Raw genomic sequence first — 72089 nt, 5'->3', positions numbered from 1 at the left:
CAGCTTCGTGGGTGTAGAGGCCACGCAGCCCCACAGGGCCCCGGGCTCAGAAAGGCCCTGGGCTTGGTTTAATACTCTGCTGTCATCAGGGCCTCCCTGATAGCTCAGCTGGTGAGGAATCCACCTGCAATGTGGGAGACCTGGTTTCAATCCCTGGGTTGGGAAGATCCCCTGGAGAAGGGAAAGGCTAGCCAGTATTCTGGCCTGGAGAATTCCATGGACTGTTTAGTCCATGTGGTCGCAAAGAGTCGGACACGACTGAGCGGCTTTCACTGTCATCACCTTTAGGTTCTTGATTTTTTAGCGTGGAATCCCTCATTTTTATTTTATATCGTGCCTCACAGATTGTATAGCCAGTCCTGGCTGCTGGTCCCCAAACCATACTTAAGCACCACTGAATTTTTTAAAAAACAGATCCCAGGGCTTCCCTGGTGGTCCAGTGGTTAAGAGTCTGCCTGCCAGTGCAGGGGACGTGGGTTTGATCCCTGGCCCAGGGAGATTGCAAAGCCCACGAAGCAACTAGGCCTGTGCGCCAGAGTACTGAGCTTCACTCTAGAGCCCATGAGGTGCAATCACTGAAGCCTGCACTCCTAGAACCTGTGCTTTGCAACAATAGAAGGCATGTAATGAGAAGCCCACACATTGCCACACAGAGTAGCCCCAGCTCACCACAAATTAGAGAAAGCCCGTGCACAGCAATGAAGACCCAGCACAACCAAAAATAAATAAGAAATCTTTAAAAAATAAAGACCCCAAACAAACCTCTACTGAGTGTAAATATGTTGTTCAAAGTGGTCACATTTACATTTATTTAGCACCTAATGTTTATTTAGCTCACTGAACGAGCTACTGGGGTAAGTGAGGATATGGGGTCACTGGGTTCACAAGAGCTGCTCCGGGGAGTTCACAGCAAATGGAGAACCCTGCATTTTATTCATCTGCCCCCTGTGCGCAACAGTGTGCAGGGGCCATGCATACAGGGTTCCCTGACCACAAGTCCAGACTCTGCTCTAGGGGAGTTCAAACCTTCCTGAAGGAGAGAGATGCCTCCACCCTCACGGAAAACCAAGTTAATAAACACCAACACCTAGTGGAGCTAAACAGAGATATTCAGAACTCACAGAAATCTCCTTTAAAAAATAAGATGGGAAGTAGAGCAGTAAGTGAACAAGGAGCAACATTTTCAGCATCACGAGCCACCTATTATGTGTAAGCCAGTCTCGGGGCTGGATGCTCACCCAGTCCTCCCAGTAACCCCAGGGGGACTCTCTGCCAACCCTGTTGAGGGAGGGAACCAAGGCTCTGAGAAAAAAGTGACGTCCAAAGTTACAGAGCCAGTAAGTCATGGGGCTCAGAGCTGCCCAAGCCCCACATCCACACTCATGACTATTAATCTATGTATTTTCATACCCAGAGCTGTCTCAAGAAAGAGAGACTTGGAGAGGTGGTAAGCTCCCACTCCTGGGAGCATTGCTACAAAGCCTCCGGGCCCCCCCGGCAGGTGTCCTGGAGAACTCTGAGCATCAGATACTAGCTGGATGGGGTGATGAGAGTCTTTGCCAGAGCTGAGAGATAGTGTAGCGTGATGACTGTAACTGGGGTACCAGGACCAGACTGACTAAGGTCAAAGCTGGTCTTGTCAACCCCTAGCCACACAATTCGAACAAGTTATTTGGTATCCAAAGGCAAGAGTGACTACATTCCAAGCATCTGTCTAGCAGACTGCACTCAGATCTAAACCCAAAGACTATGATGTTAAGATATTCAGTACCTGTGCAAGAGACATCTTTAAAAGATAGAGGGTTCCCTGGGCAGAGCAGTTCATGTCAAAGCAACCTTCAAAGCACACCGCACACCCATTGGCTTCTCTTCACACCCACTACTGCTGCCCTGGTCCAAGCCTCCACCGTGTCTCCACTGGATTAATCCAGTGACCTCCCAGCTGGCCTTCCTGTTTGGGTTCTTAACCCCCTACAGCATTTATTGTAGACTTTTTGATGATAGCCATGCTGACTGGTGTGAGACGTTATTTCATTGTGGTTTGATTTACATTTCTCTAATAATTAGCAATGTTGAGCATCTTCTCATGTGCCTATTGGCCCTCTATATGTCTTCTTCAGAGAAATGTCTATTTAGGTCTTCTGTCCAGTTTTTTTTTTTTTTTTTGGTATTGAGTTTTATGAGCTGGTTGTATATTTTAGACATTAACCCCTTGTCAGTTGCATCATTTGCAAATATCTTTTCTCATTCCATAGGTTGTCTTTTCTTTTTGTTGATGATTTTCTCTGCTATGCAAAAGCTTTTAAGTTTTATTAGGTCCCATTATAAGACTGTGTTTTTTTATTCCCCTAAATGCTTTAGGGCTTAGACCACTGCTGGGCATATAGCAGGCAGTCGTTAAATTTTTGTTGAGTGAATAAATGATTTTGTCACCTCCAAAGACAAAAGAAGAGGCTAAAATTACAGAAGGCATGAATTAGGCCAGATACATACACCCCCCACACACACAAACTCCCCTAATATAGTGAGACCTGAAAAAGGCCATCATAATAAACCAGTTTCCAACAACTAAATTAGAAAAAAAAAAATTATAGCACCCAGTGCTTGCTCATTGGTAAGACAATGAGTATCACTGTGGATGATGACAAACCCTTTGAAAAGCAATGAAATAATAAGCGTCAAGAGCCATAAAACTGCTCACTCATTATACTTGGTATTCACTCCTAAAACTTTAAGGAGTAGCAAAGTGGTTTTTTGTTTTTTTGTTTTTGCATAAGAGTGTTTACTGTTTTTATTATCTGAAAAGACCTGGAGTGGCTTAACTGTCCAACAGTTGGAGTACACAGCCTATAATCATGATTGTTATGAAAACTCAGTGGAGCCACATAGAAAAAGGATTATGTTAAGTGAAAGAAAGCAGATAAAAACCAGAATATATATACATATATGTATATATATTCTGGCTCAAGTAGGAAAACTATTTATGAGCAAGGACTAGAAGAAAGCAAGAAGTTACGGAAACGCTTGTGCAGTGTGGTGGAGACTGCAAGCTGCCCACCAGATTTGGTCCCTCCCTTCCTCAAGGACCAGCTAACCAGATTTCCCAGCAGCCCTTGCACCTAGGTGGGGCCACATAGCTGAGTTCAAGTCAATGGAATGGGAACAGAAGTGATGTGCCACTTCCTGTTCTGGCCCATAAACTCCTACCACAATGCTGCCCCATGCTGTGTCTCCAAGAGTTCCTTAGAAGACACAAGTTGGAGATGTCAGAGACTTTGAGCTTGTGCCCCAAACAGTTGTGCATACCATAAACCACCCCTTCCCCCATTTACCTGGGCCCCCCCCGTCACAGTTAACATGAGTCAGAAATAAACATTGTGTATATGCCACTGGCTTTGGGTCTATTTGTTACAACAGTTTAGCCACCTCTCATGAATACACTGATACAATACCTGGTGGCTGAGAACTCAGGCTTTGAAGTCAGTGACACCTTTACAGTCTGTGTGACTTTGGGAGGGTAGCCGCTCTGAGTCTCTGTTTCCTCCAGCAGTCTGTTTTGAGTACCAAATGAGGAAAATACTATAAAGTTCCTTACTTCTGTGCCAGAGCTGAAGAAGGGGCTTGGCCGGTGGTTCCAAGTGTTCTGGAAGCCCAGCGCATCCTGCCCTTCCTTGGGTTCTGGAGACGTTTGTCTAAGTTAACGCAAGCTGGTCTCCAACCCTTGCAAACAAGAGTGCTGACTAGTCCAAGGCTGCTCCAGAGGTCACTATCTGTCTCCCAGCTCGTCACCCAGGCACATTTGGTTCAGCCTGGCTCACCCAGGGAGAGACGAGCTCTCCTCTAGGCAGGCTAGGATGGGGCCAGTGGGCAGCAACTGGCCCAGTGTCCTCTGCGCCTTAGTGGCAGAACCAAGTCCAGAAAAGAGGTTCACCCAAACCAGCCTTTCCCAAGATGTAGCCCCACCCCTGGTGCCCACTCAGGTCAGGCTGGGCTGTTTTCAAAGAGTCACAGACCAGCAGGCTGTGCCCAGTCTGAGAATACCTCCCAGACCAGATGGCACCTCTGGCAGGCCCTCAAAGCCAGAAGAGGCCAAGTTATGCCCCAGAGGCCAACAGGCCCAATATGGTGGGGATGGTCCCAAGTCCCCATGAACAAGGCGTCCCAGTGCTCTCCTTCTTTGCCGGCCAGTCACTCCCGAGGGACCCAGAGCAACAGGTGGATGAGGCAGGCCCGGGCAGAGGCAAGCCAGAAGCGGGGCTCAAACCTCACACACAGAAACCCCTATATAAATGCATGTGCACACATATCACACACACACACACACACATCACACACATCACACACACATGACACGCACACATCACACACAGAGACATCACACACACATCACACAGCACATGCACACATCACACATCACACACATCACACGACACACATACAGACATCACACACACATGACACGCACACATCACACATCACACACATCACACACACAGACATCACACACACACACACACAGACATCACACACACACATCACACAGCACACGCACACATCACACACACAGACATCACACACATCACACATGACACGCACACATCACACATCACACACATCACACATGCACACAGCACACACACATCACACAAGACACAGAACCCATACATAAATGCATCCACACACATCACACACACATCACACACACATCACACACGCACACATCACACACACATCACACACATATCACGCACATATCACACAGAGAACCCCATATATAAATCCATGCACACGCACATCACACACACATATCACACACAGAGAGACATCACAGACATCACACACACATAACACACACATCACACACATCACATGCACACATCACACACACAGACATCACACATGACACACACACATCACAGACAGAGAGACATCACACACATACATCACACAGCACACGCACACAGCACACACACATCACACAAGACACAGAACCCATATATAAATGCATCCACACACATCACACACACATCACACACACACACATCACACACATATCACACAGAGAGCCCCATATATAAATCCATGCACACGCACATCACACACACATATCACATGCACATCACACACACACACATCACAGACAGATATCACATACATTACACATGACACACATCACACACACAGCACACACACACATCACACAAGACACAGAACCCATATATAAATGCATCCACACACACATCACACGCACACCACACACACATACCCAGAGAACCCCATATATAAATGCATGCATACGCACATCACATGCACACCACACAAACATCACATACATCACACACACTCTCTTCCCAAACTCAACACCTGCTGATAGCACAGCAGACAACAGGGCCCAGTATGTTGTAGGGGAAAGCCCGGAGTGTGACCTCACATTTTTTGACGTGTGTCAAGGGATTAGTGATATTTGACAAAACCCTCGCATCATGTTCCCCATGGGGTCCCCTGCAGACCCCACCCAACCAGCTCCGTGCACATGGCCACTCAGAGCCTTGCTCACTGGGTCCCCAAGATTGATCACTATTCCGGGAGTTGCATAAAGATATGTCACAGCAGGACACTGGTGGCCTTGGGCCAGGTGTCCTAGAAGCAGAGCCAAAGACAGGGACTTGGGTGGGCATGAGTTTGTAAGGGGTGGGGATCTTTCAGGAGAAGGGAGGCGGGGGCCTGAGGAAGCTAAGGGGAAAGAGCTGAGCTCTGAAGACAATGTCTCCCCTCGACCTGTGCTCTGGAGCACAGGCTGCAGCACCCAGAGGCGGGGCCAGCCTTCCCTGCGGCTGCGTCTACTCTCTGGGGCAAGGGCTCCCCTCCCACCTGGAGAGGGCGCTTCTCTAGAGAAGGCACGGCTGAGCCGCACTCACGGCGGCTGGGGAAAGGTGCCCTGGCCGGACCAGCGGGGTCTGGGTCAGACTCCGACGGCCTCTGCACAGTGTAGGCCGATGGAATTGTCTGAAGCTCTGAAAGGAAGGAGAGAGTTCATCTCTCCTCATCGATGCCTTTCAGAATATCGAGCATCGGTTGTGGTGTGGGCAGTGACCAACCAGAACACGGCGACCAACTCCACTATCACAGCCACACCAGTGGGTATCAGCTCATGTCAGCCCCGCCTCTGAGAAGGGATTACACCACGAGGAAGCCTGCAGCAGCAGCAGGTGCTCTCCGAGCATCACTCTCCTGATCCTCACAGGATCCCCAGTAATGCCCCCCTGCTCCCCATTTTACTGTGGAACAGCCACAGGCTCCAGGGAGTTAGGCAACTTGTCCAAAGTCATGCAGCCCAGCAAGCAACCGGGGGACGACTCATACTCAGACCTGCCTGCCTCCAAGCCAGTGAACAGTTTTCCACTCTGCCTCACTGATTGAAAGAGATGAAAAAAGAAGGCAAACAAAAGAAGGCCTGCTTCCGAGAGACACGAGGGTCCCTCGGTGATGCTGGGATCATGATTTTATCATGTTCAGAGGGGAATGAAAGGCACGGGAAACAAGTGACGTGTGGTCTCCTGTCATGTTGGGAGACGCTCTTTCCCGAGAAATGAACATTTCACAGAATCAATATGCTCTGAAGCCTCAGAAAGCCAAGGAAGACAAACAGCCCTGACCCCTGCATGTGAGAGCCCTGTTACAAGAGACAGTAGAATTACACGGAATCATCTGGAGCAAGTAGGTTGTTAACATTCAATATTAATCACCCATTTCAGCCCCAAGGAAGTGAGCCGTGGGCTTTGCCCGGCTGTGTGCTCCACTGTTAAAAAGACTGACCTGTTCTGAGATGGGGATTCCTTGCCCTTTCTGCTAAAGGATGGTGACAGAACTGTGTCCGCTATCCTGGGGTCAGCAAATGTTTTCCTTAAAGGAACAAATAGATTATAAATATCTGTGGGCCATGTGGATTTCTGGTGCAACAATCCACTCTGCCATTGTCCCACAAAAGCAGCCGTAGATGACATGTAAATAAGCAGGCTGGCTATGTTCCAATAAACCTTTATTGACAAAAATGCACCCCACCCCCGGATCTGACCCATGGGCCACCCCCTGTCTATCCTATTCCTTGGCTTTTCCAGGTAACCAATGTGTGCAGTCTGGATGCCGGGCCATTTCCTGGCCTCAGGACATATCCCTAACTTGGGCTTTTTGTCCCTTGGGGTCACTGGCTACGTTGAAGGTCAGACAACAGAGGTTAGATGGCACAATATGAATTCATGCCCACAGACTAAACCATGAGAAACACTATGAGGCTCAGCATGTGACATTACCACATTCTATCTTTTAAAATAAATGTTTAAACGTTTTATTTTGGAACAGTTCTGGGAAAAGATGGTACAGTTTCTGTATGCCCACATATTGATGCATTATGATTAATTAAAGCTCAAATTTATTCAGATTTCCTTATTTTTATTTAGTATCATTTTTCTGGGCCCTTTATTTCTTCAGTCATAAATCTATGTCAGTCAGGATGGTACCATGGGTATTTATTCTATACTTTGAGTTATAATCCAGTACTACTTTATTCATTTTGTTGGTCAAAATTGTACCAGCTTTGACTGTGAGAGCTCTTTCAGCTGCTCCTATGTCCATTTGAGATGCTCCCTGCCCCCTCCCCATCATCAATGTGCTGATTTGTCTTGATTTGTTTAGTCCTCCTGAAACAGGCTGGGGCCTGGGACCCTTTGCTGCAGTGTTCGTACCTGGACAACCCTCTCTAGCAACAAAATACAGAGAAACGATGATGGACTAAAAATAACTGTGTGCATGCACGGTTGGAGCAAATTATGGCCGACAAGATACCAAGTGACCAAAAACCCAACTGCCACTTTTGAAGAGCCAGGAGAAAAAACAGGGGATGGGGAGCAAAAACGGGGTCCTGTGCATGCCCCCTGCACTCAACACCAAAGTGAAGTGAGTCACTCAGTCGTGTCCGACTCTTTGCAACCCCATGGACTATATATAGCCTCCCAGGCTTCTCTGTCTATGGACGTCTCCAGGCCAGAATACTGGAGTGGGTAGCCCTTCCCTTCTCCAGGGGATCTTCCCAACCCAGGGTTTGAACCCAGGTCTCCTGCATTGCAGGCGAATTCCTTACCATCTGAGCCACCAGGGAAGCCAGACCAACACCAAAGAGATGGGCAAACCGCCTAAGCCACCCTTCCTGCCCAATCCCTGAACACACCTCTACCCTCAAGCCACATGAGGAACCAGCGTGTCCCACCTTGCAGAGCAAGCAAGGGACCCTGTTACTTGCGTTTGCTCCCCACTGCTGTAGCAGGTACCCCAATACAGCCTTGCCTGAATGTCTTGTCTGGCCTCTTATCAATTTCTATTGATTGAGGAGGCCAAGAACCCTGGTCAGTACCACTTCCTTCCTTTCTGACACTATAGGATGCCCCAAGCTCATCTTTTATATCCCACCACAGTCCTCAAATCAGACACTTCTCCACGGAGCCCTGGTGCTTTTTATTGAAGAGGGGTGTTGTTAAGAGAACGGGGATCTAGGCACTGGGGGTTTGTTGCCGCTACACTGTCATTCCTTCTAGCCCCATTCAGCTGGCAGAGCAAGGAAGCATATGTATGTTACTAGCCTGTGTGTGTGCACATATGTATAAATATTTCCAAATGCAACCATCTGTGTCTATATGAAACTTGAGTTCATACTGACGTCTCCAACTCTAATCCATCACCACATGCATCATTCCAGTATTCTTCGCTTACTTGTATCATTCCACTCCAATCATGAGAAACTGGCTCCCACACTCACTATTCATTTACTTGTTTAATTTCAGTATGCACGTATAATGGTTGGGCTTCCCAGGTGGCGCTAGTGGTAAAGAACCTGCCTGCCAATGCAGGAGACTCAGGTTTGATCCCTGGGTTGGGAAGATCCCCTGGAGGAGGGGCATGGTGTGAATTAGTCAACCATTTTGACCTATAAAAATGGCAGTTTCATATGGTTCATCCTAAACAGAAGACAAGTGTGAATTGGTGACATGGTCTCAATATGAGACATGTGGATGGATCATGACCAACTTTATTACTAATGGACCATTCATTCATTTGGGATTCCCTGGTGGCTCAGATGTCTGGTAAAGAGTTTGCCTGCAATGCAGGAGACCTGGGATCGAACCCTGGGTTGGGAAGATCTCCCGGAGAAGGAAATGGCAGCACACTCCACTATTATTGCTGGAAAATCCCAAGGATGGAGGAGCCTGGCGTTTAAGCCTGGCTGCACGTTCCCACCACTAAACTCCCAGTCACAGAGCAGGGTCTGGCATAGCCCAGATGCTCAGATAATGCTTGTCTATGAACCAGTATCTCCCCGCCCAAATCAAACTTTACAAAGTGCCCACTAGACTAGAGGTCAGCAGGCCTTTTCCATAAGGGGGCAGATAGTAAATATTTCAGGGTTTGTGGGTCATACAGTCTCTGCCACAACTACTTACCTCCACTGTTGTTGGATTAAAATAGCCACAGACAATCTGCACGTGAAAGGGCATAGCTGTGTTCCCATAACACTTTATTTACAAACACAGTAGCTAACTAGCTGGTCTCGTGGGGTTGTAGTTTTGGGGAGGGGGTTGTTTTATTTTTTAGCAATTTGAAACTTTTTAAAAATTGAAGTATAATTGATTTACCCTGTTATGTTAGCAAAGTGATTCAGATATACATATGTGTGTGTGTGTATATATATGTATATATATATTTAATTTTCAGGTTCTTTTCCGTTACAGGTTATTACAAGATATGGAACATAGTTCCTTGTGCTATACAATAGGTCTTAAAGAGTGTATTAATCCAAAACTCCTAATTTATCCCTCCCCTACTTTAGTAACCATAAGTGTGTTTTCTATGTCTGCAAGCAACTACTATAGAGAACATTATGGAGGTTCCTTAAAAAAAATATAAAAAATAGAGCTACCATATGATCCAGCAATCCCACTCATGGGCAAATGTCTGGAAAAGATGAAAACTGTAATTCAGAAAAAATACATATAGTCCTATGTTCATAGTAGCACTACTGATAATAGCCAAGAAATGGAAACAAACTAAATGTCCTTCAACAAATGAATGGGTCAAAAAGATGTGCTACATATATGCAATGGAATACTATTCAGTCATAAAAAGAATGAAATACATATGTATGGCTGAATCCTTTTGCTGTCCACCTGGAACCATCACAGCATTGTTAATCTGCTATACTCCAATACAAAGTTAAAAGTTTTTTTTTTTTTTTTTTTAAGAATGAAATGATGCCATTGGCAGCAACATGGATGGACATAGAGAATATCATACTAAGTGAAATCAAACAAAGATAAATGTCATATGGCATCACTTATATATGGAATTCTAAAAAGTTACACACATAAACTTATTTGCAGAACAGAAGTAGACTCTGGGGGCCAGGGTTTGCAGACCCCCACCCTCAACCACTGTCACTCTTAGACCTCGCCTTCACATGTGATCAGTTCTTTGCCACCATTAACTAAGTATCACTCATGACTTCGGTGAAGTGTTCCCAAAACTGGCAAGGGAAGCAGCATTTGGGTAGGCAGCAAAATGTTCTTTCTCCGTATACCCATCCACCCCAGCCCTGAAGAGGAAGCGAGAGAGGCCCATCTGGAGTTTGATCACTCAGCGGCGGTCAGCCACCTCTTCCTCTCAGCTCCAAGAGCAGAAACAGGATAAAAATGCAGCAGCTGTCAGCTTCCCTCTTCTTGCCAGCCGTCTACCCTGCAGACTAGACAGGGAGGGGCAACCATCAGTCCCCGGAGGCACAGATTCTGCACAGACGTGGGGACCACTTGTTCCAATGCATTCATCTATTTTACAGAATCTTCAAGTTCCAAAAAGCAAATGCAAGATGGGCTGCTGTTTCATCCACACGGTGGAACAGTGAAACAGTCACTCATCTGAAAGGGTATGGAAGTGCACGGCATCGCAGACGAGCCCAGGTGTGGGGGGACAGCAGAAGGACTCAGTGACAGTAGTCAAGCTCCCCCTGCAATCCCACCGCTGTATCATGAAGCATGAACACCCCCCCGAGAAGGGGGAGGGAGGGGGTCTCTGCATACCTTTCCCCTGGGCCCTGGCACACAGTAGGCCCACAGGAAGATGAGCTTCTTCCCTCCCCTGGGCATGTTGTAACAAAACCATGTTTCTTTGCTAATGAAAAGATAAAGCCAGAAATGGTGAGTGACTGCGACCTGGTCATCAAGCCGCGAAGGGAGGAGAGCTGACTTCTATTAGTTTTGCCACCCAGGATCCCTTGTTTCTCTGGGAAATGCTCGTCCCTACTGGAGGAGCTTCGCATGGCATGGATGGAGCTGTGGCTTGGGGCCTGGCCAGGTCCCTGCGATCCTGCAGTTTGCCCATCAGTCCTTCACCTTCCCCAGAAGGACACAGGGTCTGTGGGATGGGAATTCTCTTTCTGTTGGGCCTGCAAATCGGGATGATTTAGGCCCAAAGCTGCAGGGTGACCACCTTCTGCAGAAGCAGGACAGGCAGAAGTCAGAAGCCAGTTTTCCCAAACTTCACTCGCAGTGGAAGTCTTCCCACGGCTGCCCTGCCTCAGGCAGAGCACGACTGAGCGAGAAGCCGTGGACCTGGTTTCAAAGTCGGCTGGTTTCCAGCAAAGGGCTCTTTCAGAGCTAAGCACTAGAGCTGGCGTAGAGCCTTGATGAAGGGAAGAGCACGATCAACTCACAAAGGGAAACAGAACTGGGAGGCTAAGACATACCCTGGATGCAGCCATGAATGGTGCTAGATACTCCTGGGGTTCTCCACTACACTAGCAGTGAAATGCCCCATTTTGCTTAAGCTAGTTGGAGTTGGGCTCCTATTACTTGAAATGAAAATAGCCTCGACTAACACAGGTAGAAATATACTGATTTACTGGAGGTCTCTCAGTCACTGTCCATTGATGATATACCTTTATTGAGTACTATTCCAGCTACCTAGTGTTGCATAACAAATTACCCCATAACTTAGAGGCCTAATACAATCATACATCATGTTCACAGATTCTGAGTCAGGAATTTGAGAAGAGCTCAGCCAGTCAGGGTTTCTGAAAGGGTCTCTGAAGCAGCAGCAGTCCGACGTTGGCTGGGGCTGCAGTCATCCAAAGGCTTGACCAGGGCTGAAGGATCCAGGTCCTGGGGCCCTGAAATGCCTCGTTGGCAAGTTGGATTGGCTGCTGTCCAGGGACCTCAGCTCTCCAGGGGGCTGCCTATGTATCCCCACACAAGGCAGTTGGTTTCCCCCAGGAACAAAATGGCGAGTGCAAAGCCCTTTATTATTATTTTTTTAATTAAAGTATGCTGTGTGTGTGCTCAGTTGCTCAGTCATGCCTGACTCTTTGTGGCCCCGTGGACTGTAGCCTACCAGGCTCCTCTGTCCATGGAATTCTCCAGGCAAGAATACCGGAGTGGGTTGCCATCTCCTGCTCTGGGTTATCTTCCCAACCCAGGGATCGAACCTGTATCTCTTGCATCTCCTGAATTGGCAGATTCTTTAGCTCTGAGCCCTCTGGGAAGCCCTTACTGAAGTATAGTTGATTTACAATGTTGTGCCAATCTCTGCTGTAAAGTAACTCAGTTATATACATACACCGTACTATACACATTCTTTCACTATGGCTTATCACAGGATATTGGGTATAGTTCCCTGTGCTATACATGAGGACCTCGTTGTTTATCCATTCTAAATGTAACAGTCTGCATCTACCAACCCCAGACTCCCAGTCCGTCCCTCTCCCTCCCACTCTGCTCCTTGCAACCATCCGTCTATGCTGTCTGTGATTCTGTTTCTGTCTCATAATGTGTGTCATATTTTGGATTCCACACATAAGTGATATCATATAGTATTTGTCTCTCTGTCTGACTTACTTCACTTAGCATGATAATGTCTGGTTGCATCCATGTTGCTGCAAATGGCATCATTTCGCTTTTCTTTACGGCTGAGTTGTATATATACACACACCACATGGTCTTTATCCATTCATCTGTTTATGCGATGCCCTTTATAACCCCATCTGAGAAGGCAAATGTCACCACTCACACCTGAGTCCAGCCCTGACTCAGTGTGCGAGGGGACCCCATATGAAAAGGCTGTGGGGATTGTTGGGGGGAGTCAGTCTGAGGCGGGCTCCGTTCCTCAGGCCCCCACTGTGTGCAGGGCCTGGAACTGCGGATGGCTGAGACATAGTCCTCATTTCCAGTGAGCATTCAGCTTAGACAGAATGGAATGGAACCACACAAACTTTGTTCCCAGAACCCTTCCCAACTCCGCTCATCAGGTTGCTCCAGCTTTCGAGGAAAGGGGAAATGCTGCCCATTGGATTTGGATTTGTGTTTGGGGAACGGGGTTTAAGCATTTAGCCATGTAATTCTGGTCCTGTAAACAATGCTGAAGAACAGGTAAAGGCCTGACCCTCCGTTGCACACTTGGCTACATGTCACTGTGCTTTGACTAAATTGATCACAGCTCATGCCCACATCTCTGGCATATGACATTCTCTTTCTCAACACCTGAATTATCCCCAACCTGGCACATAGACGCCCCGTCTCATTCTGTACAGCAGGAGATGTCAGAGCACAGTGGTTAAGAGCCTGCAGCCGGGTTCAAACCCCAGCTCTGCCACTTAGTGGCCGTGATGCTCTTAAGTCTGTTTCCTCCTGTGAGGCAGAGTTGAAAACATACTCATGTCGTAAGGTCCTGAAGACCCAGCATCTCATACATGAAAGGACTCAGTGCGGTGCCCGGCACATGGTCCACTCCTTTCTGCCGCTGCTCGTCATTCAGGGAGGCAATTACTCGCTTTTCCCTTATCTCATGACTCGTCTCTCGAGAGCTGAACACAGACCATTAAGAGCTGAGCACGAGGACCACCTCCTCCCTCTACCTCTCTCTTGTAGCCCCTGCCCCCTACACACTCCCCATGCCCACCTCCAGCACCCCCCACCCACATCCAACCATCCTTGCTGGTTGGATGATAACATTCCAAACAAAGGAAACCCAGGGAAGACTCAGGTGAAGCCAGCACCTTAGAATGGCACTTTCCTGTCTGTCAGTCTCTGAGGGTATCCTCACTGAGGCTGGGCTACTTTAATAAGCAAAAAGGCGCAAGCAAGGGAGTTCTTCAGGGACCCATCATTTAAGACATCTTTAATTACTCAGGGGAAAAAAAAATCTGTCTTGTATAACTTTTGCTGCATTTAAAATCCTCTATCCATTCATCCTCACACCTCACAGAGGGGACAGGGAAGTTGTCCTCAGATTGCCAGAAAATGAAGACAATCACAGGCCACCGAACAGGCCGAACTTCCATCCGGGCTGAGAAAGGCAGCAGCCTTTTCTTTTCCAGGAACAGAGCCCTTTCAGAAGATCCACCGGCAAGAAAGGTGACCTGCAGCAGCGACGGGGAAAGACTGCCCCTTCATGGCGGCATCCGGAACTGGATGGAACACACTGACATTTAGTTGTATCTTCCACAAGCTCTTAACCTTTACTCTGCGTCAATAAAAAGCCCCATTAACATTTAAAAGTCATGTTTCTGGGTGTCCACTTGGAAGAAGAGTTAGAAAACACTCCAAGAAATGGATTATGCGTCTCGTCTCTACCAAGAGCGTACTTCCTTCCATGGTGAAAAAGTAATACCTGTGAAATGGCCAGCAGCCCAAATGCAGCAGCTCTTCGGGAGGCCCCCTGGAGCCCGGGAATGCTCAAGCTGACTGTCCTCGCTGGTCGTGGCGCCCAACAAGACCTCCTGCCTTACTCCTCTTTCCCTTTTGGGTCCTTCCAGACTCGGCCTAAACATCGTGCCGGGGAAGCTTCCCTAAGCTCTCAGGTGGGACCTGACCTCTGCTCTGTGCCCCTTTGGCCACTTGAGCCTCCTCCACCAGGAAGCCTTTGGCTCTCCGCCCTGCCCTGTCCCCTGACAGGCTTGTCTTCCACCCAACAGTGGATGGATCGTGCGCTCTGAGCGCGGGTGCCACGTGTGCACACCCTCGCCTATCCACGCATGCACTCATCATTCGTTCCTTCTAAAGTGCCCACTCCACATGGAGACTAGGGACACAACAAGGAACAAAACGGGGTCGTCCTCATCCAGCTCCTGAAGTTTATACTGCTGTCTGCTCTGCTCGTCTCATAGCCCCGGTGCCTGTCACACGTGGGGCTCAATAAGCATTGGATGGCTGGATGTCCCTGCTTTCAACCTAACTCAATTACTTCCCGTAAGAATGAAATTAATGCTGTTCAAATGCTGAGAATTCCTGTGGATCCCTTATGCAAACTGGCAGCCTTCAAGCTTCACACAGCCTACGTATGCATTTTGTTTCGCCAGAAGTTACAAACTGAATTTGTTGCTAACATGTAAAACTTGGAAGAGTTCACAGAAAACTCAGTTTTTCCAGCTTCTCTAGAGACATGAACACGTGATCCCGTAGCACAGTGGGGGGCGCCTCTCGGACTCCTTCAGACAAGGCAGGGCTCTTCACACCATCACCGCCTCCAACCAAGGCAGGGCTCTTCACGCCATCATCCCCCACCACCTCTCCCGTTTTCCTATCATTGAGGCCAAAAGCCAGCTGCCGCATGTCATCTCAGCTTCACTCAGGACCCACATGTCCCTCCAGGCGGCTCGATCGTGATCCCAGCATTAGGCCAGGGTCCTCCAAGGACTGCACCCAAGATGAGCTACAACACAAGCAAGTGGGCCATTTTATTGACTTTTTACCGCATAACACACCCTCTTAGGAGGGCACACAGGCTGTGAGGTTTCCAGCAGGGACCTCAGATGCACAGGGATGTTAAAGGGAGGGTCAGTCCAACAGGAGCTTGATTTGGGAGTTAAGACATCCATTTACTGGAATTCTTTTTGCAAATGAAGCTGGAAGACTCAGGATAACATTCACACACCACCAGCACAGCTTAAACACTTCTTTGACAAAAATAAAAATAATAAATTATCTTCGACTCAGAAAATCAATTGTGCTCTGCAGAATGACAGGAGGGTTCCTTCATGGTGTCACATCAGGGCCAAGGAGGAGAGGCTGACGGGCGGCTGCGCCTGTGGAGCTGATGATAAGAGTCACGCGCGAACTCCACACCAGGGGCCTGTCCCGAGGGAGATCCCTCACGTCCGCCTTGTCTTCTGTTTCTTGGCTTGTCTCTTTGCGTCTTCCGGGCCGCTGTTGTCAGAAGCCGTCTGGCCAAGGGCTCGGACTCCCTGCAGGCGGCTTGTCAGCTGCAGCAGCAAGGGGATGAGCTGGGAAGAAAGAGGGTATGAGAGAGGGGAGCTCCAGGAGACTTCTGTCCAGCGGGACACCAAAGTCCCCGCCCCCGGCCTGCCCCAGCCCATCCCCACTGCTCTGTGCTCTCAGCCCAGCCGAGCGCAGAGAGGGTCACCAGAGACCCAAAAGTACTTCAGGGTTAAGGGGTAGGAGGGATACAAGAGACTTCTAGCCTTGAAAGGAGGCCTTGGCATTGGTCTTGGGAAGATCCCCTGGAGAAGGAAATAGCAGCCTACTCCAGAATTCTTGCCTGGGAAAAACTCCATGGACAGAGGAACTTGGTGGGCTACAGTCCATAGGGTTGCAAGAGTTGGACTGGACCCAGCTATTAAACCATTATCATGAAGCACGGTCACTTCTGTAACAATGGACATTCCTCCCCGGCCACGACCCAGCTGTGAGGGATCTGCCCCCCACTCGCATGCCTGCTGCCCTGAGGGCTCGGGCCCCCTACCTTGTCATGGTTATAGCCGGCCAGCAGGATGAGCAGCGTCAGGGGCAGGGCGATGTATGATCCCTGGGCGATGTCCTGCTCGGGCAGTTTCCTCTGCGAACACCCAGAGCACCGTCACCCCAGACCAGCTCTCTGCCAGCACCCCATCCACAGCCGAGTCCTGCCCAGCCTCTTCAAGACCCCTAGCACCCACGTGACCCAGACACTCAGTACCCAAAAGAAGTAACTGAAGCGACACAACTAAATCCCAAGTGAGTCCTCTGCCGCACAAACTCCCCTCACTTGCTCTCTGAAGCTCAGCTATAACCAGGTTCCAAGAACAAGGGCTCCTCATCCCCGGACCCTTCACTGTCTACACTGAGGAGACGCAGAGTTGCAGGCGGCAGGGGACCCTGTGGTTGAAATGTACGAGGGCCTCATTTTGCTGAGCCCCGGCCGCACCCAGGGACTCTTTCCTCTAAGGAGGCATCAAGAACCCACTGTTCCGGACTTGGGGACACCGTGAGCTCCAAGCAAGTACCAGAGGTCACACCCAGTGAAGCGGTGAAGCAGTGCTGGGGACCCAGGGCCGCTCACCCTTCCTTCCAGGGGAGGCCAGACTGTCAGCTGCGCCAGTGAGAACAGAACACAGTTCCCAGCCTCCCTCGCAGCCAGGTGGGGCCTCGGGGTCAACTCTGGCCACAGAACAGGAAGAGAAGTGACAAGTGCCACACCCAGGCTGTACCCTGGGTGTGCCCTTCCTCCTTGCTGACTGGACAGCCTCCAGCCAACTGCGCCATTCCGGGAAGGGAGATGTGCTGGAGGACAGCAGAGCCATGGAGAGGAGAAGCCTGACACCCAGGAGCTTCCGCACGACCCCGGGAAGGTCAACATAAGACCTTCCCTCCTGCTGAAGCCCTGAAGTGCTGGGTCTCTGTAATAGCAAATGAACCTATATCCCAACTAACTCACTCCACCTCAACAATGGAAACAAATAAATTAAAGAACTTTCGGACGATGATAAAACAGGTTAACAAGCCATAGCGCTGTTCTCAAGGTACAGCCCGGGAGCCTCTTTGAGGAGATTTGCACAGTCCAAACTGCTCTCATTATACTGTGAAGATACGACGTGCCAGTCTCTCTCTCATGTTTCTACAATGGGGCAGGGGACGTTCCCAAGGCTGCAGCGTGATGACATCCTCACTCTGACAGGTAACAGGACATGTGGCCTGTGGATGCTTGTGTTTTCCTCATGTCTCAGTTTTCATTTCTAATATGATAAATATACATATAACCCACACAAACCAAAGGTCTTTGAGATTTGCAACTAATTTTAACAGTGTAAAGAGGTCCCAAGATCAAAGCATCTGTGGACATGCAGGAAGGAGAAGGACCATAGGGCCTCTGACCAGAGACGACAGCCGGAGCGAGACGCTCCCTTAACAGACAGAAGAATAGCGGCAGGATCCCTAACTGTCTGCCCCCACATTTTATGACTTGTCTTAGATCCCAAACCAGTTTCTATCAAAGTAAATCCTTAAAAGCAAGTTGGAGTCAGTGGGGAGAGGCAGAGTAACTATGAGGCGAAGCTTTGAGGACCGCAGTCCAGGCTCCAGGCCGGGTCTTCCCGTGTGACCTTGGGCAGTCATGTTAAAACTCGGCTGACTCAACTAAAAAATGGCGATAATACGAACAGCACCTACTGTGGGGAATGACAAGGTGTGTGGAGTGGATAGCAGTGCGTGAAACACTGGGTGACGCGTGAGGAACGTGGCTGTCACAACTGACATTCAGCACAGGATGCAGTGAAGCGCCATGACGACCCTCGTAGGCGTATGGTGCTGAGCCCCCGGCCGCCGGCTGGGACGTGAGAACCTGGCTCTGCCGAGCACCCCCAGGTAAGTCACTCGGTCTTTCTGAGCCACCAGAAGGATGCAAGAGACGCACCTCCGCTCCCACGGTCTCAGAAGTGAGGCCACACTCTTGGCGGCAGGGACAAGGCCTGCTCGCTTGGGCCCCACCAGGTGGCACCTCCGTGCTGCCTGGGCTGCCCACGCGCTCCCCGGAGCCGGGAGGTGCCCGGCGGATATCCAGGCTGCAGCCCTAGTGCCCTCCATGGAGGCACTGCTCCTCCCTGGGGTTGCGTGCGCCTCCACATGGAGACAAACAGTTCCCGCCGTGCTCGTCTCTGTCACTTCCTCAGTCTCTGCTGAGGTGAACAAGACAAGTGCTTCCTCCTGGGGTCAGAGGAGGAACCCTCTACTCAGGGTAAGACCGTGGAGGCCAAGTCACCGAGCACGAGCCGGAAACCAGCAGAAGGGCCACGTCCAAGTGCAGGCTCCCCTATGCACGAGCCTCCCGCCTTCTCTCTATCTCAGGGACGAGGACTCCACCGGCTTCCCACACGGACGGAGGTCTGAAAAGCGCTCAGTGGCATCTTGGAACCACTGCACACTCCACGCCCAGAAGCCCCCTTCTCCTTACCGTGGGGTTGAAGACCAAGGTGATGTGTTTGTGGTAGCCCGCTGCCGTGAAGGACACCTGCGGCAGGACGAAGTCGTACTGGGACCTGGGCAGCGTGGAGTCCAGAAGGACCACGTAATTCTGGGCACAAGGAGGGAGGGGCAGTTTTTACAAAGGGCAGTTGGGGCAAAGCAAAGAAACACTAAGTCCTCATGCATGACTGTGATGCAAAGGACCTTGTGCTTCCTTTAGGAAACCCCAAGTTTACATCTCCACCCCTAGGTCACTAACTCACACGTGGCGGCCTCAGCAGGCCAGTCCAGCAGGGTCAGCCGTGCAACCCTGCCGTCTCCAAACAGGTGCTCGGAGCCCGCGGCTCATCTTTCTAAGTGTATCCAACCATGGCTGCTACATGGTCTTTAGAGAACCTGACTTTACGAAACACACACAGTTCTGATGAATGAATTCTGATGAGGGAGACACACGGTTAAACTGAGGAAGACTGTTTTTCATCCAAAACAAGGTTGACTTCCAAGGGACGATTCTTGGCTCATTAGCTGGTGAGTTCTAAGAATGCGGCGTCCACTGCAGAGATCCTGGTCACCATCACGGGTCTGTGTGCTGAGCCCCAGCCAGGGGCCCAGAGCTGTGAGCACATTAGGCGTATGCTTTCAACCACTTACAAGATAGGGACTATTGCCCCATTTCACAGATGAGGGGAGAGAGGCCCGAAGAAGGGAAGCGTGACGTGCCCAGGGTCACTCAGCTGGTAAGGCACCGAGCAGGCTGCGAGCCCCGGGGAGCCTGTGACCACACTGCAGTGCTGCCGGAAGTGGCTCGATTACTAAGGGCGCCTGGAGCAGTGCGGGGCAGGCCCCAGACTCTGTCACAACCTGCTTTGTTATTTCACGGCCACTTCACACCGGGAAAGGCCAGAGGATCATCCCTGTGGCAGGTGGCAGGAAGCCAGGGGAGGAACCACACAGGCTCACCACTCATGCTCTCAGGCTAAGTCCCCAAAAGGAACCAAGCTCTCTTCAAAGTTTGCTGCCACCGGGGCACCCACAATAGCTGGCTCTGTGCAATTAGAGCTGATGGCAAACATCCCGTCATCAGTAAGTGATGACGGCCTTGGTTAAATAGATTACGGTATTTTCTCTATCATGGCCTCCTGTGCAGTCATTAAATATCATGCATGAGAAAGGACGGGTGATAAAGTCTTCACTGAAAAGCACAGATTATGAGAAAACGTACAAAACAGTCCCAGCTTCATATTACTAAAACGAAGACACGTGTTTTTATATTTATACACACATGTCAAAAAAGGTCAAAAGGAAACCTATTGACATGTTAACAGCAGTTGCTTCTGAATGACAGTATTATGTCTGATTTCCATCCCCTTCCCCGATCTCCTGCCATGATGAATGTGTATTATTTTTATAACAGAAAAGGAGCTAATTCTGGAAAAAAAAAAAAAATCCCTAGAGAGCCCCACCTCCTCTGATTCAACTGTATCAGCAAGGTGGCATGAGGGGAAAAAGTGGGAAAACTGAGTTCCTTCAGCGGAAAAGGGGAGTCGTTCTAGCAAAGACGGCGCAGAGAGGAGCGGGCTCACCTGGCCGTCCCTGAGCAGGGGTGGGAAGTGGAAGAAGAGGGACTGGCCCAGGGACACCGTCTGGATCGGGTTGTCGAGGTTGTCGCTTTTGTAAAGCTTCACCTGGAGAGCAGAGACAAAGCAGGGCGTGCTTTTAAAACTCCAACGCAATAAATAACACCGCATTTTTGACACCTTGGGATGGCTTATCTCTTAGGGGAGAGGAACTCTGGAAACGCCGATCTTTGAAAGGGCAACCGTCCTCCCCGACTGGCCGTTCCTAATGCATCTGAGACACCAGTGATGTGACAGTTGTCAAAATGTTTTAAAATTTAAGATTCTGACAACTTACATTAATGATCAAAATAGTAAACACCTGTTAGTATAGCACTAACATTAACAAGAACAGCTTCTAACGTATCTGTAACATGCCAGGGACAGGGCAGGCACTTCACGTACATCATCACCAACCTGACTCCCAAAGGAGCATCACTGTTGTCCCCATGGAGACCCAGAGAGCCTGGTCACCTGATGTCATCACCACCAGCCTTGCTCACTTGGTGTGCCCCCCATCGTGTACTGTCACCTCAACCCACAGCTGCTCCTTAAACTCCAAACACGTTCCCATTTGGCACTGGGCTCCTGGCCACTTCCAGGAGCAGTTTAGTGTTCTGTTGGTGGCCTTTCTTTCCCTCCAGCCCAGGTTCGCTGCCTGTCCCCACCATCGTCTGACTCTGAGTCCACTGCCTGCCACACGCACCTTGCACAGAATTTAGAAAGTGACCAGGTGCTTTGCCCAAAACCATCTCTCTGTTTCAGACCCCAGATCACACTGCTCATTCATGAGGCTTCTACTGTGATGCTTCTAAAGACACACAAGGCTGGCAAAACTGTCATCTGAAACCAGACCACGTTTTTCTCTAGCAGTCATTCCACCAGACACATGCTGGGACTGAAGATTCTTAATCTCAACCTCAACACTCAGCTAAAGCAAGGGCTAGACAGGCCTAGATATCTTGCTCCCTCTTGTCTCGAAGCCAGAAAGAGCAGAGCACGTTAATCGTCAACAGCTGGCCTTACCCACAATGTAGGAAGATACTCAGAGGAAGTGATCACGTTTCCACTTAAGTCAAATTGATTTATCTGCCGGAAAACTATGATGTTCACATCATCGATGTCATTATTCCCAACCTGGGAAGAGAGAAAGCAAGCTGGGCCAAGGAAGCTGGAAGAGAGGGGCCTCTGTTCCAGCAGGGGACATCCCTGGAGCTCTATTTCCTAGCGACTTCCCTGCGCATTCAGGGAACAAAGCTTGCTGTTCAAGCAGCCTGAATCTAAGGTCCCAAATTGAGAGGCGACAGGTGACACCTCGCCATGGACATGCTGTTTGACAAAGACAGTACTTTTTTCCTTAAGTTTTAATGACTTATCAACATTTTCAAAAAGAAATTTCATACGAAAAGAGCCAGATTTCCCAGGGGCTCTTGAAAAAGAGAAGGATGTTCTTGCCTAGCAGGAATTGGCGGGAGTCAAGCCCCAGCTCCTCCACACCCCCCGGGGTGGGCATGAGGCCCCATCAGTCACCTTTTCATCTGTGGGGCTGTAGTCCACATGACTGCCTGGGGTCCCGATCTGAATCCCCATGGCAGGAAAATATAAAATAAGATGCAGCCATCACAACCACTTAAAATGCCAAATGCCATAAAGACGTCAGAAAACTCACTGTCTAGGCCAAAAATCCTGAATGGCCCACCAGCCTCTGGACCCATCGTAATCTTTATCCCTAATGCCACCTAATAAAGCCACCAAAGGCTTCTTGTCTGGCCCCAAATCCTCTGGTCTAGCAAATGAGACTTATTCCATGGGAAAAAACTTCACTGCAAATGATGCCAGGGACACCTCCTGTGACCTGGAGGGCTGCCTCCTTAGGGATCAGTTAGCCGAGTCATGATCTTAAAGATCAAGAGACTCTCCTTGGTGAGAAGAACAAGGTCACCTGAAGATAAGACATGTCAGTGGCCCTGTCACTGATGAAGCCCATGTTCCCTTTATTAGCCCCCCTTGATCTAAAATGCTACTTAGGCCTTAAGATCCTCAACTTGTAGAATAATGATCAGAGCTAGCAGGGGAAGTGGGAAAACAACAGCTCGGATTTCTGCTCTGGATGCAAGACAGTGCTGCTGTTCATTAAAAGCCCAAAGACGCTGCTTGTAAAGATGACACTATTCTGAGAGGACCCTTAATTAGGATGTAACGTCCCCCCCACAACAGATGAAAGGCAGCCAGCCAGGGAAACGCTGAAGGATTTTTGATCAGAGATGCAATCATGCACTGATTCTGCTGAAGAATTCCACATCTTACCACGATGACCCGGTGGTGGGGGAGGGCTCGTTCAATGTGGTCATTGCCTTCTGCCTTGAGCTGAACGTGGTACACACAGCCTGGCTGCAAATAAATGCAGGAGTCACTTATCTGGAAAAGGGCTTATTACCTGAGACCTGGTTGGAGCCTACTCTGCCTGCAGGCCCCCATCCGGTGGACAAGTTTCTGTCCCACCTTAGTTCCCAGGCCTTAAGAGTTCCCTTCTTAAGAGTTCCTTGAAAAAGCACCCTGATGTAGAAACCTTTTTCTGAAGTTTTACAGTTCCTTCAAACCGTATTCAGCTTCTTCTACCCAAGGAAAATTAAATGTGGTTTCTGATTTCAAAATTGCAAACAAGATAACTTATTCTTAATAAATACGATAAAATTATTCCCTTTTGCTGTCCATCCCTCCCCTGCACCTGTATGTATGTACTGAGTGGTGTCTGGAATGCCACTCCCAAGGGGTATTATTTCTGGGAAGCGGGATTTGAGATTTTTCCTTTTTTAGAACAGATTTCCTCTTTATACATTTTATTCTATTCCTCAAATGTATAGGGACATATGATGTTTACCCAAACAAAACTCACTATTCTAAAAAACTTTTTTTTTGTTGACACTGCACACATGAAGAATGTACGTTATTTACTCAGATCATTTTCTAGCAGACCACAGTAAAGCACTTTGTTCTAAGCCAGCGCATTACAACAGTTTCCAACAGAGGGAAGTAAACTGCCTCGAAGGGCTTCCCTGGTGGCTCAGTGGTAAAGAATCCACCTGCCAATGCAGGAGACACAGGTTCAATCCCTGGGTCAGGAAGATCCCCCGGAAAAGGAAATGGCAACCTACTCTAGTATTCTTGCCTGGGAAATCCCATGGACAAAGGAGCCTGGCCAGCTATAGTCCATGGGGTCACAAAAGAGTCGGACATAATTCAACGACTAAACAACAAGCTACAACAAACTGCCTTGAAGAAATAAAGTTTTGTTTTGTACATTGCTATGTGGGCTAGAGGCAACTCTGATAGAGAAAGATATATGAGTTCAAAGGAAAACTTCTCAGAAGGCTGCATATCAGATAAAATTCAGCTTTACGAAAAGCTTTAATAGGCTAAATGAACCAAACATTTGTCAACTTCTGAACTTTTTTTTTCTTACACATTTATTAAAAGAAAAGATCTGCATCTTTCCCCAAAGGGTGACAGATCACTTATACTAGCAGGGTTTAAAGAATTTGTAAAATAACCAACTTCCGATCACCAACTGCACACCAAATCTGATGACACACGAGCATCTAGAGCCGGGGGCCAAGTTCAAAGATGACTGTGTATCCAAGAGGGGACAGCCCTGAGACTGTAGCTGCTGATTGGTACATTAGAGAGGATAACACGACCCGGTTTCCTAAAATCACGTGTACTGTGACCTTCTCTGTGTGTGAGCAGAGCAGCACCTTCAACAACATTCCCTCTATATTAACCATGAGTCCTTCTTGGGGGGGAGTGAAAGGGTGATCTACTTTTCCCCCTTTCAAAATTTTGTCCTTTTCAATATGTTGCTTTGAACTATCTTATAATGAGCACATGGAACCTTTACAAAGACAGTAAAACTATTATTTTTTTAAAAACCGAGAAAAGTCAAATTTATGATCACCAGTAGACAAATTAATTCACTTTATAGCTCAGTGAGGACTGGCAGCACTGGGCTTGTTCAAAACAGCTATGAGCAACAGCTATTTGCACCTCAGAAAACGGTAGCAAGGCATGAAAAAAAGGAGACGGCAGTGCTGGAGATGGGGACTGCAGACACTGCCCCCTCGTTCCCATGCCCAGCAGGGCAGGAGCCCACCCCAACCACCCAGCTCCTCGCTCCTGGCCACTGACTCAGCGGTTCACCTTCAGCCTCTGGCAGCAAGATTCAGGCAGCTTCTCACCCAAAATGCCTCACCAAATACACTGCCCAGAAAGATCAACTGTGGAAATGCATTCTCCTGGGGGTCAAAATCCTGAGGAAATCTTCAACCAGGGCTCTCCAGCCTGGTGTCCCCTAGGAGCCTGGCAAACCAAGTCCAAATCTTTGGTGGGAACCATCTAAGGCTATTCATTCCTCCAGCATCTGAGGCCTGGCACGTGGAAGGCTTTGGCTGTCACAAGGGGGCGACCCCACACAGCACTGAAAGTGCTGATGAATTAACACCTATTACAAGGAGAAGGGTGTGAGGGAGCATTAATTGAAACGTGAATCTATCAAGGTGCAGAAGGAAACTATATTTGGTTTAGTTAAATTAAATGTGTTAAGTTGGTGAGTTTAGAAACACATGTCTGGCATATATACACTACCATGTGTAAGATGGATCACTAATGGGAAGCTGCTGTATAGCACAGGGACCGCAGTTCAGAGCTCTGAGATACCTACAGGAGTGGGATGGGGGTAGGGGTGGGAAAGAGGCTCAAGAGGGAGAAGGGGATATATGTATGCATAGAGCTGATTCCCGCTGTTGTACAGTAGAAACTAACACAACATTGTAATGCACCTATACTCCAATTTTAAAAAAGGAAAAATATGTATGGGCCAGTAAGACTCTGGGGGAATCAACACGGTCATGCAGAATCTGAATTCTTGCAACCGTAAGAGGGAGATGAGCCAGGAACACTGTGTCCACCTGAGAAAAAGGGCACAGATGCCCCCCGGGCCTACCTTCTGCTGTGACTTGGACCGAGGAAAGCTGCACACAATCCCCCAAGCTGGCAGTTCTGGTGAGGACCACCTCGGGAAAGGAGTGGTCTGACCTTGCTTCTAACCATTTGTGAAGTCGGTGCGCCAGGCACCGCTCCATGTGTATTAACTTACTTCATACTGACAGCCAACCTGTAGGGCAGCCATGATCCTCATCCTCACTTTCAGTTCAGTTCAGTTCAGTCGCTCAGTCGTGTCTGACTCTTTGCAACCCCATGAACCGTAGCACGCCAGGCCTCCCTGTCCATCACCATCTCCTGGAGTTCACTCAGACTCACATCCATCAAGTCCGTGATGCCATCCAGCCATCTCATCCTCTGTCGTCCCCTTCTCCTCCTGCCCCCAATCCCTCCCAGCATCAGAGTCTTTTCCAATGAGTCAACTCTTTGCATGAGGTGGCCAAAGTACTGGAGTTTCAGCTTCAGCATCATTCCTTCCAAAGAAATCCCAGGGCTGATCTCCTTCAGAATGGACTGGTTGGATCTCCTTGCAGTCCAAGGGACTCTCAAGAGTCTTCTCCAACTTTACAGATGATGAAATGGACACAGAAGGCATGGGACACCTGACTGAACTCACACAGCTAAGAAGTGACAGAGGCAGGGTTCACACCCAGGCAGAAAGGCAACTAAGGACGCACTGCCAAAGCCTGCATCTGCATGAACACATGTGGCAGAGACCCAGATCTAAGGGCCCGCCACCTCTCCCGGCGTCCTGGCTGCAGCTGGCCTGGGGGTGGGGGACACCCATGCGGGCCACCTGTTCCCGCTGGAACCATTGCCACGAGGAAGGGAAGCAGGCCTGGGAGACAAGCAGGGAGCGCCCTGGGGCCCTGGGAAAATGTCCCAATGGCAGCATGACAGCACGCTCCGCTTCCAAGGCTGTTCCTCTAGCATCCGAGGCCTTTTCCATGGAAGGGGTCGGCGGCCACAAGGGGGCAACTCCACACACACTGAAAGTGCTAATGAGTTAACATTAGCAGCGGGCAGGGCCTCCCCGAGGACAGAGGAGGTAGAGAAGGGAGCATCGCAGTAAGGCTGGCCAGACCCCAAAGAAAGCCCACCCAGCTGGCCCATGAGAACAGACATTCTCCAGTCCTCAGCACGGCCCCAGGAGACACGCCCAAGCCTGCTTTCCCGCTTTGGCTTGAACGCTCCTCACTCACCAAGCCACCTCCTGCCCTGACTTCCCAGTATCAGTGAGTGGGGACGCCTAGACACGAGACATGGTCTTCTTAACTTTGGGAAAGCACAGCATGGCCCCAGTAAAGTGTTAGTTGCTCAGTTGCGTCCAGCTCTTTGTGACCCTATGGTTGCACAGCTCCTGTCTGCCCATGGAATTTTCCAGGCACGAACACCAGAGTGGGTAGCCAGCCATTCCCTTCTCCAGGGGATCTTCCTGACCCAGGGATCGAACCCCAGTATCCAGCACTGTGGACAGATTCTTCACTATCCGAGCTACCAGGGAAACCCCTATTTTTTTTTTTTTAATTAGTGGTCAATATCTAAAAATCAGGAGTTGTCACGTGGAGATGTGAATTTCTGACTTCTCTTTTACAAACTCTAATCATCTGTCAACGCTGAGTTATTTCCCACATGGCTACGAAGAGCTGGAGCTGCGTGGCGGTTGCCCCTTCTCATGGGCCAGGACCTGTCCACGGTCCACAGTCCACACTGCTCCCAACAGGCACCCAGTCCACTCCAACCTTTCACACTTGTCTTCGAGCCCCACAGGTATCTGATTTGAGAGGCTGGCCTAAGCTAGACCACCTGTTCTAGGCAAAAGATGTACCAAACACATGGTTTTCTACCTGTATTTTGCCAAAAAACTGCAACCCAGTATGTCAGCTACATAAGTGTTGAATATGTCAGTTAAGATAGGGATTGGGAAGTTTCAGAGCCCTATGCCCCCTCTCAACCCTCTTGCCCTCATTCCTAGCAGTCTTGGGGGCACCACTGAACCCAGGCACCACTGAACCCAGTATGAAAAAATCCACTAACGAAACACATCCAAAGGCTCACCAGCAATCCACGTAACCTGAACTTCCCTTCCTCGTCCGTCACGGTGTCTTCTCCATAAATACTGCAGTCGCTCTGGCCCACTGCTTCCACGGCAACACCCTGTTCTGGCTCTCCGTTTAAGGAAGAAACTGTACCATAGCAACTAGAAAGATGAGAGAAGAAACGGAACACGACATTCTCGGGGCTTTCGGAGGCACACAAAAGATTCCAGGGACAGTGTCCGGCATTTACCAACAATTTAGAGTGCAAAATAGCTCAGTGGAGGACTGTACCCCAAATGACCCAGACAACTTCCTGCCAGCTGTGTCGCCTACAAGTTGAGCCTTCTTGCCAGAGGGCTCAGGCCATTCCTATCATCAATTTCTCTCCTCATACATTTTAAGGGATGCTCCAGAAAAATCGTAATTTAAAAAGGCTACTTTCTTTCACTCCGCTTTATTGTATTTTTTGTTGAAACTTTATTTTAAATAATGAAGCATCCAATAAAATGAAAACGAATCACTTCCCCTTTCATTCTATTTTTATATTCAATGGAAAATGGTCCGTTTTTCTAAACCTGTTCCTTCTGATTAATCAACCTTGAAGTGCTTCTATAAATGTATATAAGTACATATGTGTGTGCCTATAATTATAAATACTTATGTGAATAAACCATCTCTGAATGCACTCAGAAATGCTGGAACACCTAGGTGGCTGGGAGGCCAGGACAGAAGGGAAACTCCACACTGAATATCTTCTTTCCAACATTTTCAAATTTTGCTCAAGTGAATGCATTTCCTTCTTTCCAAAATCTAACTCATGTTTCAAACGTTTTTAAAAAATAAAAATTTTAGGTACTCAGTAGGTTCTCAGAGGCCAATTTCAAAAGAGGAGCTTTGTGACTGAATCATTCACGGGAGACATTAGGAGAAAAGGCTGGCAGTCAGGAACTTGTGGACTGCGTTTCATGGCTCTTGTCTTCCAAACAGAACCAGCCTGAAGACTGGGATGGGTTCCGAGAGAAAAGAGTGTGTGAGTGATCCCACTGCCCGGCCCGGGGGAGACGAGAAAGGGGGCAGCCCACCTGTAGGCTGTGCGGTAGCCCGTGATGGTGATCTTCAGGTTCTGCCCCTCCTGCACCTCGATCATCTGAGAGGACGGCTCAAACCGGAATTCCTTCATCATGGGCTTGAAGTAGTACTGGCCAGGGCTCTGCCAAGACACAAACACGAGCTGAGCCTCTGCTGTAAGTTGAGGGGTGGCATTAGAGGGAGCAGCTCAAGTCATGAAGGAAAGAGGCCAGAATGAGGTCCCAAGAGCCCCAAGGCTTCCCAGACACACAGAGATGGTAACTAACTCTACAGTAAATCATTACAGTGACAGCAACTACCATTCTAACACCAGCTGTCATTACGGCACACCAATAGTACCTCTGCAGGGTAGAAATCATATCTGAACTTTATGAATGAAGCAACTGAAGCTCAGAGAGGTCAAGTAACTAGCCTGAGACAACATGGCAAGTAAGTAGCAAAGGGAAGATTCCAAGGTGGGAGTGCTTCATGTCCCAGTCTGGAATCTTTCCGCTACACTTCACTGCCTGTTTGCAACATCTCTGGAACGGTGACTTTATTCCCAGGGTTGACAAGATGACCAACTGACATGTCCACCAGTCAGGGCTTCAGACTACATCCTCAGTGGAAAATGGGTGCTGTCCACCCACCACAGGGAGCGTGCTTTGCAGAAGAAACACAAGCTCACCCCCTGAACGAGACTTGGCATTATAAACAATGAGATCCCGTGGTGAAACAAAGGGACACTTAAGACAGGAGCCACTGGGGCCAGGGTAATTAATTACATTGTCTCAGTGACAAGTGGGTGACCAGAAAACAAGACGTCTGTGCGGAAGGGAACGTGCAGCAGCAGCATTAAGTTCTGCTGGTCCCCGAAGAAATGTGAGGCACTCCACAATGGTTTTCTGTTCTCACATTGTCAAGCGATACACAAGTCACGGCCGCCGTGTCCTTGCGCGCTCATCGGGGAGCCGGGCAGGCAATGTAGTAGTGGGCACCTTACCAGGTTTGAGAAGGTCAGGATACCGTTGTCCTGAGTCAGGAGGTTGGAACGGAACACGCCACCGCTGAGGGATAAGAGGACCCCAGGGAGGGGCTGGTCGTCTTCGGCTTTTATCTGGGGGTGAGAAAGGAACCCCAGAGCAAGGCTAACTCATACAAACCACGAAGGTGTCAAGAGGTAATTCTGCCCCGGCTAGTATTTCTTCTATTGTCATTCACTGGGGCCCGCAGGCGAGGTCAGAAGGTCTCCTCTCCTCCCCCAGGGTAACCAGTATAAACAATTTGCTCTGCAGCCTTCCAGAACTCTCTGTGCCCACACAAAGAGACAACACTATGGCTACTGTTGATGGATTTCATAAGCGACTGGGTCGGAGTGGGGTGGAGGAGGGCCCCCCAACCCTCTGGCCAAGTCGCCTTCTCTGGCCTCAGCTGTTTTCCCCACTGCCTTCGTCCACCAGTCCCCACCAATCGGCCTCACTGTTCAGAAAAGCTGCATCTCATTCTTTTTTTTTTTTTTTTTTTGCATCTCATTCTAAAGCAGAGGTTGGCAAACCATGGCACACAGGCCAGTCTCTGAGTTTTGCGATGGAAAAGAAGGGACGAAGTGAAAGTCCCCAGGTGTGTGTATCTTTGCACAATTAAGTTTTTCTTTTTCCAAACAGTCAATTCCTAGGAGTAGAAATGACTTCGTGGATGTGTGCACTTGAAATCCAGAAAGAAACCCCCGAACTGAACTCCAGGGTGGCTGTAACCATTTCCAGCTCCTAAATTACGTATGCATGGGAAAACACACACTTGCCAAAAAAATGGATAGCATCTTCATTACTACGACTATAACCCCAAACCCAGTGTTTCGATGGTAACCTCCTTTGCGTTTGCCCAGTCACTATCGAAGTCAAGTGTTTCCCGTGTGATTATGAGTGACCTGGATGACTTCTGCAAATCACCTTTTATGTCCTTGATTCGCCTTTTCTCTGTTGGCTTGTCTTTTCTTATTGGTTTTAGGAGACCCTTGTAAACTGGGGTTGTTATTTATGGAATACATATTTCTCTCCAGTTGGACTATCTTTCCATTTGTTTTAAAAGGCATTCTGCAATGCAGAATTTTAATTTATTAGGTGATGGGATGTTTCTCCTCTTTTGGTCTCGATGTCAACAACATTCAGCCTCAAGGGTCTCCGGACTCACCCTGGCCATCACACAGCATGCTTCTTCCCAAGAAGGAGGGAGGGAAGAGAGAAAGACATCAACTCCACTCTAAGAACATTCTGTGTCCTTTGACAGAGAACAGAGTCAAGGATGAAAGCTTAAAATGCTTCCCAGAAGGTATGCACACAAGCTGAAGTCAACAGATCTCCAAAATTACAAGTGAAAGAAGGCAGAGTAGAAAGAGTTCGGCCTGAATAATTCCATTATATAAAATTCTAAGAAATGCAAACTGACCCACAGTGACAGAAGGCAGATCAGAGGGGTGGGGAGGGCCAGGAGAGAGGGGTTTCCAAGGGTGCGAGGAAATTCTGAGGGGTGACGACGTGTCCACTATTTTGACTGTGGTGGTGTGCTCATGGGTGTTGTCATGCGTCAAAACTGTCAGATTACACACTTTACGTGCAGCTTATTGTATGATTGTTATACTCCATAAAACAGCTTTTTAAAAGCACACGGTGTTACCTCAAAGCTCACGCCTGCCAAGGCATAAGCCTTAAAGTCGCCTATGGTTCCTTCCACTGCAGTCAGAACGTAGCCCTCCTTCTGCGAGGACACAGTATACTCCAGGTCACTGTGCAAGGGCCCAACACTGAATAAAAAGAAAGAAACGCTGGTGATGCCTTGCTTCAAATCCTAGAGGAAGCATCACCTGGCTCCCCAGCTTCCTTCCTGGGCTTCCTGACTGAAAATATGGAAGTGTTATTTCCTCAGTCGTGTTCCAACTCTTGGCGACCCCATCAACTGTAGCCCGCCAGGTTCCTCTGTTCCTGGGATTCTCCAGGCAAGAACACTCCAGGGAAGAGTGGGTTGCCGTGCCCTCCTCCAGGGGATCTTCCCAATCCAGGGATCGAACCCAGGTCTCCTGTATTCCAAGTGGATTCTTTACCGTCTGACTCAGCATGGGCTCCCCGACTGGTCCCAACCAACTGGTTCTTAGTCACGGACTTACCTATAGGCACCTTTGTCATCGGTAAAGACCGTGATCAGGGGTGAACTTGCCCCCTTTTCACTGATGACAATCTCAACTCCTTCCAACTCTGGGTGGATCTGGCCTTCTAGAAACAAGCCTGCTTTCCCTTGGATCTCGATCAGCTTCCCTGGGCAGCTTTCTACAAAGGAAAGAGACAAACAGAGGAAGAGAGTGGGGCTTCCCATTAAAGAAGGGCCTAAAACTGAGATATTCAAAGTTAACTCCAGTGAGGCTTTTGACTATCTCAGAATCCTCAGTAACTACAAGTGGCCCAAGCCTCTCAACATTTATGAATGGCCCTGTTAAACTGTCAGGAATGTTAGCAGGAATAGCCAACAAAGCTGGCTTTCCCCGGCTCCTCTTCCTCAGCCCTCAGTGACCACAAGTGAGGAGAGAAGCCAGTACCACAGGTCAGGGCCTCTGCAGCCAGACCTGAGGACCCAGCTTAGAAGGCGGCCCCAAACAGGCTGCCTGCTGGACAGCCATGCCTTTCAACACTCTCCTTCCAAACACACAAATGCTCAAGGTTTACTGAACCCACGATGCTGGCAAAAGCTGCCTAAACATTCCACCAGCTCCTGGTTATCTCATCCCCAAAAGACCCTTCCATCACCCCAACCCAAAATAAACATCACGAACAGTTCAGATACATGAAGACATTTCAGATGTTTCAACCACAGATGCTGTTGCCTTTCATCTGCCTTCTGGTGTCAACCTGATAACATCAAGGAAAAGTAAGTCCTTTTTCAAAAAGATCCCCAATTCTAACAGAGTTACGTTTACTGATTTAGACCTCTCACTCATTCACTCACTCATCAAATAGTAACATCTATGCGCCAATGGGGACTGAGATGCGTTACGAAGATGGCTTCACTATAAAACAGCACAGAACAGAATCCTAAAGGCAGGGAAAAGAACAGTTGTGAAGGTGTGTCATCGGCTAGCTGAGCTGACACTTACCTCCACTGACGGTGGCTTCCATGGAAGGAGGATAAAAGAGCAGTTCTTTAGATGAAGGTGTGACAGTGATTTTCTCTCCGGACCTAAAATAATTAAGACACTTCAATGTGGCTGGCTGGTACCCCTAGAAGGAAGGACACCCGAACAGAGGGACCCTGCAGGGAAAGCCCACCACGGGCACTTACCGTGCCCAGTAGGAAAAGTCGTAGGAGAAGGGGCCCTGCAACTCGTCCACCATCTCCTGCACAGGGGGCTTGGTCCTCCCCTCGCTGCCGGCCTCTCCGCCGCTCCTTTCCCTCTCCTGCCTGCGGCTCTCGATCTCGGCCAGCTGCTGCTCCCTCCGCAGCTCCTGCACAGACTTCAGGGGGCCAAGGACCAGGGCGGGCTCACTGTCAATGGAAGACCTGGAAGAAAGGAGCAGTCCAGAACACGGAGTCAGGGACCCCTGAGGTCAGTGGAAATCAGACACTTCTGCAAGCAGAGATCCATCAGTTTAAAAAAAAACCAAGCACCTCATAAGACCACCAACTGTGGCACAGTCTTCTCCTGTTTGGGATAAACAGTTTAAAAAAAAAAAACAAACAAACAGGAAACTGAACTTCTTTGCCATGTGGAAGCATCTGGGAGATCTGGGCTGGGATGAAATATCACTAACTTCATGATCTGAAGGAAACTGTCAACTTCCCAAAGGATGTGGAGCTCCTTCCACACAACCATCTTCCGTCTTTCTTTCAACCTTATTGAGAATGTGCTCTGCAAGAGAGTCAGGGGCTGGGGAGACTGTAGAGGACAGACAGCAGCCCCTAACCTGTGGAATCCACATTCTAGTGAGAAGAGGCAGATGCCCAACAGAAAAATGATGTCAGATGATAAGTAGAATAAAGAAAACTAAAGCAGCATGGAAAGAGGAGAGAGCTGGGCGGGCAGGGATGGAGGAGGGGGACTATATTCTATTAGGGACTCAGCAAGGAATGGCACCCCACTCCAGTACTCTTGCCTGGAAAATCCCATGGACGGAGGAGCCTGGTAGGTTACAGTCCATGGGATCGCAAAGAGTCGGACATGACTGAGCGACTTCACTTCACTTTACTTCACTTCTACTAAGATCACTCTGATTTCACATGAACAACACTATTATGAAGCAACAGCCAAAACACAGAGGTCAGACAGGAAGCTACAGGAACAGAACTGGCAAGAGACAACAGTGGGTGAAACCAAAGCATAGAGCCAAGTGCTAAGAAAGCCACGGATGGCAGACGCACAGTCAGTCCTCCGTTTCCACAGGTTCCACGCCTGAGGATTCAACCAACCACAGACAGAAAATGTTTGCGGGGAAAATATTCCGGAAAGTTCCAAAAAGCAGAACTTGAATTTGCCCCATGCTGGTAGCTGTGTACATAGCATTTACATTGTATTTACAACTATTCACATAGCATTTACTTTGCACTGGATATTGTAAGTAACCCAGAGATGATTTAAAGTACATTTAAAGCACAGGGGAAGATGTGCAGTAGGTTATATGCAAAGGGACTCTGCTTTATAAGGGATTTGATCATCTGCAGAGTGTTGTAACCACGGGGGGTCCTGGAACCAACTCCCATGGATTGTAGAGCCCAGGATTTGCAGGTGGATCAGCTAGGTATGCGATGCAAGAGAAAAAAAGATTTTGTCAAGGACCAACGAGAAAGACGGAGCTGCCATATATGAAAGAGGGAAGGCTACAGAGGAGGTTTGTGGAGGGTGACCACCAGGAGCCCGGTGTTGGATCCGGGAAGTACAAGATCCCCATAAGGGACCCCACCCCTGGCCACGTCCAGCTTGTGCATCTCAGCACAAGCCAACAAAACAAAAACTCTTCTGAGGTTACAAAAATAAACTTAATGAAGACCAAAAACAATATAACATGGACTCACTACTGGTAAAAATGTGAATTCCTAGTCATACCAGTAATTCATACTTTTCAGGTGGGAAATTACTAAAGATGTTGCTCTGGCACCACCTGGTCACCCTGGTGAATATGAACCCCAGTAATTAAGTCAGAGACCAACAGCTGCCCCCGATATTCTTCCCTCCCTGAGCCCACATGGTCAGCCTGCTGCCATGTCTCATCACTCAGTCTGCCCGATGACTCTCCAATCTGTCCACTGCTCTCCACCCACTGCCACCATCTGGATGAAGCCCCCATCCTCTCTCGCCCCATCTCCTAAGGACTCTCCGCCCTCTGCCTTGGTCAACTTCCACTCCTGGGCCTCTTGTATCTGTTCTCTACTCAGCACCCAGGGGGACTTTCTTGAAACAAAAAGCATGATCCATCTACTTGAAATATGTCAGAGTATCCAGGGCCAAAGCTAAAACCCTTAACATGGCCTGGCCCCAGCAGCCTACCCCCTCTGCATGGACCCCAACCCCCCAACAAGGTCAAATTCAAAGCACTTAAGTGAAAGTTGCTCAGTCATGTCTGACTCTTTGAGACCCCCGCATGGAATATACAGTTCATGGAATTCTCCAGGCCAAAATGCTAGAGTGGGTAGCCTTTCCCTTCTCCAGGGGACCTACCCAACCCAGGGATCGAACCCAGGTCTCCCGCGTTGCAGGCAGATTCTTTATCAGCTGAGCCACAAGGGAAGCCCAAGAATACTGGAGTGGGTAGCCGTTCCCTTCTCCAGGGCATCTTCCCAACCCAGGAATCAAACCCAGGTCTCCTGCATTGCAGAAGGATTCCTTACCAGCTAAGCCACAAGGGAAGCCCAAGAATACTGGAGTGGGTAGCCTCTCCTTTCTCCAGCAGATCTTCCCAACCCAGGAATCAAACCAGGGTCTCCCGCACTGCAGGTGGATTCTTTACCAACTGAGGTATCAGGGAAGCCTCTTCTATGCAAAGCACTTAACACAGCTGCAATTTTATAGCTCTGGACTACTATCTGCCTCCCTCGTGAGACTGTAACTTCCACAAGGGCAGGAGCTGTTGCCTATGCCCAGTGCTTTAACACAACACTGAGATTCTCCGTAAATATTTTCTTCACAGATGGATGGGTGAACAGGAGGTGTACAGAAAAATGCAGACGTGGCTGGAAAGGCAACTTCAAATAAGGTAAGTTGGAAGAAAGTTACTCAGATATCCATTCTCTTTGACAAAGGCAGTCATACTGTTAAAACCCCTTCATTTCTTGAGAAAATTAGGGTGTCAGATGCAGCCACCCCAGGGCAAAAGTTCCTCTCAAAGGTGGTGCACAAGCAAACGTGGCCCTCAGCGAGACAGTGCCTTTCACCCGCTTTCTCTCATGACCCTTCTCACACAAGGTGCCATCTCTATTTCCCAAGACTTCGAGAAACGGTCTAAAGAAAAATACGCAAATTTTTTTGAATTTGCTAAAACACCTGAAATACAGTGAACAAACCAGAGATTTTTTTTTTCCCCTTTAGCAGAGACAGGAAGTATAAAGAGCTCAGGCAGAAATTTGAGGCACTGAAACGAGCCGTCAGGAGGCTCTTCCTCATCTACGGTTAATTCCTGAATCATAAAAGGAAAGGAGGGCTGTTGTGAATTTACGGCCATGTCATATAAGAGCGAAGGCCATTTGTATGTATACCTAGAGATAACAAATCAAAAATAGTTTTCAGAGCAGCTCTGAGAGAAGATGGCCTGGCCCCCCACCCTCCCACGCTCAGCCCACCATGGAACACCAGCCTTACTTGATTGTCACGGTCACATCCATCATTTTGTCAGTCGTGATCGTTCCAAGGACGTGGTGGCGAATGGCTGTCAATGTCAAGATACTGGGTGAAGACCTGTAAATCAGAGAGGGGGGAAGAAAACACCATAACATCACCTCGACGTCCTCAAAGGATCACAAACAACGCCCTTTATGGGCGACCTTCCTGACCCTGAAATATACTATGTGAAACTGCTCTTAGCTTGGCATGAGAAAGCTTCTGAAATACATAGAAGTGTCTTTAAGGGTAAACTGATTCTCTACTCCCAAACTTTACGTCTCTAATTTCCAGTGAAACCCACAAGCATCTGTGAAAACAGGAAAATGGCAGACTAGAGCTTGAGAAATTCCTATCAGTGAGGCTGAAAGATTCAACAGATGTTACGTTCAAGACAGTGCAAAACCACAGCCTTCCGTCCTGGGTTTACAGAATTCTTGGGGAAGAGCTCTATCTTCACTTCCTCGGTTATTTACCCAAGTGTCTTAAAATCCTTATCTACAAATTCTTTTCACTCCCTAACCTTACTACTTCCAGAAAACATACAAAAAAACTCCCTTGTTCTCAGAAATAACTGTCGCAGAGATCCACGCTCACTCCCCTCCACAGACAGCACAGAGCGGTCAGCACCCAGCTTACGTGTCATAGGTGTAGAACGCTTGCTCGAACCGGTGGCAGGAGCGAGGGGTCACCTTGTACACGCCTGTAGCCAGGAAATCAAAAGTCATTTTCAGAGGACAGCATCTATTCCACTGAGCAATTCCAACATCTGGAATCCCAAGGCGGTGCCTCTCTTTCCTAACAGATCACATACAGGATCTGAAATGCCTTTTCCGCTGCCTACGGACGGCTTCTTACCAATGACCCATCCACTCAAAGGTCTGCTCACCAGGTCAGGATTTTCATTTTCCATCATTTAACAGCTCACAGCAGTTTATTCTCCGCAGACCAAGCTAACAGACACATGCACAAGGAGGAATAGGAAGTACATTTCTACTGGGATTCAGACTGAGAATTTCCTACTTAACAGATTCTGTTAAAGATCCAAAAGACAGCCACAGTCTGGACTCCATCCTATAAATATTCCTAAAAGGTGCATGGGGCAGGGAAGTCCCAGAAAACCAAGAAACAACTACAGAAAATACTTCCACGCCATGAGCTCATCAGGCTAACACTCAGATTAAGGGCATATGATGTCGTTTGCCAGAAGAATACAGTTCCAGGAAGGAGCCAAGTGTAATAGCAGATTCTCCCAAATGCCCTTTCACCAGCATTCTGGCCATCCGCCCAGCCCAAACATGAAATTCGTTCAAGTCACTTCTGTGGTTCTCATCACACTGATCAAGCCTCAGTGCAGTTACCTAAAAAATAAATTGTTAGGTTTCTTCATTCACTTTCTTTGTTCTTTCATTTGACAAATGTTGGCAGGGCAACACTCGGGCCAGGTGCTGTGTCGAGTGTTGACACAGAGAGGGGAACATGCAGAGTCCCAGCCTTCATGGGGCTTGCCATCTACAGAGAGAGAGAGAAGGGTTCCACAGCCACCAGGTGTGATGGGTGCGGTCTGGGGAGGAACTAGGCCTCGTGAGCACGAGCACAGCAGAGCTCCCAGCAACACTGGGGCACTAGCCTCCCTGGGGAGGAACATCAGAACCAAGAAGTGGCAGGCGGGCAGGCAGAGCTAGGTGAAGGTGGGTGGGGTGGAGGGCACTGCGGCAGAGCACAGCAAGCACGGGCTTGCTGGCTGCCCCCCTAACAGCTGCCTTCCTGCCTTCAAACCAGCTCCCGCTTACGCTCAGGTGAAAGCATGCCAGCCTCCAGCAGCAAATCCAGCTGCCCCAGGCTCCCTTGCAGCTAGAAGTGGCCAAGAGACACGGTTCTGGATGATAAGACATAAAGGGAGCTTCCTGGAGGATGTGGCATGGAAAACGTTTGCCCACCACTCCTCTCATCTTCTTGCCTTAGACCTAAGTTTTCTGGAGCAACAGTAGGCTCCTTGAAAACACAAGGCAGAAAATGAAAAAAACCAAGTGGGGGTTTCCCTAGTGGCTCAGGGGTAAAGAACCCATCTGCCAATGCAGGAGACAAGGGTCTGAACTCTGGTCCAGGAGGATTCCACATGGCATGGTGCAACTAAGCCCATTCTGCTATTGTTTAGTCACTGCACCACAACTATTGAGCCGGCACTTTAGGGCCCAGGAGCTGCGATTACTGAAGCCCAGGTGCCCGAGCGCCCATGCTCAGCAGCAAGAGGAACCGCCACAATGAGGAGCCTGCACACTGCATCTAAAGAGTAGCCCCTGCTCACCGCAACTAAAGAAAAGCCCACAAACTAAAGAAGAGCAAGCACAAAATCCACTTCTTAAAAATTAAAAAAAAAAAAAAAAAAAAGCAGTGCATAGTTCATTAGAAAATAAAAGGAAAAGGCAAAGGACTAAAAGAATCACAAAGACACCAACCCTAACACCTACCATCTGAACCCACGCCTGAGCTGTTAGTCTTTGTTTTTTTTTTTTCATTTTTTGGCCATACTGCATGGCATGCGGGATCTTAGTTCCCCAAACAGAGATCAAACCTGCATTGGAAGAGCAAAATCTTAACCACTACACCACCAGAGAAGTCCCGCTGCTAGTCTTTGTTAATGAATCAAATTAACCCCACTTGTCGGGGGTTGTCATACAGATTTTGTTACCTGCAGCCAAAGGCATCCTAATTAAAACACAGAAACAGTGGCTGGAACAGAGGGTGACAGGTAGAGCTAGATTACACAGGAGTTCAAGGTCTGATTAATGGTTTTATACATGACTGTGCCCTATCCGTGATGTATACGTGGTAAGACCCCTAGTGGATGCCTGAAATCGAAGACAGTACCAAACCCCCTACGTACTAAGTTTTTACCTACACTAACAGGTGGGTAACATATATGTAGATATGACAAAGGGCCAGACAGGAGCAAGACAGTCAGAGCCTTCCCCACGCTACTCAGAAGGCATGCAATTTAAAAGGTATAAGCTCTTTATTTCTGACATTTCCCATTTAACTTTTTCGGACTGCAGTTGACCAGAGGTAACTGAAACCGGAAGTGAAACCATGGGTAAATGGAGGTTACTGTACTTTATCTTGAGAACCAACAAAAGTCCCTAAATTATTCCTTAGGAAAACACAAAATAAAACTACAATGAGATCCTACTTTAGAACCACCAGGATGCTACAAATCAAAAAGACAGTAACAAATAATGGTAAAGAGGTAGAAAAACTGAAACCCTCAGACATAGCTGGTGGGAATATCAAATGCCAAATACAGCTTTTTCAGAAAATCTTTTGGCAGTTTCTTAAAAAATTAAACATAAATTTATCATTTGATTCCATTTCTATATATCTCCCCCACAGATGTCCACACAAAACCTGTACACAAATGTTCATAGCAACATTATTTATAATAGCCCCAAACTGGAAACAATTCAAATACCCACCAACTGGTGAATGGATACACAAACTGTGATATATCCATGCTATGGAATACTGTTCACCAATAAAAAGGAACAAATTATTAATATCTGCTATGACCGGAATGAACTTCAAAAACATTATGCTAAGTGAAAGGAGACTAAAAAATAACAGTATTGTATGACTTCACTATATGAAGTGTCCAAACAAGGCAAATTCCTAGAGATAGAAAGTAGATTAGTGACTGCCAAAAGCTGGGAATAGAGATGAACCGTAAACATGTAGGAAGGAATCACTGGAACAATGAAAATGTTCTGAACTGGATTATATGGTTATATGGCTAGGTATATTTACTAAAAATCACTGCATTGTACATTTTAAGTGGGTGAATTTTATGGTCTGCAAATTGCACCTAATAAAGTGATTAACAAAGAGAGAAAGAAGCCACTGAAGGATTTTAAGCAAGGTGGGAGTGATCACTCAGCAGGAGAGATCATGGGCTGATAGCGTTCAATTTTTCAAAGTGAAAGGGCCCTATGGTCTGGACTCAACTCAAACTCAAGCCTGGGAACATGTGCTAACCCCCAGCTCTAATTCTCTGGGTAAAAATGCTGCTCCCTCCAGAGGCATTACCCACAACCAAAATTGATAGCTTGATGCAGACTGAACAGAGATGGAAAAACACCTCTGAAAACACTCTCGAGAGCCTCTCCATTTCCCTCGCTCAGAGGACATCGATCCTTCCAGACTCACCGGGCTTGGACAGGCAGAACCGGTTGACTCCTTTGGAGAGGTTATAAATCCCCACGTTCTCGGGTCCATTCCCATCCTGGTAAAATTCCTACGGGAACAAAGCCAAGCCGATGCCTTACCAGGGAAGATGGAGACACCCGGACGAGGAGTGAGCTTTCTGCTTCTGAACCAGTCACCTGTTTTGCACATTAATCATTTGAACAGCTGGAAGCCAGGGGAAAATTAAAAGCCCTCCAAAACTTCCAACAGAAACGTGACCTTTTTCATTCAGTCAACTAACATTTACTGAGCACCTGCCATGCGGCCGGCCCAAGGCTGGGCCCTGGCTGCTGCCATGGCTCTTGTTTTCAGCGTGGATTACATTCTGATATGGGAAGACAGAAAATCTATGCAGTCAACAGAGAAGTCAGTAGACGTCAGCTAGGAAGTCACAGAGCTTAGTGGGAAAGAAACAGGGAGCAGGACAGAGTGCCCTCCGCAGAGGCTTGTTCAGCTTGGCCTCAAGACAGCTCCCCCCCGCCGCCCACCCCCCAAGCAGGTAACACTGGGGCTTCAGCCTGAATGATGAGAAAAAGCAATCACACTCAGTTGCAGAGAAGACGCAGCATTTCAGGCAGAGAAGAGTACGTGCAAAGGCCCGGAGAAGGGACCGAGCTTGGTGTGGAACTGGAGGCAGCTAGTGAATGAGGAGGAGAGGGGTAGGGGGTGAGACGGGAGTCAGCGAAGGGCTGGCCATCATTAGGAGTACATTCTTAGTCTAAGAGAAATGGAAATCAAGGACTGGTTTCCCAAATGTCTCTCGCTTGTTCTCAACTGGATATTAACCCGTTTCCTGTAACAAAGCTGTCTGTGGACCATTTGTAGTTAAGTGGCTCGAGTGTTCAACTGGCATTAGAGAGACCAGTCTCACTGCTCTGGTGTCTAACATAAGCAGCCACTTAATTGTCATTTGCCCCCGTTTTGCCACTGAGATCAGACAATGACACCTGCCATTGCTAGAAGTCAGAAGATTATACGGAATTCAGGAACAGAGCTACGCAGGGCTACACAGACGCTCCCATCCCAAAACCCACTGGGTAACTGCCAACCCAGCCACAGAGACTGCAAGAGGCCAGCCAACTCTGCTCAGCCGCAACTGTTCCTGAGAAAGGGCAGGGTACACAGGAAAACTTCAAACACGTGAGAGATTTACTCATACCTCCCTACAACCCTGGGGAGTGAATATTACGATCTCAAGTTCAGAAGAAAAAATGGAGGCTCACAAACATTACTTGAACTTGGCAGGGCCTACAAAGCCCACATGCTCTGCACTACATCAACAGCTTTCCAAAATCACTAGTCAAAGTTAGAGTTTAACGTGGAGCCAGGACAAGGAACTCTCCCCAACAAAGGCATCTTTCCACTAAGGGACTTAAAATGCTTCCTGACGGTGTTTCCATAATAGGTGGGTGAGCTGAGGGGCAGGAAAGGAAATCTGGCTTGACTGTGCTGATGGTCCTCTTGGCACACTAGTCCTTCTCTCTCTCCAAAAGGCGAGTGTCCTTCCAAATAAGAGCATCCTTAGCAGCCCGCTTACCAGAGTGATGGCGTGGGAAAGGGAGCACCGGAGCATGTAGCCCGTCTGCCTGAACTCAACGGCAGACACATCGTCCTCCAGAACCTCCACCTCCAGACTCTTGTTCTTCCAGCACCAGTCTTCATGCAGGATGCTGACTGCAAAGGACACGACACGGACACCATGTGGGCAGAGCGTACCACCTCCCTGAATACCCCCAGAAAAACAGTGCTAATGAAATGCATGAGTGACTTTATACACATGCTGTTCTTATTGTTCAGTCGCTCAGTCATGTCTGACTCTTTTGAGACTCCACGGAGAGTAGCCCGCCAGGCTCCTCTATCGAATTCTCCAGGCAAGAATGCTGGAGTGGGTTGCCATGCTCTTCTCCAGGGGATCTTCCCAACCCAGAGATCAAATCTGTCTCCTCCTTTGGCAGGCAAATTCTTTACCACTGAACCACCATGGAAACCCCTATATGCACATACATACAAACAAGTATGTGTATGTGTGTGTAGGTATATATACAGAGCTGGCCATGCTGGGAATAAGTAATTGCTCTAAAAAAAAAAAAAAACTGAAACCAACGGCCATTAAAATCACTAACAAAGAAATCCAACTGAGTCTAAGACCAGGCTATAGGTAAGGCATTCAGACTGGCAAACTTGCTCTCTAAGGAGCCAGAGAGTAAATATTTTCACCTCTGCAGGCCACACAGTCTCAACTATTTAACTCTGCCTCTGCAGCACACAAGCAGCCACAGATGACACACAAACAAATGGGCGTGGCTGTGTTCCAATAAATCTTTACTCATAAAAACAGATAGCTGCCCTCAGATCATAGTTTGCCAACACCCGACATTAACAGAAAACATAATCTGCCTGAAAAATCAGTCTACTACTCTCCAGGCTGTTTATAGCCAGCAGCTTCAAGCTGAATTCTGACAGAGCAAAAATATAGGCAATGGGCAGCTTCTTGAGGAAGACGAGGAAAAGTGCCTTCTCCTTCCCAGGCACTGTGCCGGGGCTTTACAAACTGGATTCCATCACTCTGCAGAAAGGTTTTGTGACTCCTGCTTCAGAAGGGGTAACCGGGTCCCGGGGAGATCAAGTAAGCCGCCAGGCTCACACAGCTGCTAAGTGGTAGAGCACGTCAGTGTAATCATGCGACACTGTTTTCAGGAATTTACAAATAAAATGGAACGAGAAGTGTGTGGGTCATCCTGAGAAGGTGGCAGCTGGTTCAGAAAGCCTCAACTCCTGCATTACTGCCCAAGCTAAATAATGCAAATCCAAGGTCAAAAGACAAAGACAAACAAGAGTTAAATAAGTATCGTTGGGATGCAACTAGAGAGCAAGTTTTCAGAAAGTTTACAGAGACAGGAAGTGCTGCCTTCAGTTCTTACTCTTGTATTTTCCGGGCAGCACGTTGTCAAACATGAAAGTCATCGAGTTGACCTTGCCGGAGAGCTGGAGGCTCCGCTTCTCGCCCTGGCGGCTCAGGGACTGCAGGATCACCAGCAGGTCACCGCAAGTGTCTGTAGAGAAAAGATACAGGGGCCTCACTTGGCGGCTCTGGGAACCACAGCACCTGTTCCAACCCTCGACCGCTGTGTATTGCTTGCTACCACTTAGCTCCTGAAGGGCAGCCCCAGGAGAGGTCCTTCAAAGCTAACAGGCATCTACTTGATTCTAAGAAGTTTCCCCATACCCCCACCTCTCTCACCATGTAAGGTACTGAACCAAGCAATAAGGCTGCCCAGCTTTTACTGCACTGGCAGAAACAATGTCTATGGAGCACCAACAGGAGCCAGAGAAAAAGTCAGAAGGCAATGAAACTTTCTTGAATGCCCACTTCATACCAGGTACAGAACTGGGCCCTTTATCATCATCATCATCATCATCATATTACTAATAACGGCAAAGATTTATATGGCTCTTGCTGTGTTCCAGGTACTTCTAATGGCTATTAAAAACTGTTAGCTGCTCAGTCGTGTCTGACTCTTTGAGAACCCATGGACTGTAGCCTGCCAGGCTCCTCTGTCCATGGGATCCTCCAGGCAAGAATACTGGAGTGGGTTGCCATGCCCTTCTCCAGGGGATCTTCCTGACCCAGGATCAATCCTGGGTCTCCCGCATTGCAGGCAGATTCTTTACCATACACACACTGACTCCTTTGATCGTCACAATAACCTTGTGAGGCAGGTACTGTTAACATCCCCACATTACAGATGAGGGACTCAAAGCACAGAGAGGTTAAGTCACTTACCCTACATCACACAGCAATGGTTCAAACCCATGTGGTCCGGCTCTGGAGTCTATGATCTTAACCACTATGCTATATGGCCTCTTGATATGACCACATTTAAGCCTCACTGAAACCCTCTGAGAGCAGCAGTATTCCCATTTTACTGAAGGAAAACTGAGGCTGGGCAAGTAAATGCTTATAGTCTCATACTGGTAAATGACAGAGCTAGGACTGAAACCTGGGCCCAGGTCCTTTCAGAAAAAGAATCCCACACGTTCTTTTGGGAGCCAAAGCAGGAGTATTCCGAGAGAAATGTTCCTGGTGATTGTGGCGATTATTCAAAAAGAACTGCACACAACACGGCCTCACGCACACCACTCTGCCGATCAGCTTCTGCTGTGACCTTTGCCACCGCCCAGTGAGGAAGAGCCCACCCAAATCCCACCTCTCTCAGCCTGCTTCTTCGAACTCATCCATTCTTGCTTTCAACTGACATCTTACCCAGACAAGAGACCTTCCCAGAAACCGATGCCAAAAACTGCACAAAGGCCACATCCATCACAGGCCTGTCAGTCACAGCCAGCAGCAGCATCTGGGGTTTCAGCATCAGCCCCGCCCTGGTCTCTGCCTCAGGAACCATCACCTGTGGAACACACAGGACAACGTCAGCGGCTACATCAGGGTCACTGCTCCCTGGCCAACAGGACACCAGATCGTCCATCTGGGCCTGAGGCTAGATGGATTCGGAAGGAGAAGGTTCGGTCCTAGGCATAGTCATATAGTCACAACAAATCTGCATATTGCTGGTGTGAAGAAAATGTATTTCTAATCAGACATAGAACACCAGCCTTCCGTGGTGTCAAGTTGCACACAAAAGCGTATCGGGGCACGCAAAGCTGTTACTGATCACTAAATCCTAGAACCTGATTCTGGCGTGAGGTCATTTGTGACATGAACTGTGAGCTTGTGGACCCACGTGGATGACCAATGGTGGACCTGGGCCATTTCTTTTTCCCTCATTTCTGCGTGTCTTTCTTAGGCTCACAAGAGGGGCTGAGAGGAGGCGGTGCTGGCCTTCTTCATCCCTAGAGAGATCACATTCCAGAGCTGCCCTTCCTTGGAGAATCCCCTGACTGTCTCTGAAGGAGCCTCCAAAGGCTTGTCTATGTGGCCAACACCACAAGAAGCTGGCTGGCTGGGAAAGGAGCTGACCACCCACACGGCATGCTGTTCGTGGATGCAGGGGGAAGGCTATGCCTCTACCCCACCTCCTCAGAACGGGGAGTTCCCACTGGCCTGGAGGAGAGCAAAGTCTTAGAAGGACCCTCCCTGATTCCCTCCCCTCGCCCAACCCCTGCTCCTCCCCAGAGAAGAGGAGCAGCAGCAGTTGACATGGTCTCAGTGCAGGGCTGGTGGGCTGAACCTCTGCTTCTGTCTTACCTCTGGCCTCCTGCCCCCACCTGTGCTCAGGCCTTCACCCCAGTGGTGAGACCACAGGCCAGGGTCTCCCTGGCTTCTTCACCAGGGAGATGGATAGAGGAATCAGGGGGTGCCTGCTCAGCATCTCCCATTTACAGCAGGGCAGGAAACGGGAAACTCCATTTTGGCCTCAGGGTCCAGAAGCCATGCTCTGTGGATGTAACTGAGCTGCCACTAGTAGAGAGTTTACTCTGATCTCGTCTGGAGACCCATGGATATTCTACAGCAGCCAAAAGCCTGAGGAGGTGACTGGCAGCCTGATACTAACCCCTAACAAACATCAGGACAGGAAAAGAGAAATACCTGTTGCATCCTTTCAAGCCGGCTGCCTATCTGCTCTACTAACCATGACACACAGGAATGTAAAGTTATCAAAATAAGAAGCTGGGAATGAAAATGCTCCTTCTCTGATGCCATCTTAAAATAACCCTTTCAAATCATTGTTGTTGTTGTTTTTCAAATATCTTAAACGGAATAAAACTCGTCATACCTGAACTTTGTAGGTCCCTGGTTTCGCTTTAAAACAGAATGATCCCTGAGCGTCCGTCTCCACAGTGACTAAAGACTTATCCTTGTCTTGAGAGGCCAGGACAACTTTGTATTTACTCATCTGCTTGACAGTGTCAGGGAAGCGAATGATTGATATCTGGCCACAGACACTGAACCTGCAACAAGAGGACCATTCAGCCCAGCAGGAGAACTCAATTATCACAGGAAAGGTGCTGGCAACCCAGACTTGGAATCCTGCTTCCAGCCCTCATCCTTGAGACTAGTGTGATCTTAATGAAGAGACAGGAATACAGACCAAACGACTCCAGTTTTATAAGCAATCATCAGAAAGAAGATTGGACCTCTTTCTGCACACAGAAAGGCAGAGAGAGGGCCTGGGGCAGGGCTGTTTGTGTGTTCTGGGTGACAGCTGGCCATTCCCCACTGCAGAAGCGGTTTTCAGACAATTTGTGGATGATAAAAATATTTCAGGTAATTGGGTCGTTGACAGTGGAGCAGCCACAACCAAGAATGCGGATGAGTCCTTAAAGGCAAGAGCTGTAAGCTGCCTAAGGAAGTGTGGTATTACCCAGGCGATAAAACAAGGCAAGGTTATCAAAGACAGCTTCCTCGCCTGTGATTATATATAATGCACAGAGAAAAGCAATCTGAGAGATCTGAATAGGAAAGGTAATTAAGTTTAAAGAAACGCAGAGCTAAAATTGAACTCCTTAGGAGCTAGGAGCTACAGAAGCAACTTATAATTGAAAAGCCCTATTAAGGTAATGACTCAGACTGGAGACTGCAAATGAGCAGAGTGTAAAGTACGACATGGCACATTTCCAGAAGCACAAGAAAGGCACATCCACCCGCTAATAAAAACCAGCAAAGCCCAGTGTCCCCTGAGTGGCCATCTTCATGTTTAGTCAGTTGTAATCATGTCCCACCGCTGGAGGTCACAAGCAATTCTTCAACGGCCTAAAATTTACATTTTGTAATCTTCAAGAGGATCGCTTTAGATAAAAATCAGTTGCTATTTTTGACAGGAAGAGAATAAAAAATGCTGGGTTCAGTGCTGGACAATAATGGGGTGCACTAGGTGCTGCCAGGCCCACTCGGCTGCAAAGAAAAAACAGCAGAAGGAACCACGAGGCGGTGCGGGCCACAGTCGTCTCTCTAGAGCAGAGGCCCCCGCCTCCTGGATCTAATTAATGCCTGATGATCTGAGGTGGAGCTGATGTCATAAGAAATAAAGTGCACAATAAATAAATAAAGTTCACCTGACTCATCACAGAACCCCCTCCTTCCCCTAGACCATGGAAAAGCTGTCTTCCAAACAACAGATCTCAAACGAGAAAAAAAAAACATGTCCCTGGTGCCCAAAAGGCTGAGGACCACTGCTCTAGACGGACGTGCCCAGGCTGGCCACCAGGGTTCAGGCTGGACAGCAGGGGGTAAGACACCACAGCCCATGGGTCAAGTCACACCAGCCACCTGTTTTGGTTGGGATCATGAGCTAAGAATGGTTTTCACACTTTTAAAGGGTTAAAAAGGAAAAAAAAAATCAAAAGACTATCTCGTGACATACAAAAAGTGTACCATTAGAGTGTGCGCACATAAAGTTTTCCTGGAACATGGCCACACCCATTCATTTATGAATTGTCTACGGTGGGCTTCGTCACAAAGACTGTATGGGCCCATGAAGTCTAAAATATTTATTCTCTGGTCCTTGATGGAAAAAGTGTGCCAAGCCCTGATCTGGATGCAAAGGTTTGCCTTTTTTTTTGGTTCCCTACTGTGTGCTTTCAGAGAAAATTGACAGGAAGGGAATACTGAAAGAACTGTTCTTAAGGCCCTTCCATACGCTCTTCATTTGTGTCTTTTTCGGGGCGAGGGGAGTCTCCTTATTCATTACAAGTTGAACCCCCTTGCCTAAGTGTTAATACTTTAACCATATGATGTGTTTTAGCTCATATTCTCCATTAAAGAGAAGTGACCCATTACACTAAACCTCAAATACACATTCATTTAGAAAAAGAACTAAAAAGCTGGTAGGAGAGTGTTTGTTATATTGAAGCCCTTAAAAATCAATTTGTGTCAATAAATTCTTTCATCAGACAATATTGGTAATGGGCTATATCCCAATACAAAATAAAAAGTTTAAACTCTGACAAAAAAAAATTCTTTCATCAGAATTTAATACATTTATGGAGAGAAATTAGTAATTTTGGTGCCTAGTGAGACAGCTACATTCTGTCATTTAACTCAGTTTTTCTCTTTTTCAAATAATGTTTTAAAAGAGAATAAAAGAAAAAGAAATATCAATGAATTAAAAGACAAACGTGCTATATGGCCCAAAAGAAAAATGATCAGCTTTTCCAAAGATATTCAAGGAATGTGGTTTCTCTTTGATTCAAAATTCCATTTCAAAGAGTAAATGTAAAATTAAACTACGTTTCCCTACCCCCATGAATGGGGAATGGTACCTCCTCCATCTACCCAAAGGGCTGAAACAGGAAACCTGAGCTCGGAGGCACAGGCCTATCACCCATCAAACTTACCCACTCCTTCCATCCCCCCCAGAACCCAGTCTCAGGTCCCACTGGTCACCATCTCCTCCAGCAAACTCCTCCAGCACCTCCTACTTACTCCCTCAAGTTTACTCTGGCTCCTCACTCCCCCATTTATTCCCCACACAGCAGTCAGGAGAAGAAAAGAAAATCTTTCGAAAGCACCCTGATTCACGGCTCCCTTGCTGAAAACCCATCCAGGGGCTCCACTCACCTGGGGAAAAGCTCACCCACACAAGATGGCCACAAGGCCTCACCGTCACCCCCGCCCACGCTGTCTGTCCCCCTACCCCTCTACCCAGAGAACCTTCCAGGAGGAGCCCCCGTCCTGCAACACACTGACCCCTCCACCTGCCAAGTCGGCCACTCGGCTACCTTTCAGTCCTCCCGAAGGTCTCGGCTTCCACAGCCCCCAGCCTGAAGGAAGTCCCCTGGGGGCCCCAAGCGCTTCCGGCAACCCCCCCTCCCCGTCCCCGTAACTTACAGTCACCATAACTTACAGTCTGGCTCACTGTACACGCCCAGCACTCACCTCGGCGCCTCACCCAGAGTCGCCGCTCAGAACTGCTCGTGAACGGAGAACTGAAGCCCAGGACCCCTTCCGGAGGCTCCTCAGGGGTCTGCTTCCTCGCTGAAGCCCTGACCCAGAGCCCCCACCTGCCTAGAGAGAACCTCCTCAGTGACCAGGCCAGTAACGCACGTCTTCAGGGCTCAGCTCCCGGACCCCCGTGACCGGCGGGAGGTCACATCTAAAGCCCCCGCGCCACGCCCTCCTGAGGCCGCCCCTTGAGAGCTGACATTCTACTTCCGGTCCACGGATCCACTTCTACCTGCTCCTACCCTTTTCCAAGGTTCTGCCAAGTCTTCCGGATTCACAATCCATCTGAGCACCTGGTGAAGAGCGCCACCTAGCGGGCCTGCGGACCCCGTGGTCACAACCGATGCGTCAGCCCCACCTGGCTCCTCTCCAGGGCCGCGGCCTCTTGGGCTGGGAACCCCGAGACATTTCTCCATCAGACAACTCTGCTTTCAGCCTCCCGCACCCTGATCTCGACCCTTCGAGGCCTTCCCCACCATAGCACCAACGTGTCTCACTGAAGACAAAAATCTAACCATGTTACCTCCACGCTTACAACTGTTCACTGGTCTTTGACTTTTCTCCCTGATGGAAAAAGCCCCCCCGCTTCCAATGGGGCATGAAGAGGCCCTGCGACACCTGCTCCCTCCGTCTGCTCAGCACTTTCCACTCCAGCAACACCAGGCGCTGTGCCCCCATCCCTCATCCACACCACGCTGCTCTGAGACGCCGCTCTCCACGCAGACCCTGCCCCACCCCGTAGCCCGCCAGGCTCCTTTGTCCATGGGATTTTCCAGGCAAGAATACTGGAGTGGGTGGTCATTCCCTTCTCCAAGGGATCTTCCCGACCCAGGGATCAAACCCGGGTCTCTCCTGCAGTGCAGGCAGATTCTGTACCACATGAGCCACCAAGTAACTTGTCAGTGAGCACCTATTGCCGAGGAAAAGATGGCAGCCTCCCCCACCTCCACTCTCTAGGGAACATGCAGAGAAGAAAGACCCAGACTCTACTCCAAGGCCGGGGTTCTCTGCACTAAACGTTGTCACTGTGTGATGAAACTACAGGAATTCAACCACGGCATGTCCCCTCACAACTCACGCTAAGCACAACAAGACAGGAAGAATTGTGACCCATGACCCGAAGCATCTTACAACCAACGTTCTCGACCAACTACACTACCTTCCAATTAAGCCAAGGAAGGCCTCACAGATGTGAAGTCAGGCACGACAGATCCTCTTCTACCGTAAACCCACTTTAATTCTGAAGCAAGATGATTTTCGGGAAGCAGCCAACAGCTAAGTACCTTCAGTTCATAACGTTTAGCTCTGATCTTTTTAAAGAAGCCAGCTGCGTCTCCACAGGTGTCGGAGACTGGATGAGACTCCGTAGCAGAAACACCTGGTCAGATCTAAGGTGTTCTGGTCTCTGCTGCCTGCCAGCGTAAGCCCTGGGGCCCCCACAATCTCCTTACCCTGTGGCGATGATGTCCGCCAGCTGAGGTGTGTTGGGTGCGATTTTGATCGTGACGGTTTCAAAGTACAGGTGCTCCTTCTGGGCATGGATGGTGTACGTCCCGGTGGTTATGTTCTCCAGGCGGAATGAGCCATCAGCTTTTGTTCTGACTGTAGAACAAAAACATGCTGACAGAGGATGAGCCGGAAACAGCTGCGTGTCACTCATCTACACGGGGACACCGAAAGCTGGCTTGTTTTCACAGAGTCAAGACTTTGTTTCCTTTCCACTTCCCCCTGTAGCAAAACCCAGGCCCAGAAATCAGGCCTGGGCCCCGCGTGTCTGCCTACCTTTGATCTGGCTGTTCAGGGTGACCACCGCGTCCGGGACACCTTCACCTTCCGGTCCATTCAAGACCCTCCCAGTGACAGAGAATCCCATGACGTGGAACACCGGCTGAAGATGAGGAACAGGGAGAAGCTGTCGTGTACTTGGGCTGAGGAAGCCCCTCTTAGGCCCCTGAGGCCATCGCTCAGCGTCCCGGCCCACACTGGCTCCTCCTGGTCCCCCGTGACAGCCCGGCTCCCTCCCAACTCACCCACCAGCAACCCCTTCCCACAACTGTCTTCCTTCCTCCTTAGATTCCCAAAACCTGCTGCTGCTAAGTCACTTCAGTCGTGTCCGACTCTGTGCGACCCCATAGACGGCAGGCCACCAGGCTCCCCCGTCCCTGGGATTCTCCAGGCAAGAACACTGGAGTGGATTGCCATTTCCTTCTCCAGTGCGTGAAAGTGAAGTCGCTCAGTCGTGTCCGACTCTTAGCGACCCCATGGACTGCAGCCCACCAGGCTCCCCTGTCCCTGGGATTCTCCAGGCAAGAACACTGGAGGGGACTGCCATTTCCTTCTCCCAAAACCTGGGTATTTGTCAAATAACTGAATGAAAAAGATCGAGAGACTGACTTCCCCAGAGACCACTGAGTCAGACCTGTGAGAGCACCCCTCCACGCCTGCTCCCCTCCAGACACTGTCTCCGGGGGGCCAGGCCACCCCGCAGTCTCCCAGCCTAGACCCAGGACCACCGTGCACCCCGCTGCCCAGACGCCAGCATCACAGGTGCGTGGATTCCACCTCTGCAAGGTCTCTCGGGCCCTTCTCCTGCTTTCCCACCACACCGGAATTCAAGTCCTAGGTCCGCCTACACCCCCTGCTCAGCCCCTGCTGCTGCGCATCCCCTCACGCCACGTTCTCAGCTCGGTTTATGTGTCTGCACCCTCCCTGCCTGTGAGGGCCAGAGCCTGGCCCTCCGCAGCTGCTGGGCTCCAGCCACCCTGATCTGGGGTTCCCATGAGCCTTCATTCACCATGTGGGGCTTTCATACCAGCTGCTCCCTCAGCCTGGATCTCCTCCCACACCTGGAGAAGATGGGAGACAGGCCGCCCCATCTCATCCTTCAGGTTCTGCTCAAACCGTCACCACCTCTGAGACACCCTCCCTGACTACCCTCTCTCGGGAGCCCCTGCCTCTTGCCCCAGCCAAGCACTGACAATCACGCTAGATCTACTTTAGAGGCTTCAGCAAAAACCTTCCCAATAGCCAGTAACTTTCCAATGTCCTTGTTTGATTTCTTCCTAGTTTGTCTACCTCCCACTAGAATGGGAGCTCCATGAAAACAGGGCCTTCTTCTGTCTTAGTCACCTGGTACACAGTAGGCACTCAATAAATGACTCCTGAATGAATGGATGGAATGCATGCATGTGACAGTATTTGAGAGCTTTAAGAAAATGGCTTCCTCTTTAGTCAGATAGCTCTTTGTCTAAAAAGACGTGGTTAACCCACTTATTAAATCATCTGTTCGCTCAACAATCATCTTTATTGGCACCTGCCATGTACCTAGCACTAAACCACGTGTTAGAAATACAGTAAAAGAACAAGACTCAACGGTCTTAATTATTTAGCTTATAGATTGCTTCCTGAAATTCCACTCATGTCTGTTTAAAACTTTGGTTTGCAATCGGGAAATGTATTTCCCCACTCACCTGCGCCCATGCTTCTGGGCAAGTCCCTTGAAGCACCAAGGGCTTGACTTTTACCCTCCCATCCGCGCTCCAGCACACAGCGGAACAGTCAAATGCTTTAGCGGATCTTAAAAGGCAGAGTCAGAATCCCACTGAGCATGTGACCTAAAAGCTAGCTTCCACCCGGTTAAGCTACTTCCATGTAGTCCTTTCTAATGTAAAAGAAAACGATTAAAATCTAACTTTTTCAATAACTGTATCACTAGGTGGTCCACTTATAAAAGGCTGCTGTTTTCTTTGGGGATTTGGCCTAGCACATTTCCTATAGTAACCATCTTCTACCTCTGTAATTAAAGATAGAAATGCGATGAAAAACATGTTCACCACCTGTCTCAGGTCTAAGGAGTTTGTCAGGCCACCTCTCACCCCCGTCACCTCACCTGTCAGCCCTCTCGGCCCAGACTCTGTCAGGTCACGTGGCCTCCTGCCACAGCCTCCGGGCTGGTCCCTCGCTTCCACCTTGGCCCCTGCAGACTCTGCTCACCGTGGCAGGCAGGGGGGCACACCTGCTTCTGCTCAGAACCTTTCAGTGGTGCCAACTGTCGCCCAGAAAGCCCGGCAGAACCTGCACAACCTGCCCCACCACCAGTCTAGCCCCTCTCCTCCTCCCCCCTCTTCCTCACTCCCTCCGTTCCAGCTGCCCTGGCCTCTGGGGGTTCCCCACACCCCTAGCCACACTCGTGCTTCAGGACTTTCGAACCTGCCACGCCCATGTCTTACACACACTTCCCACAGACATAAGTACACTTCACTGCCTCTCCCCCTTCAGGCTGTTACTCAAGTCACCTCCCCGTGAGGCCTTCCCAAGTACAACCCAGGAGACCTCAACCCCCACTTGACCTTGAAACAGTATAATCTCCTTTCTTGCTTTGTTTCTAAAGAACACACGCCCTTCTCATATACTTTCTGATTTACTTATTTATAAATGTATTGTCTCTTTCTGCCCTCAGAACATGAATTACACAAGAAAGGGAATTTTTGCCTCTTTCAATTACTCCAGTAAGCCCATCACTAGAACAGTACCTGAAATATATGTCACTGACACTCAGTGAACATATCTCACTGAATGAAGTAGATAAAACTAGGGCTCCAATTCACTAAGATACAGATGTTATGTGAGCGACATGAAGGATTCCGTGGATCCCAGAATAAAGTGGAAGAAAGTGGAAGATTCTGTTTCTTCCAACAGCACTTTTAGGTAAATATTAATTGTTTTTTAACACGTTTGCAACACCTGTGCCTAGGAATGGGCACTCCAACACCTGTCCCTCCAGAAGGCAGGGAGGTCTTACCTCAATTTTCAGGCTGTCGTGTTCCACGGTAAAATCAAGTCTGGAAGGAGCAACGTCAAAAGTAATCCTCTCTCCTCTATAGAACGGAAGCTGGAAGGAAAAGTCTGTTAATTACCAAGAGTCAGGAACATGATTCAACCATCAATACTAACACTCAAAGCCAGCAGCCCACAAATAACTAGAGGTTCAAAGTGGGCAAACAGACACTATTAATCATAATGGTTTCACATTTAAAAGAGGAAAGACTTAGGCTTTCTGCAGCTGTTACTGAGGAGACAGAATCACACCTTAAGTTACTGCTAAATAAAATGTTTGTGGAACTGCAGGCCAACCATTCAGTCCTTTGATATTGCAAGGGCACTAATACCTCCTGTCGTAAGACTCCCAAACATAAACAGAACGGAAGTCAGCTTTGCTCACCACAGTGTAGCCCCCGCTCGGCAGGGAATAGAAGGAGAAGGAGCCGTCTTCTTTGGAGACCGCATGGCACAGGTACTCCAGACTCTCGTCCGGGGGCTGGAACCCGGGCACCGGGGAGAGGTTGCAGCCCAGGACATCCTATGTCAGGAGAAAAAGGCCAAAATGACTTCCTTTTCCACTTCGACGTTCTGATTATTATCAAATAGCCACCTTTCAAAAAACTTGCGTTAAGTTTTATTTCACAAAATATTTCTGAAACCTACGATGCAGTAGAGAACAGAGCACAATGTAAAAATCTTTACATACAAGTTTGCAAAGTTAAGGTTTCCCCAGAGGGCTCAGATGGTAAAGAATCTGAGTGTAATACAGGAGATCCGGGTTCAATCCCTGGGTCGGGAAGATCCCCTGGAGAAGGAAGTGGCAATCTACTCCAGTATTCTTACCTGGAGAATCCCATGGAAAGAGAAGCCTGGTGGGCTGCAGTCCACGCAGTTACAAAGACTTGGACAAGACTGAGTGACTAACACTTCAATTTTCATTTGCAAAGTTAAAAATGGTACAGCCTTCTTAGAAAAAAAAAAATGATGACTGTCCTCCCCTACCATGGATCACCATAGTCCAGATGAGAAACCATACTGGCCCAAGTTCATACAGCTGCCCAGAGGCAGAGCTGGGATCTGTCTGAAGCTGGGTCTGTTTGATTTCAAAGCCTGGGCACTTTCCACTGAATTACACTGCCTCCCAGAGCAGACATTCAATTTATTTTGAGTCAAAAGAGAGATACAAGGTTCTTAGATGGTGAGACTATCCATCAACTTTGACCTGCATTTTTTTATTTAATTGAAGTATAGTTGGTTTACAATGTTGAATTGTATCCTGCTATACAGCAAAGTGATTCAGTTATACATATATACATTCTTTTTCAGATTCTTCTCCATTACAGGTTATTGTTGTTCAGTCACTGACATGTCTGACTCTCTGTGACCCCACGGACTGCAGCACACCAGGCTTTCCTGTCCTCCACTATCGCCCAGAGTTTGTGCAAACTCATGTCCATTGAGTCAGTGATGCCATCCAACCATCTCATCCTCTGTGGTTCCCCCTTCTCCTCCTGCCCTCAACCTTTCCCAGCATCAGGGTCTTTTCCAGTAAATTGGCTCTTCGCATCAGGGGGCCAAAGTACTGGAACTTCAACTTCAGCATCAGTCCTTCCAGTGAATATGCAAGGTTTACTTCCTTTAGGATAGACTGGTTTGATCTCCTTGCAGTCCATAGGACTTTCAAGAGTCTTTTCCAGCACCACAATTATACAGTTTATTACAAGATATTGAATATAGTTCCCCGTGCTATCCCCTAGAGGAGGAAACGGCAACCCACTCCAGTATTTTTGCCTGAAAAATCCCATAGACAGAGGCGTCTGGAGGGCTACAGTCCATGGACTCACAAAGAGTCAGACACAACTGAGTACGTACGCACCTCTGTGCTATACAGTAGGATCTTATCGTTTATCTATTTTATATTCAGTAGTGTGTATATGTTACTGTCAAGCTCCTAATTTATCCCTCCCCCACCCAGCTATCCCCTTGGGTAACCCTAAGTTTGTTTTCCATGTCTGTGACTGACCTGAATTTCTTACTCTCTGATCTCCCAACTCCTCCACTCCCTGCCCACAATCTCTCTTGTTCTTCACTCCTCTTTGCTTACCTCTTTGGTCACTAAAGAAGAAAAGAGAAGAAACTTCACGCCTTTCATGGGTTCCCCATCGCTGCGGACAGAGCCAGACACGTTGTAGCCGGCCACTATGAGGGGACCCGCGGCGTTGGCGTTGGAGCTGGTCACTCGCACAGTGGTGCTCGCCTACAAAAGAAGATTGTAACTTCCAAAAGGACAGATGCTCACGAAGCGTTTAACAACAGGAGGACATGCTTCCACTAAAATATTAAGTCGGAGAAAAGCAACAAATGAAATGGTATAAAATTGCATATGAATGTGTAGCACAATCACAACTGTTTTCAACGGGCAAGATGAAGTGCAGGGAAAAGCAGCAAAACGGAAATGATGATGGTGGCATTTTATTTCTTTTACACTTTTCCACCTTCCAAAATTTCCATTTCCACTCCTTTATGTTCTTGTGTACATTCCAATTTTTTTTAATGAACACTTTTTTCTATGTTGAATGGTATGCATCCATGTATTTTTAATCTCTTCGTTAAAGTACAATTCACATAGGAACAGTAATTTTCCCAAACACACCATGCATCCAGCACCCAGACACGGAACAGACACTGGGTCCTCAGAAGCCCCCTTTTGTTCCTTTCCTGATATTGCTCCCCCAAAGGGCAACCATTTTCCTGACTTTTAACAGCCTGCTTTACTCTAAAACACAATTTTACATGAATAAACTCAAATTCCTTTTGCATACAACTAACGAACAATGCAAATCTTAAAACGTATTCTATTTATAATGTGTAAGCTACTGAGTTTTAAGTGAAACATTTTAAAATGTTGACCAAAAGAGAAATCCTAAGAACCAGACCATAGACAGGATACAGACACATCGAGGTGTGAAATTATACCATCACTTTTAAATGCATAAAACTCACAGAGTAAAAACTGAAATTCTGATGCTTCTTTAGCAAGAATGAAACACAGCCTCAAAACCAATATAAAAACTAACCTTTTGAAATGTCCTTTAGGTCTTATTTCAAACTGATTTTTCAGTTATTTACAGAACCACATTTAGTAGCTGTCTTCTTTTTTTCCACCTTTTATTACAAACTATTTCAGTCAAACAAAAAGATACAGGGGTCTATACTAAAGAAGACCTATATAAGCTCCAACCAGCTAAAGAATAAAAGAGAAGAAATACAATTCTAGACCCTGCAGACCTGCACACCCCTCCCCCTGCCCTCTGCAGACATCAGTACCATAATGAATACACTGTTTGCCATTCCCATTTGCGGCATTTTTATGGTTTTTCCACATATGAATGTATCCAGAAGTGGTTCTGATCACAGTGTTTCTAATCACTATATAAATGGTATCATATTTCTTTGTCCTTCAGCAACTTGCCTTTTCCCTTCCATGTTATATTTTTAAGTACAGTCATATTGATATGCCTAGCTCTGGTTCATTTGTTATTGCAGAATTCTATCACGTGGTGAAACCACAGTCCACTCTCCCCTTCATGGACATATAGGTTGTTTACAATATTCTGCTATTACAAACAAAGCTGCAATAAACATTCTTACATAGTCTCCTTGGGCACAAGAACAAGAATTCAGAATAAGTATTGCTGTTACAGACAGAAAAAAAGAACAATAAAATAATCTCATCAGGTCCCTCTGGTGTTGATTTAGCTTAAAATAGGTATAAGTTAATAACAAACCAACTTCACAGCAGGAAGACAATGTTGTTACCTAAAACAGAAATCAACATAAGCAACATCTGCTACAGTGTGGGAGTTTTCCTGTATAAACACCACCGAACTAATCAGCAGCATTATTATTTTTTCCATCAACTTCTAGAAAAAACATAAAATAATTTCATAACCGGAATTGAAAACCACTCCATTTGTCCCCAGATCAGCACACTGTTGGCATGGCCATCAACATAACGGAAATAAATGCTCACCTCTTTCAATGGCCAGGTTGGATGAGTTGCAACAATTTCATAATCTCCAGGAAGAACTTTAAAAAATGCAAACCTAAGAAATAAAAAATACTTCACTTTCTCCCAGCAACCTGAATATTTGTGATTTAGGACTACTCTTCCAAGCACAAGAAAATGATGCATGAGTTACCACAAACTTGCCCTGAGCCAGTTAAAGGAGCATAAATGAAATTCAATCCTTCACTGTTCAAATCCCCATCAGACAGCACTTACTGGGCACTGGCTGTGTGTAAGGAGAGGGGCTCGTGTGCTGACGAGAAGGAAGGCTGATGTTTTCCTTCAGCCCCAGGGATTCTAGTCTAAACACCAGCCCCCGTGGTTCAGCAGGGGTCAGTCACAGATCATTCAAGTGTGTGCTGACAGAGAGGCATGAAGAGGTGAGGAGAGGGGAAGTGTCTAAACGAAGAGAAGTGGGAAGGGAGGAAAGACCTGTGAAGGATGGGGACGGGGTCTTTTCTGGCGGTCCAGAGGTTAAGACACCACGCTTCCACTGCAGGTAGCATGGGGTCAACCCCTGGTTAGGGAAGGAAGATCCCACATGCCACACGGTGAGGACAAAAAATAATATTTTTTAAAAAAAAAGGCCACAACCAAGTAACTAATCGAACTCATTAAAAAATTAAAGGAGAAAATTGAAAAAAAACAATCGGCAGACAGGCCCGCTGAGCTGAGACGGACACTGACGCAAGATGACACTAAGCGTCCAGGGGCAGGTGATAACGAGCTTGACTCCAACCCCAGAGAATTTATTGAGACCTGTTATCAGGAACAAACAGAAGCCAGTCTGGGCTCTTGCGCAAAGCAACTGTGATGACACCAGAAGCCGATAAAGACTGTTGCAGCAGTTGTGAACCAACCAAGACCAGAGTGAGATGAGTTGAGGCTGGAAACACTGCCTCCAGGATTCTGACACAGTTAGCCCTTCAGATGTGCAAAAGCACCAGACCACAGGCGGGCTAATTCCAGTGACAGGAATGCCAAAATTTCAACTCAGTTCCTTCTTCTGCAGTGGTATTTTATCACATCCGATGTGGCCTGTAATAACAGCACAGGGCCGCGCCGGCTACAGGGGCGTTGATACTGCCACTGGATTTCGGTCTGGGTCAGATTCAGCCTCTAGCTTGTGCTTACAGCACCCCAGTTCTGCATGTGACTCTCCGTGTAGTGTGCGCACAGGAAGGGGGCTCAGAAAGCTCAGGCCCCTTTCCCCATCAGGGCCAGCAGCAAATACTGAGACCAGAGAAAATGAAAGTCCTACATTCCCTTCTACAGATCAGAGGAGGGGGTTGGAGAGGCAACAAGAAGTATTTTTCAAAACTGAAATATAATTTCAACAAGCATCAGTTAAAAATTGGATGATATACTGACAGGCTCATTATAAATTTCTATTTTGCAGTTTAGTCAGATTTGTGTACTGAAGCAGTCAATGGTGATTTGTATGCTTTCAAAATGATCAGCTGGAACTATTCGGATATTAATCTTGGCACATCTATTAACATTTACAATGCAAAATATAAATCCATTATATAAATGCTTTAAATCTGACTCAACAAGGTTAATTAAATAGTCTTCAGTTCTAACTACAAAATGATTGCGATGTAATAGTGATAAAATGATTTTTGGAAATCGTAATTGAGCTAATCTGTATTGAGCTAAAAGTTATTAAGTGCATATTCTATGCCAGACAGTTTGAAACAATAATATTATAATTTAATCTTCTCAATAACCTTAGGTGGTAGGTTCCACGATTATCCTCATTCATAAATGAAGAAACCAAAGCATAGAGGTCTTAAGTAACTTGCCGTGGGGCAGACAGCTAGCAAATGGGAGAAACAGGATTCAAACCGGCTGCTGGGCCCCAGAGCCAGTGCCACGCCACACCACGCTCAGTCATGTTCAATTCTTTCGTGACCTCATGGACTGTAGCTCACCAGGCTCCTCTGCCCATGGAATTTTCCAGGCAAAAATACTGAAGTGGGCTGCCATTTCCCATTCCAGGGGATCTTCCCAAACCAGGGATCAAACCCATGTCTCCTGCATTAGCAGGTAGGTTCTTTACCACTGAGCCACCTGGGAACCAGAGCCAGTCCCAGCCAGTAAATGAAGGCCTAGTCCTGCAGCGGGTGCTTTATTTATCTCATTTTTAATCATCTCATCACTACTAGATATGGGTCAAAAGACTTCCACTTCACAGGTAAGGAACTTGAGGCCCTGTGAGGTATGAACCTGCCTGAAGGTAAGAATCAGGGTCTGAACCCAGGCCTCCCTCAATCCAGAGCTCCACCCCGCAGCATCAGGGCCCAGCTCTAGCTGCAGGGCAGGGCAGCACAGGCATTAACTCACTTTCCACCAGGCTGTGTGACTGTGTACTGGATCTTCGCGTTGGTGCCCGTGTTTCGCAATGACACCTGAACTCCTGCAGGGCCCAGGGGCTGCCCTTTGCTGAGAACCTGCCGTGGAGAAGGAGGAGGAGGTTAGGAGCCACCCAGCAGCCACATCCTCCCCGCGGCAGCACTGTCCAGCCTGCGCCTGCTGCCACGACCTTCTTTGGGTCAGGATTCCTTGGAAAAGATGGTAGAGATCGTGGTTGCCCTTCCTGGGGAAGCAGGGGCACAGGGAGAAGGAACGGCAGCAGGAAAATGACACTTCAGCTCATTGACTCCATTGTGTGCTTGGCTGCTCCATCATGTCCAGTCCTTTGTGATTCCCTGGACTGTAGAATGCCAGGCTCCTCTGTCCATGGAATTTTCCAGGCAAGAATATCGGACTGGGTTGCCATTTCTTTCTCCAGGGGATCAGCCTGACCCAGAGATTGAACCCATGTCTCCTGCATTAGCAGGGGGATTCTTTTACCTCTGAGGATGACTTTTACCACCTGAGAAAGACTCTAAAGCATCATCAATTAAAGATGCACGACTAAACCACAGAGGAAGAATAAATACCCAGGGTCCCCATCTCCAACAAGAAACCCAGACAGAAAGCCAGGACCAAAGGCCCTCCCTCTCAGGGTAAAGGAAAAGGAGAATAAACCCACCGTGAAGAAAAGGCAGGCAATAAACAGGTGCATCCCAGCCACGGCACTGCAGGCAGCAAGGGGGAGACTGGCCCCTGAGACCCCATCTCTCTACAGGGCCATCCTGCCGTCTGTACTTGGACAAAGGAGTGACCCGCAACCTAGACCCAGCCCCCAAGAACCCCTGCCACATTTTACATACAGTTTCGAGCTCCCAGGCCCTCCTGAGGCTTGTCTGTGCATCCCTTATAGCCTCAAAGCCTCCCATTTCAAAATTCTCGCTTTTTTAAGGTAAGAGGAGACTGAGTCTGTACCACGGAGCAAACGTGACAAACTCCAGACCTTTCCATTCACGGAGAAGCCTGTGAACACGAAGTTGATGTCCCCGCCCTTTGTGCAGATGTCGCTGACACCATCCACGTACAGCTCCACGGCGGTCGGCTCTGCGCAGTGACAGGGGGGTGGGGGACAGGGGACAGGACACAAAGCAAGCTGAGTTCTTGGACAGGATATAAACTGGCACGTAAAACCTACTGCACTGCTTAACTTTCACTGTATTCATTTCTGAGCCACTCACATGGCTGGAAATCCAAAGGGAGGAGGAGGAGGGAAAAGTCTCCCTCCCCCACCCCAGAGGGAACCAGGGTTAAGAGTATAATATACGTTTATAACAGTCTCGCGGCTGACTTGTATCTGAGTCCCATGGAAAATCTAGTGAGCGCCAGAAACTTTTATTTACTGAACACCCACCAGAGACCAGGCACTGAGCTGGGTGCACTTAAGCCTGACAACTATCTCAGAGGTAGGTAGTAACACTGCAGCTGACTGAGGGGTAAACTGAGGCACAGAAAGGTTAAGGATTCTCCTAAAATCACAGAGCTCCTGGGGACAGAGCCCAGTCTCAACCCCAAAAGTCTGGCTCCAGACCTGTCTCCTGATCAAGTACGTGAGTTCAGCCACATTATACCAAGACCATAAACACCAGTGTCCATAGTAAACAGGTGGACTGGAAGTCAGCAGAGGCCAAGTGTGGACTGAGGCAAATGGAAAAAAGGGGACAGCTTCCACCCACTATTGCCACGTGACCTGGTGCTGCCCGAGCTTCCAAGTTCTCGTGAAAAACTGAAAATCTGGGTCTTATCTGCTGTGTCCTGATTTTTCAGTATCAGCAACCAATTCAAGGAAATTAAAAATAACTGAAGAGTTCATCATAATATGGTTAAAGTTGAGTTTTAAAAATGTAGGAAGAATGTGAAGTGATAGGTACAGAAAAAAAATGGACAAATCGAGAGAATTTCAGGGGAATTCCCTGGTGGTCCAGTGGCTAGGACTCTGCGCTCCCACTGCCAAGGTCCCAGGTTGGATCCCTGGTCAGGGAACTAAGATCCCACGTGTTGTGTGGCGTGGCCAAAAAAAAAAAAAGGTAAATTTTTTTAAAAAGAGAACATCAGGTAAAATAAAGAATTACACACACACACAGGGGAAGATGTCAGTGAAAAATGGTTAAAATCTTTACCAGGCACCTCACAAAAGAGAATATCCAAATGGCCAATACACACATGAAAAAGTGTTCAATCTCATGGACCATCAGGAAATGCAAATTGAGACCACAGTGAGTGGCTGAAACCGCTCCACCATCAAGACGGCTAAGATAAAAGAGACTAACAGCCAATGCTGGTGAGGATGTGGAGGACTGAACTCTTACAGGCGGCTGCTAGAGCAAAGCTCTGCAACACCTACTCTGCCAGTCTAAAAATCTCTACTAGGGCTGCATTCATTACATGTAAAAAGTCTATTTCCCAACAATTCCACCCTGGTATATATTAATACTCAACAGGAACGCAGACACGTGTGCACCACAAGATTCACAGGAGTAACAAGGACGTTCACAGAAACATTATTCTCAGTGGCCAAAATCGGGACACAATCCAACTGCCCACCAACAGCAGAAGGCATAAATCACTTTCTGTCACACAGGAATCGAATGAACTAACATAGTAACACACAGTGAGGATGAATCCTGTGAATACCGAGAAAGAGACCAGGCACAAAACTGTACCTTGGATGATTCCATTTAAACAAAACAGGTAAAACAATCTATCATTTTAGGTCGGGCAGGGCAGTTCGTAAGTGCCTGGGGTGGAGCACTTCTGGGAGTTGGTCAGGTTCTGTCTCCTCATCTAGGTGGTGCTTATGTGTGTTCATTTTGTTGAACTTCACTGCCTGATACCTCTGTGACGAGAATTTCTGAAACCAAGAGAATCGGGTTCTATCCCTGGGTGGCAAAGATCCCGTGGAGGAGAGCATGGCAATCCACTCCAGTATTCTTGGGTGGAGAATCCCATGGACAGAGGAGCCTGGTGGGCTACAGCCCATAGGCTCACACAGAGTCGGACGTGGCTGAAGCGATTTAGCACACATGCACACACGCATGCTATGATTCAATTAACAAGCTTATCAAAAGAAAAAGAATTGACAAGAAGGGAGGGGATCCAAACAAAACACTCCTGCAGGCCTCCAATCTGTGACCTCTCAGGCCAGGGCTTGGCTCTGACTCCCCTCCAGTTTCTGGACCCCAGCAGTCAGGCAGCCCCGGCTGTGACCTGAGAAAGAACTTTGTCTCTCAGATGCACGTCACTGCCTCTGTGACAGCAGGGACTCAATTCCTCCTCCCCTAACTCACAAGCAGGCCTGGTAGGAACAACTGGGCCCCCTTTCTCCCTTCAAGCTACAGAACTGGGATCACACACCCACCTCTACCGAAATATCCAGGCTCTGCTCTCCAAAAATATCAGCCACACCACAGTAGAACCCTTTCTTCTGATCAACCCCCCTTTCGCTCCTCCAACCGTACTAAAAGACACCTCAGGGAAGTCTGCAGCTTTTCTGTGTGCAGAAAGACTGCTTTTAAGAGTCGGACACAACTGAGCATGTATGCACACATTTTAAGAGTTGTGTCCGACTCTTTGCGACCCCATGGACTGTAGCCCACTAGGCTCCTCAATCCATGGGATTCCCCAGGCAAGAATACCAGAGTGGATTGCCATTTCCTCCTCCAAGGGATCTTCCTGACCCAGGGATCGAACCTGTGTCTCTTATGTCTCCTGCACTGACAGGTGGAGGCTTTACCAGTGAGCCATCTAGGAGCCTGATGGATGCTGACTCAGCGGAAATAACTCATCCAAAGTTGTCACAGAGCTGGTAAGGCCTCAAGGTTGCCAAATCTTCTGATTTCTTAAGTAGATCAGAATTTCTATGTCAAATTTCACAATGTTTAATATTACCATTAATTCACTAAAAAAAGTTTATTAAAAAAACACTGAGGGGGTTAAGAAAGGAGCCATCCCAGGCCGGAAATCAAGTCCCCACTCCTGACCCCTATAGCCATCAAGTTCTTCTGGCACTTAATGAATGAAGCTGCAAAAATGGAATTTCCTATCATGTACAAGAAAAGATGCCTATTTCAAGAAACAAGAAAGAAAATCTTAGGATAGGTCTAAAGTAAATCCAATCTACTCTAAAGTAACAGGGATGGAGCAGTTTAAAAAAAAAAAAAACATTGTTGCACACTAAAATGAATCCTTCATATTTTAACAATTTCTGCAGTCCATCAATTTAATATTCAGCATACAGCCTAATCCTTTACAAAGTATACCTGATTCTTTGTTAACTTACCAAAACTCCACCCTAGAGGAGGCTCAATCTTCAGAATAAAATCTCCCTATGAGGGGAAAAAAAAAATCAATGCAGAAGACTAAGAATTGATGACGCTTCAACTTTTACAATCATGGAAAGTAGAATTTTCACACCCGGGATGGAATTCCAAGTGTAAACTTTGCACTCATAAATGGGAGTGGACTTCTGACTCCCTACCAGTGTGGCAAGTTCAACCCCAGAAACTCCTACTTAATCCAGCAAAGAGTTGGAGACACTGTATTCAGCCACTCATGGTCTTTCAATACCAAACATTCTACTGTCTCATGTTAACCCTTCATATGTTAACCCTTAACCTTAAGTCTGCCAGGGTCAGCCAGATCTTTAGAAACTAAAGCCAATTCTTAAAACGAGATTTTATTTATGCACCCTTGAGTAAAGGGTTCCTTGAGGATGCTTTAAAAAAAAAAAAAAAAAACAGATTTCAATATCAACTAGTCCACCTCTAGAAAACAATCTTAGGTATTATGTACAGATATAAGTTCAAGAATATTTATCCCTATGTTGTTAGTAGTAACTTTTGTAACTTCTTGTGTTTATCTATATTTCCACATAAAAAGCTGAAATGTGGGAAGGATGGGGAGTAGGGATACAGGCATGCAGATACTCATCTCTGAGCACATGCGTTTGCATGTCTGCATATGTGTACATGCATGTATATTCTTGGATATCTGTACAACTCGAAATACTGAGACAGCCATCTGCTAGGATATGCACCGAAACTTCTATCAGAAGTCATCACTACAGAGGGAGGGGGACTTGGGGGTGAAAGAAAAAATTTACTTCATATATTTCTAAAAACTTTGATTTTTTTTCCCCCCACAATACTCATGAATTCACACACTACTTGTATAATACTTTTCAAAAATTATTTGCTTGTCTGTTTACTGGCTGTGCTGGGTCTTCACTGCTGTGCATGGGCTTTCTCTAGTTGCAGCAAGCAAGGGCTACTCTCCAATATGCCCAGTGTTTTCACTCTGGTGACCTCTCCTGTTGCAGACCATTGGCTCAGTAGCTGTGGCGCACGAGCTTAGCTGCCTCGTGGCACCTGGGATCTTTCGGGAAGAGGGATCAAACCTGTATCCCCTCCACTGGCAGGGAAGCCCTGTGTAATACTTTTTAACAATGTTTTAACCCGCTTGCAAGTATTAATTGCAAGGAGGTTCTATTAAGTCAGGGTTTCTCAGAACTTGGAACCACTGACATTTTCCCTGACCTGCACAGCATGGCAGCCTGTTTAGCTCCATTCTTGGCCTCCAAGTAGGAGATAATGGACCACTCTCCCTCCCTCATGGTTGTAAAAGCCAAAATGTCTCTAGACATTGCCAAGTATTCCTGGAGACATTGAGAATCACTGCTATTCAAGCAAACCAGTACATAAGCCGTCACCCTCATAGTTTGGCCAGAATTGCCATATTCCGCTTATAACTTACAATACAGAGGTGTATTTGCTCCCTTGGGAAAGCTACTCTCCCAGTTAGCGCAGCCCTGTGGGCCACATTGACAACTTCCCATCAAAAACCACTAAAGTGCTCTCTCTTCTTACCTTATCATACAAGGGGATCATAAAGTAACCATTGTTAGGGGCACAGTCTGTCTGGTATTTCAAAGTCCCATGTTTGGTGTACAACTTTATCTAGAAAGGAAAGAGAAGTCATGATATCACCATTGAGAATTAGCTACATACAATGAAACTGAATGCATTCAGTCAAAATGCATTTGCTAAGGACCTACTTTAGGAAGCTGCTAACAATGGGCATTACAGACAGGGAAATAAGACAAAGCATCCCAAATAATGTGATTTGCTATTCTTCCAATTAGAAACTAGTCTAAAAAGTTGTACTTTTCAATGCTTTTCAGTTTATTTTAGTCTATCTCTATGTTGTTTTGGGGTCTAAAACCAGTTTTGCTATTAGAAAGGGGCTTGTTAAAATGCAATTCCTGGGGAGGGTTGGATTGGAAATTTGGGACTACCAGAAGCAAGCTACTGTATATACAAGATGGATAAACAACCAGGTACAGTTGAATAGCACAAGGAACTATATTCAATATCCTGCAATAAACCTCAATGAAAAAGAATGTATATACATATATAATGGAATCACTTTGCTGTACACCAGGGACTAAACACAACACTGTAAGTCAACTATACTTTTTTTTTTTAAGTACCTTAAAAAAAATGCAATTCCTGAACTCCGCTTCTGTTTCTAAAACAGAAGGTCTAAGGTGAGGGCCAGCGATCTGTATAAAGAACCCCACAATATTAATACTTGGAGTAACATCCATCTAAAAACGTTCAATGTTAATAATCTGTGACTTTAACATGAAAACGATAGAACCCAGTCATACCAGCTAAGACGATGTAGAAAGCAGCAAATTCACAATGTGTGTGCTCGGGAAAGGACACTGCAATTACGTATAGACTGCAGGCTCCCATGGGCACTAACCACGGCTGACACTTCATGGTGCCTGGGCCAGCGTCTTATGTAGTGTAAACACTCCATAAATACCCGACCTTATTCACAGGCCAGAAGGAAATTCAGATGCATGCACTTAAAGCAGGGACTGAAGATCCACCTGTCCAGAGGGGGCCAGGGAAGTCCCATCAGTGGGCATTCATCTAAAAGGGGACAGGACTGCTTCCTAACCTAAGCCAAGTTTTGCAGCCCAACGATCAGCTGGCTTTCCAGGGAAATCAGGAATGCAGTTTTTAATGTGAAACCTCCTAACTGTTAAAGAGTTAGCAACCAATATAGTTTTTCTTTTTTAGGTACTTTGTCTGCTCTGCTCATTGAACTGTTGTACCCACCAGGGACAAGGCTTCAGAACACGCTGGGGCTCACTCAACAGTTACTGAATGAATATGATGGGAAAATACCCAGAAGGGAAGAAGGATGGAGAGGACTGAAGGTAGTTTTGCTGGGACACAGAAAACACAACCTAGAAATGATTGTAAAATATCTTATTTACATTTATTCTGTAAAGCACAGGTTAGGACACAGAATGACAAGAATGTATATACACTAGATTTCATATTCATTATGAATATGCAGAGCTCAGCATCGTGTATTTCCTAAAGAAGTTACTTTATGTGTATGAAACACTAGATTTCATAATCAGAAATGAAGAAAGAATGAATTTCTCAGGCCACCTGGACAGGCAGCCCTAGGGCTCAGGGAACATACTTCACACTAGGTCACAGAACCTGCCCTCCACTCTCCCAGTCACTATCAAGCGTTCGGGGTGGGAGTGTCCCTAGCGCTCTACACGTTTCTCCTGAAGCCCCAGGAAGCTACAAGTTGCAAAGCTGTTCAAGACAGCTTCTGGAATGCCCTGTGCCCACAGCCCAGAAGGTGGCATGGGCACCCAGAGATCCTAGAAGCCTTGCCACTGCCAGTGGGTAAACTCATTAAACACCTGACTTCTTTTTAGATTTTTTTTTTTTTTTGATGTGGACCATTTTTAAAGTCTTTATTGAATTTGCTACAATATTGCTTCTGTTATTTATGTAATGATTATTTATGTCCCACTGGGTTTGTGGGATCTTAGTTTCCTGACCAGGGATTGAACCCACAACCCCCTGCATTGAAAGCTGAACTCTTAACCACTGGACCTTCAAGGAAGTCCCATGCCTGACTTCTTAAGACCAAAAATGATGGAAAAGCTACAGATATAGGGGTCTTGAAGGTGATGAGTAACTTCTTTAGGAAATACACGATGCTAAGCTCTGCAGCCTCTCTCCCACTCTTGTGTAATTCCAATAACTACCCAGCGATCAGGGTGCTGACAACTCTTCATTATCAGAGGAAAGGGGTCCCAATGGGGGAACCAGGGAGATTAAAAATAGTTTCCCAGCCCCAGAGATGCCAAGAGACAGTAACTGGGTCATGATCTCTGGGATGAGAATTCATGCTCTTTTAAAGCTTCCCAGAGGGTAGGAGGAATGGTCAATTAGAATTTGGGGGTAACTCAGTGCTGTGGGGGTTAAGACTTGCGGTCTCTAGGTTCTGGAATATCAGTTTCAGGAAATCTGAGTTTCAGAAGGTCTGGGTTCCTGGGGGCTTGAGGATCTGGGGTCTGCGTTCTGTGGAGAGTGGGTTTTAAGAGATCTCGGGCCTGCATTGTGGGGATCTGGAGTTTGCCTTCTTAAGTATCTGTACCATGCTACAGGAACAAAATTTGGGACTTGGAGCAAGGCTAAGTCAAACAGCTGTAGAATCTACTTCTGATCTCTCCCCCAAATTCTCAGGAACCTGCTTTGTAGGAACACGCTGGTTCAGCTCTTCACCATAGCCCTCTAGCTACTCAGGCAGAATGCCTTTGGGCTCTTGGTCCCCAGTCCCTTCTCTCTGGCATCTCCCAGCATCTTTCTTTTCTAATTCCCTTCTTTTGACTCATCATCAGTAACTACCCTCCTAAAATAGAAGCCAGCCCTCCCTGGGGACCCTTCCTATCTGTCCTGCAAGTGATTTTCTATGCCCACCTCCATCTATCTCCCTTCCTCTTCACAAAAGCTTTCTGGGTCACAATTCCATTGAGCTAATAACCATCTGACTGTAGAGAGCTTTGCAACTTAATAAAAAGACTTCTGCAGAAATCTCTTGTGTAATTCCAATAACTACACAGCGATCAGGGCGCTGACAACTCTTCATTATCAGAGGAAAGGGGTCCCAATGGGGGAACCAGGGAGATTAAAAATAGTTTCCCAGCCCCAGAGATGCCAAGAGACAGTAACTGGGTCATGATCTCTGGGATGAGAATTCATGCTCTTTTAAAGCTTCCCAGAGGATAGGAGGAATGGTCGATTAGAATTTGGGGGTAACTCAGTGCTGTGGGGGTTAAGACTTGCGGTCTCTAGGTTCTGGAATATCGGTTTCTGGAAATCTGAGTTTCAGAAGGTCTGGGTTCCTGGGGGCTTGAGGATCTGGGGTCTGCGTTCTGTGGAGAGTGGGTTTTAAGAGATCTCGGGCCTGCATTGTGGGGATCTGGAGTTTGCCTTCTTAAGTATCTGGGGTCTCGATCTGGAGGATCTTTAGTTTTGTGTGACCTAACAAAAGTTATAAACCATTATCATCGTCACCAAAAACGTCCTTCACACCCATATGCACACACCTTCAGAGCTCCGCCCCCCCCCACCCCACCGCGTAGCTGACCCCAAGATAAGAACCCCCACTCCAGCGCTACTGGGGAGGAGACCAGCGGAGAGCCCGCAGAAAGCAGCGCCTCTCAAGAGGAAAAGGCTCCCAGAATGCGGGGAGTTGCGGGGAGGGCTGGTGGCAACCGCCTGGGAGGCGAGGCCACCGCGGCTCGGCGAGGCTGTGCGCCTGGCCCCGGGTCACACACCGAGCTCCGGGCCGCGGGGCGGGCACTCACCTCAATGAGCGAGTAGTTGATCTCCACGTCCGACTTGACGAAGCCGCCGCAACCCACCACGATGTCCTCGGAGCCGCACGCCGGCTCTACCCCGCTCAGCAGCAGCAGAATGGTGGCGGCCACCACCGCCGGCTTGGGTGGCCCCATACCCCGGCGCCTCCGCATGCCCCGGCCTCTGCAGCCTGAACCTCCACAGGCCTCCGAGTTCCGCCCCTCACTCCGCACGCTGCCCGCGGCTTCCTCCTCCGATGGCAACTAACAGCCCTGTCCCCGCCCCCGCCGCGACCGCGCATGCGCATCCCGCCCCCACGGCCATGCCCCCAGACCAAATAACTACGGTACAAGCTCAGCAATGAAAGGAGACCATTGGTGCCCTCTGGAGGCCTGGAGGACTCCGTGCACCGTCTGGCAGGTACAGTTGCAAGGTGCGGATGTACAGGCATAAACTGCAATGTTGAATTTCGTAGTTTACTAGTTTGGAATTAGGAATTTGGAATTCCAAATCCCCTGCTTTGGAATTCAGTAGCACTTAAACTGGAAATGACAACAGTCTATGGATCGAACTATCCAAGAAATTTCCCGAATCTATTTGACCCGTAAATTTCACAAGTGATGTATAATCTCAAACCCCTTTTAGGGATTTATGTTGACTGGTGTAACTTTCCATGATAAATGATCAATTAGCTTTTTTAAAGCAAAACATGTCGTTTAAGTTCAGCATAATATTAAAAAAAATATTTAAACTGCATTTAATCCCACCTCTAGTAATATTTTTATAGAAACAAACTTTGAGGGTTTTCCCCTAGGAAGCAAAAGATGCATGCAGTTTGACTTACTTTGAACTAACTCTGTGAGGTGATGCATGAAAATCATCTGAAAGCATCTGTCTGAAAATCAGTTCGAAAATCAGTTCAAAAATCAGCATGTTATGTTTTATCTCAAAACTGAATGTATACCATAATGAAGATGAACTACAAGTCACTATATCAAAAGAGACAAAAACTGCCCTTCTGACCAGATGTTTGAAATTCTTCCATTTCACTCAAGAAAATCAAGTGCTTTTACTTTGATAGTTTTTATACCTTGCTCCTAAATGATGAAGTAAAGAGATTTCCCA

The 72089-nt window shown here is 47.8% G+C and overlaps 1 protein-coding gene across 1 annotated transcript; it reads right to left on the bottom strand.

Moving 5' to 3' along the window:
- Positions 1–15740: 15740 nt before the first annotated feature.
- LOC120875209 (nodal modulator 1) lies at positions 15741–71214 on the bottom strand. Its single transcript, XM_040256968.1, has 31 exons — positions 70973–71214; positions 67146–67235; positions 65561–65606; positions 62228–62328; positions 61216–61322; positions 58834–58906; positions 56905–57057; positions 55201–55338; positions 54781–54870; positions 51762–51867; positions 51431–51581; positions 46813–46987; positions 45345–45486; positions 44002–44133; positions 42618–42754; positions 41042–41129; positions 37481–37544; positions 36824–36919; positions 33316–33534; positions 33131–33213; positions 32150–32309; positions 31663–31789; positions 29993–30106; positions 29004–29131; positions 27941–28082; positions 23192–23275; positions 21911–22021; positions 20852–20953; positions 19258–19377; positions 16795–16887; positions 15741–16315 (listed from the first exon to the last, which is right to left on the bottom strand). Exons 1-31 carry the CDS (start codon positions 71135–71137, stop codon positions 16184–16186), a joined length of 3669 nt encoding a protein of 1222 aa, XP_040112902.1. The 5' UTR covers positions 71138–71214; the 3' UTR covers positions 15741–16183.
- Positions 71215–72089: the final 875 nt, after the last annotated feature.

The sequence above is a fragment of the Oryx dammah genome, unplaced genomic scaffold (assembly GCF_014754425.2).
Source record: "Oryx dammah isolate SB20612 unplaced genomic scaffold, SCBI_Odam_1.1 HiC_scaffold_2, whole genome shotgun sequence".
NCBI lineage: Eukaryota > Metazoa > Chordata > Mammalia > Artiodactyla > Bovidae > Oryx > Oryx dammah.
This window is presented reverse-complemented; position numbering and strand designations above follow the sequence as displayed.

Excerpts from the sequence above, each read along its gene's own strand:
- LOC120875209 (XM_040256968.1), bottom strand. The coding sequence starts at position 71,137 with ATGCGGAGGCGCCGGGGTATGGGGCCACCCAAGCCGGCGGTGGTGGCC. Across the intron at positions 62,329-65,560 it reads TCCTCTAGGGTGGAGTTTTG|AGCCGACCGCCGTGGAGCTG; the intron begins GTAAGTTAACAA and ends GTCACTGCGCAG. Across the intron at positions 58,907-61,215 it reads GTCACACAGCCTGGTGGAAA|GTTTGCATTTTTTAAAGTTC; the intron begins GTGAGTTAATGC and ends TTTATTTCTTAG.